Source organism: Engystomops pustulosus, chromosome 9 (assembly GCF_040894005.1).
Source record: "Engystomops pustulosus chromosome 9, aEngPut4.maternal, whole genome shotgun sequence".
NCBI classification, from domain to species: Eukaryota; Metazoa; Chordata; class Amphibia; order Anura; family Leptodactylidae; genus Engystomops; species Engystomops pustulosus.
Window position 1 is genome coordinate 21,580,439 of NC_092419.1, and position 60,948 is coordinate 21,641,386.

The window sequence follows — 60,948 nt, forward strand, 5'->3', positions numbered from 1 at the left end:
TTCTCCAAGCGCACCTGGGGATGTTCTCACACTGCTGTGCTCTGTGCTCTCTGCAGCCAGTGTCAGGTATAGTCTCTAGAGAGATTTGCAATCAAACCTTTGTTGTTAGTAACAGCAGGACTATGGAATATGGAATTATATTCCAGGATTGTAGCTTTTCCAAGTGCACTGGGGATGTTGTCACATTGCTGTGCTCTGTGCTCTCTGCAGCCATTATCAGGTATTGTCCCTAGAGAGATCTGTAATCAAACCTTTGTTGTTAGCAGCAGCAGGACTATGGAATATGGAAGTATATTCCAGGATTGTAGCGTTTCCAAGTGCACTGGGGATGTTTTCTCACACTGCTGTGCAGACTGTGTTAGCTCATGTCCAACTCACAGTAGAGAGGGGTATGCTGAACAGTTAAACAGCCTAAAAAGTTAAAGAGCACAGCAGTGTGAGGACACACCCCCAGTGCACTTAGAGAAGCTACAATCCAGGAATATGAATCCATATTTTACAGTGCTCCTGCATACACAGAGCGATGATAACACATCTCTCCAGGGACATTACCTAACACTGGTTGCAGAGAGCACAGAGCACAGCAGTGTGAGGGATGATTACACATCTCTCCAGGGACAATACCTAACACTGGTTGCAGAGAGCACAGAGCACAGCAGTGTGAGGAAATGCCCCCAGTGCACCTGGAGAAGCCACAACCCTGCAATATAATTATGCATATTTTGAACAGTAGGTTCATTAGCATCTTCAAATCCCCGCAGTTTTCCTGCATCAGCAGGCTCAGGCCGTTTCTCCTTGGTGGTCCATAGGATACTTGGGGGCAATTGCTTGGTATCACAACTTCCAATGTAATAAAGTAAGAGATAATCAGGGAATTGTTACTCAAGCAATTTCTCACATATGAAGCGGGAACCAGCACCAAAGGTGACAAACCAGTGGGGAAGAGGTCATCTTCCTATGACCTTTCCAGCTGCAGACCAGTCCATACAGGGTGAAGATTACAAGGTCACGACCCCTCTACTTTTTTTTGTTATTGTGTTTACTTTTTGTGCCTTTCTTGTGGCCCTTGTTCTTCTCCTGGGGTTGCGGGTCCTTGGTTTGGGTCTCTCTTTTGATCTTCTCCTCCAGCTGTTGCAGCTCCTTCTCCAGCGCCTTGGTCGGGTCAGCACCTTGGACTTCGGACTTCTGGAGGAAGTCGTCGGTGATGGGTTCAATGATGTGTCCCGTCTTGGTGACCACCTTGGGAGCAGTCAGCTGCTGGACGGCCCGCTCCGGGTTCCAGGTGCTGCCGATGGGGGTCCGCAAGAAATTCTCACACCGCTTCTGGAATTTTACTGGCACGTATGGCTGCAGAGAGGGAGGAATCACAAACACTTCATGAGGATCGTGTCTCCTACATTCACACCCAGAGCTGCAGCAAGACGTCTAAAGCTTTGCTGCACACACTACAATGTATCATCTGCAGGAGGTGATGGTGTATGGGCGACTACGACTACAAGTCTTCCCAGGAGAGGGGGCGGGCACCACGATCCCTTTATTATCATAGCTTTCTTGTGTCAATATGACGACTGTGTGAATAGAGCCCAAGTATTGGATTTGGAGGTGACCGTAGTAAAACTTTCCTCAAGCTTTACAAAAGTTATACTGAATGATCCAGTGTTACAATGTGGGGGGGTCACTCTACTCTATACAAACCCCGATGTCTGCCCCATCATCACCCCTCACTCACCTGATGGGCAGCAAACGCTTTATTCCTGTTCTCGCTGATGATGACGTTCGGCAGCTTGTCGTCTTTCCGTGGAGGCGGCGGCGGCGCTTTCAACGTGAACCTAAGAAAACACAAATACAGGTTAAAACTGGGGTAAAAAGTTCTTCAACCTTCAGACAACGGTCGCACCCTCCTGCAATGTTAATACAGGAATGGAACAGTTAATGCAAGGGGAGGTTTTTATAGCTGGTTTTCAACCTTCACTCAACTTTTACTAAAAAAAACAGGATCACATGCTCCAGCAAATTTATTAAACATGTAGCTGATACTGTTATACAACAGGTGGGAACCCTCTGACAACTTTAGTGCTGTGTAGAATCCACCATCCTGCAACTTTAGCACATATGAATAAAGGCGACTTCAACGTTTGGTGGATTCACACACTTCGGAGATTTTTCTACATTGATGGAACAGATTTAAAACTGGTGGAAAAATTCTGCACCCTTCAGGCAACTTGTGCTGCTCACACCGTTATGCAACTTCAGCAAAATCTGGTGAAGCTTAAAGGAAATCTACCAAAAATCTATCATTATAAACTATAAATCCAGGTATCGTGACTGTGGTATCTTATTATATTTGCTATCCATAACCTCCTTCCTTCTAACATTAACTTTTACAATTGTGCTAGAAGGGCTGTGGGGGTGTTACCAGAGACCCTCTGTGCGGTAGCATGTCCCACTGTGTGAGATCACATCAGGAAAGCGGAGGGAGGGGAGGAGTGCTGAGGGAGTAGAGGGTGAGGTGAAACACTGTAACATCCGGTGAAGCTGGAGCAAGGAGGGGCTTTGGAAATGCCCAACAAAGTGCATCAAGCTCATTAGTCACATTACTCCAGTCCCCGATGTGTGAGAGGCAGGGACACACATTACACCCGCCTCACAAAACAGAAAATTTCTATGTCCACATTGTTTTTTGTGGGTTATGCTGAATGCAGACTCCCCCTACTCACCCCCTGGGGGGTAAAAATACTGGGTCAACTTTAGTATCACTGGATAGATTTTTAAGAAATATTTTTGATCCGATATATTTCTCGAGATTTCCCCATTTTTCCAACACTTGATTTTTCGGCGATTACAGATTATGAAATGAAAATTACTTCCATCTAAATCTGCTATATAAGAAGCTGCCCCCAGGGTGTGGGGGTAGGAGGCGGAGTTTGGCATCATTGGATAGATTTGAGAAAAATATTTGACACATACAATTTTAGTTTTTGATATTCAGCCACCCGGTCCTTATTGTTACCCCCCTGTAAACACATCCCCATTTCTTTCTAGATTTGCGCAGTTTAGGGGAAGATGTGCAAAGCAGTGACGCAAGATTAACCCTTTGGCCGCACTCACCTGCGCTTCTTCTTTGCGCTGATCGGGAGGTTGGTGCCTCCCCATGACCCCCACCCCGGCAGCGCCAGGCAGATGTCTTTGGGCTTCGCGTCTTCGATGGCTTTACGCTTCTCCTTTAAGAAATCCCCAATGACGTCATCACCGGCAAACGCCTCCTTGATGATCATCTTCTGCTTTTTCTCGTCGGCCTAAATGAGAGCGAGGGGAAAAAAACCAGCAGAAGTTAGGACCATAGCAGGAGCGCTTGATTAGGGTTTGCACCTGCTGCATTGCATTTTGGGGAGTAGTGTGAATAAGTGATGGGACCATTACAGAGACCTCAGCCCAAAACTTCAGCTCTGGACAGGCAGGGGGCAGCAGCGAGACGTAGGGTCCAGCAAAATAAAAGGAATCTAGGAAACCTCTAGACGCAGCTCTGGATGTGAATGGAGACCTTAGTATAGGGGATAAGATGCACATGGTCCAATTCCTGACCTGATGCCTAATTTATTTGGGGAACTCGGACCCTGTCATGTGATCAGAAGTAGTCACCGCTCTGTGGATACAGGATGACATTAAATCTTGGAAGAACCCCTTTAACTCACCCTGTGGAGCACAGGACGAGCCAACAAAGCAGACACCCAGATTTAACCCTTCAGATGTCAGTAGTGACCGCAGCATCTAGGGGGTTGTTTAATACTACACCCAATATATTATATCAGTGGATTACAAGGCAGTAAAAGTGCGACTCTCCCTCCCTTATATAGTAGATAAAACTTAAAGGCTACAAAATCGAGAATGTCCAAAAATAGAACTGGTTCAGGAAAAAAAAACAAGTCCCCAAACAGATGACTCCACCTTAAAAAAAAAAAAAAGTTACAAAAAGTAATACAGATGAGTCATGGATCCATCCTCACCTCCTCTTCTTCCGTGTCCATCATGGTGGGCAGCAGCGGCGCATGGACCCGGGGGGCCTTGGCGGCCAGGACGTCTTTGGCGCTGATAATCTGTGCTTTCTTTTTCTTCTGCTGCGGGGTCTTGTCTGGTAGATTCTGCTGCGGGGTCTTGTCTGGCGGCTTTTGCTGCGGGGTCTTGTCTGGCGGCTTCTGCGGTGTCATCAGCTCCTCCAGGGTCTCCCTCGTCCCGAGGGTCTCCAGATCTTCCATAGTCCGTGTTCTATCCATCCCCTCTATGATGAGTGGATCTCCCTCCTCGTCTTCCTCCTCCTCCTGGGATCTCTTCTGCTCCTCCACCTCCGCCTTTTTCTTCTCTTTCTCCTCCACTGCTGCTGTGGCGTTCAGTTTCTTCTGCAGCTTCTGTTCTTTCTTGTTCTCCTCCAGCATCTTTTGGAACATCCTGTTGAACTGTGACACTTCCCTGGCGTGATCCTGCGCTGCGGCACCCGCTGCCGATCCTGCAGAAGGTCAAAGCAAAATGTGAACATCTGCAGTGAGACGCAATCACATGAAAATATCACAGAATCTGCTCCTTAAAGGGTTTGTCCACTTTCAGCAAATAACTTAGATCTAAAATACCATGAGGAATTGATACAGAAAGTGTATTGGAACATTTTACAAGTTTTCCTTATACAAACAATATCAATTATTTGCAGAAAGCGGACAACCCCTTAAACTCTCAGGGGACCACACTGCAGCTTGTAGGAACTTACCCTCAAGCTGGCGTTAGACACATTGTCCGGAGGAATAACTAAGGAATGTATAAAGTATCTGAGAAAATTGCTAAAGAATTGTAATTATTTAGGAGAGGGAGCAGCTCCTCTATAGTCGTCATCACAGCTCCAATGGGCTGCAGCATTTTGCTTTCCCACTGCTATTCCTCCTGTAAATGGATATATTGACAACTGGGTGGTACCAATGTCCTTGTAATGGGGGGGGGGGCCCTTTGGTCATCACTGATTGGACAATGTCAGTCTGCAGGGGACATACACAGCTGTTGCTCTACGGACACATTTCCAGTAGGAATAACTGAGGAATGTATAAGAATTCTAATTAAAAAAGCAGAGGGACCTGCGCTCACCTGAATCTGGAGTAAGAGACTCCTCCACGCCAAGTTGTTTGCGCAGACGTCTTCGATCTTGGAATTCTCGGAGCGCGGTCTCTTCCTCAGACTCCGCCTCCTCCTCAGACTCCTCCTTCTCTGGCTCGTTGCTCTTAGCAGCCGCCTCCACTTCCCCCTGCACCTCCTCCGCAGTCCCAGCATCCTTAGCATCGCTCCTCAGCTTCCCCGTCATCCAGGGGTTGGCACCTTCCAGACTCATCTGGGCATCATTGACGAAATCCGGGATAATCTCCTGCTCCTCCTCCTCCTCTCGTTCTTCCTCCTCCTTTTCCTCGGTCACGACTGCAATTTTTGTGGTTAACTCTTTGTGTTTCTGCAGCTGTTCTTGCATCGCTTTGCGAGCCTACAGGATAGAGAAAGACAAGGGAGGCATCACTGAGACTGAAATACTCTGTGCTGCTGAAATACTCTGTGCTGCTGAAATACTCTGTGCTGCTGAAATACTCTGTGCTGCTGAAATACTCTGTGCTGCTGAAATACTCTGTGCTGCTGAAATACTCTGTGCTGCTGAAATACTCTGTGCTGCTGAAATACTCTGTGCTGCTGAAATACTCTGTGCTGCTGAAATACTCTGTGCTGCTGAAATACTCTGTGCTGCTGAAATACTCTGTGCTGCTGAAATACTCTGTGCTGCTGAAATACTCTGTGCTGCTGAAATACTCTGTGCTGCTGAAATACTCTGTGCTGCTGAAATACTCTGTGCTGCTGAAATACTCTGTGCTGCTGAAATACTCTGTGCTGCTGAAATACTCTGTGCTGCTGAAATACTCTGTGCTGCAAATAGAGACACTCACCTCATCGTCATACTTGGCCATGATGGCCCTGGATTTTGCCCACTTCCCGGTCTTCTGGTGTTTGAGTGACATCCTCTCCTGGGAACAGAAAGAGAGAACAGGACAATGAGAACAGGACCCTACACATAAAAAAAAAACAACAACCAGCCCAAAACCTAACCCCAAATCATACAACCCACCCAGCAACACTCACCTGTATCCGGTCTTTCTCCAGCTTCTCCAATTCTTCAAGAGCCGCCTCCGGATTAGTCTTCCGCAGCTCCTCAAAAACTTTTAGGGATTGTTTCATTCTCCCTTTCTTCTTTACTTTGCGATAGCTAAAATATCACATCGGAGGTTAGAGCAGCAGAATAGTGAGTGCAGCTCTGGGGTATATTACAGGATGTAACTCAGGATCAGTACAAGATAAGCAATGTCATGTATGTACACAGTGACTGCACCAGCAGCAGAATAGTGAGTGCAGCTCTGGAGTATAATACAGGATGTAACTCAGGATCAGTACAGGATAAGTAATGTCATGTATGTACACAGTGACTGCACCAGCAGCAGAATAGTGAGTGCAGCTCTGGGGTATAATACAGGATGTAACTCAGGATCAGTACAGGATAAGTAATGTCATGTATGTACACAGTGACTGCACCAGCAGCAGAATAGTGAGTGCAGCTCTGGAGTATAATACAGGATGTAACTCAGGATCAGTACAGGATAAGTAATGTCATATATGTACACAGTGACTGCACCAGCAGCAGAATAGTGAGTGCAGCTCTGGAGTATAATACAGGATGTAACTCAGGATCAGTACAGGATAAGTAATGTCATGTATGTACACAGTGACTGCACCAGCAGCAGAATAGTGAGTGCAGCTCTGGGATATAATACAGGATGTAACTCAGGATCAGTGCAGGATAAGTAATGTCAGGTATGTACACAGTGACTGCACCAGCAGCAGAATAGTGAGTGCAGCTCTGGGATATAATACAGGATGTAGCTCAGGATCAGTACAGGATAAGTAATGTCATGTATGTACACAGTGACCGCATTAGCAGAATAGTGAGTGCAGCTTTGGAGTAGAATACAGGATGTAACTCAGGATCAGTACAGGATAAGTAATGTCATGTATGTACACAGTGACTGCACCAGCAGCAGAATAGTGAGTGCAGCTCTGGAGTATAATACAGGATGTAACTCAGGATCAGTACAGGATAAGTAATGTCATGTATGTACACAGTGACTGCACCAGCAGCAGAATAGTGAGTGCAGCTCTGGGATATAATACAGGATGTAACTCAGGATCAGTACAGGATAAGTAATGTCATGTATGTACACAGTGACTGCACCAGCAGCAGAATAGTGAGTGCAGCTCTGGGATATAATACAAGATGTAACACTTACGATTTGCTTTTGATCTTCCCTTCCCTCCGTGCCTTCACCTGGTAGTAGGACTGGAGGATTCTCGCTCGCTGAAGTTCTATCCGTCGCCGTTTGGCCTAAAACAGGACATAAATGGATGATTTTGGCTTCTTACCCTGCAGATCCCCCGCTCTCCTCCCTCATTACCTCCTCCAGGCTCATGGCTTTTATCGATGCCTTCTCCATGGGGGTGAGAACTGGAGCCACAATGGGCTGTTTATGCTTGTGTAGCATACTGAATATCTCCATCTCCAGCGGAGTTCTGGCCTGAGGGGGGACAAGGGGTTAATACAACTGCACAAAACTGTAACACGTACAACAAAGTATCAATGAAAACTTTCCACTAGACCTTTACATTATGAAATATGTGAACAGGTCTTCAAAGGAAATCTCCCATCAAAATCCAGTATAATAAACCAGGGAAACGTACTCATAGATCCAGGCATTTTCTTATATTTGTTACCCATGGCCGCCTCCTTTCTCAAATTAACTTCTAAAATTATGCTAATGAACAAGAAGGGCTCGGGAGGTGTAACTAAAGCCCCTCCGTGCTGCAGCTTCACAGGCTGTTCCACAGTCTCCCTCATCACTCACCCTCCCTCTGCCCGATGTAATCTCACAAAGTGGGGGAGAAGTGCTCCTGCACAGTGTAACAGCCTGTGAAGCTAAAGCATGGAAGGAGGCCATGGTTAACAAATATAAAAAGATTACCACAGCTACCGGGCCTGGATCGATGAGTAAGTGTCCCTGGTTTTTGATGATGGATTTTGATGGTATATTTCCTTTAAAGGGAACCTGAAGAATACCCAACACTATATACAGAGAGACCATTTGTCCCTTATGATATGCAAAACTCTGTAATTTGATGGCGCTACATAAAGATTATTATTATTGGCACAGAGCACAGCAGTGAGAGGACACATCCCCATTGCACAGCTACAATCCTGGAATATAAATCCATATATATCGCTGTCCTGCTGATTAAACCTGCTGACAGATTCCCTTCAAATGCATGAAAATATCCAGAGTATATTTGAATTTTTACATCTTGTCACAATTATCTTGTTAATTATTAAAAAGAACCTGTCAGTAGAAACTGCCATAATAAACCACTATCATTCTGTATGGATCATGGAAGTCATGGAAGTGGACTATTTAGTGTTGAAGTCCAGCTCTCTTCTCCTAGGGACTTATGATGCTGTTTTTGTTTATTGCTATATCAGTACTTGGGAATTGAAGTTTTTTTTTAACTGTATTTACAGCCCCCTTGGGTACTTTATCCCCAGGGGGGTCTGATCATTCCTACCATATACTGCAACACAGCTATACTGCAGTATATGATGGATTTCCTATTGATCTAGTGGCACATTGTAGCAGATCTCCAGAAATGAGAAGGACACCCACGATCGGTGTCAGGGTATCAGTAAACAAGCGTATGGAGAGGACTCAATAATCTAAAAAATAGACAAATATTTTGAGGGACATTTTGTCAGGAACCCTTGGTCTGAGGGATCGCACCTTCCAGGCGGTCAGGTTCTCCTCTATGGGCGCGGGTCTCAGCGGCTCTTCATTAAGGGGGAACACCAGCTGCTCCGCCTTACGATTCTCCGTCACTACGTTCTTCCAGCGGGAGACTTCCTGTGAGCTTTTCTGGTAGGCGGCCTGTCTGAGGATCTGCAGGGGGAGGAAATACAGGAATGTGTGAGAGAAGGAGAGAAACACAGAGGGCAGACCTCACCGGGGCCCCCAAAACACCCCTGCGCCCCCCCCCCCCCCCCAAGGACACCTCTCGCTATACCTCCCAAGGACAGTCCCGAACGCCCCTTCCATACCTCCCCAGAACAACTCCCCACTGGCCGCCCCCATCTTTGCTATACTTCCCGAGGACAGACCTACAGGATAACCCTGCGGCCCCCGCCATACCTCCCCAGAACACCCCCCACGATACACCCCCCACCGTTGCTATACTTCCACAGGACAGGCCCACAACCCCCCTCAAGGCAACACTGCAGCTCCTGCCATACCTCTAGAGAACAACCCCGCAACACCTCCCCCCGTCTCTACTCCTCCCCAGGACAACCCTTCAGCCCCCACCCCTACATGACAGTCTCCGGGCCCCTCCCTGACAGCTCCTTTGGCCCGCACCCCCAGCGCCGCGCTCCCCCAGGACAGCGCCCCCCACCTTCTGCTCCTCCGCTTTGTTCATGGGCAGCTCCAGGCTCTTCTTCGGTTTGATGATTCCCAGTTGACTCTTCATTTTTTTCAGCGCCTTCTCCTTCTTGATAGGTTTGATGAGATCCGACAAGCGGACCTTCTCTCTGACACCTGCATGAGGTATAACACGATAAAGAATACAAGAATCTGGGAAAGCAGGGTAGCTCCATGGTCATCCAGCTTTCCTAGAACCGGATGGTCTCTCTTACTATACAGTGAAAAGGGGGGAGAGAATCTATGACATAACTGGGCAGATTTACTACTGAGGAGCCTGGGAAAGCTGGGTGACAACCACCAATTACTACAGCACAGCTTTCCCGACTCCAGAATGGTTCTTCTATGTAGTGTCACTGTGAGACAACACACATGGCCGCCGTGATGCCTCTTATAGGAGCCGTCACCCAGCTTTCCCACTATCCTTTTATTAAGATATCAATTCATGTAAAGTTATGGCTGTATGGCTGCTCCTATCAGAGGGAATCTGTCAGCAGCTTTGATAGAAAAAAAAAAAATCTATAATTCAGGATTGTGCCTTCTCCAAGTGTCCTCACACAGCTGTGCCCTCCATTGCCCCCCTGCAGTGGCTGCAGAATCCAACCAGGAGCCTGCTGGAGCTTTTCCTCAGAGCAGGAGGGCAGGGAGAAGCTCTATGCACAGTGCACAGCAGTGTGAGGACTCGTCCCTAGGGCAAAATCCCAGACTATAAATTCATCTTAAAATGGATTTCAAAATAGACAAAGAAAAGTAACCCGCACCTTCTGCGCTAATGCCGAACTCCGACACCTGGAGGCTGGCCTCCGTCCGCTCCGACATCTTCTTCCTGCAACAGATCACATGACAGGAAGTGACCAGGGCCCCAATAACAGGTCACATGACAGAGACCCCCGATAACAGATCAATCACATGACAGAGACCCCCGATAACAGATCAATCACATGACAGAGAACCCCGATAACAGATCAATCACATGACAGAGAACCCCGATAACAGATCAATCACATGACAGAGAACCCCGATAACAGGTCACATGACAGAGAACCCCAATAACAGGTCACATGACAGAGAACCCCAATAACAGGTCACATGACAGAGAACCCCAATAACAGGTCACATGACAGAGAACCCCAATAACAGGTCACATGACAGAGAACCCCAATAACAGGTCACATGACAGAGAACCCCAATAACAGGTCACATGACAGGGAACCCCAATAACAGGTCACATGATAGTAATAGACGGAGGCCCCAATAACAGGTCACATGATAGTAAGAAACGGTGGCCCCAATAACAGGTCACATGACAGAGAACCCCAATAACAGGTCACATGATAGTAAGAAACGGAGGCCCCAATAACAGGTCACATGATAGTAAGAAACGGAGGCCCCAATAACAGGTCACATGATAGTAAGAAACGGAGGCCCCAATAACAGGTCACATGATAGTAAGAGACGGAGGCCCCAATAACAGGTCACATGATAGTAAGAGACGGAGGCCCCAATAACAGGTCACATGATAGTAAGAGACGGAGGCCCCAATAACAGGTCACATGATAGTAAGAGACGGAGGCCCCAATAACAGGTCACATGATAGTAAGAAACGGAGGCCCCAATAACAGGTCACATGATAGTAAGAGACGGAGGCCCCAATAACAGGTCACATGATAGTAAGAGACGGAGGCCCCAATAACAGGTCACATGACAGAGAACCCCAATAACAGGTCAATGACAGTAACAGCGACCACCAGTGACGGACAAGGTCCCTCGCTATAATCACTATGATGCAGAGAATAGCAAATAAATAATCAGTACAATGCGTCGCCGCTCTACCTCTTACTGCCGCCCAGAGCAGAGATGGCGTCCAGAAGCCTCTGGTGCTTGCGCTCGGCGTCACCATCGTCCTGGAGGAAGAAGAGAACATCATGAGACCAGTGATACAGAAGACACATTGTTACAGGTAAGTGCCCGCACATCATGAGACCAGTGATACAGAACACAGCACCAGCAGGTGGATAAGTGCCCGCACATCATGTGACCAGTGATACAGAACACAGCACCAGCAGGTGGATAAGTGCCCGCACATCATGTGACCAGTGATACAGAACACAGCACCAGCAGGTGGATAAGTGCCCGCACATCATGTGACCAGTGATACAGAACACAGCACCAGCAGGCAGGTAAGTCTTCGCACATCAGGAAGCCAGTGATACAGAAGACACATTGTTACAGGTAAGTGCTTGTACTGTGCACAGTCTGATGGATTATTGGAATCTGGCTGCAACATTGTAACAAGTGTATCTGGATCATAAGGGGCGGGCCGCCGGGAGCCACCACCAGCAGGTAGGTACATGGTTAGAAGCCAGATCCTCCAGAGACTTTATAACCTGCACTTTGTCAGGGTACAATGGGGCTCATCCTCCTGCGGTCTCTTTATAGAGGGCGGATTTTGGGGGAGGGGGTGACACAGGTTGTAATGCAGGAGACCCCCCCTTATGGAAGGAAACCTCCAGCGACATCTCCTGCAGAACTAAGGAAGCCATAAGCTCCTCACTCAGCTTTCCCAGACTCCTCTGCTTCCCCTGTGTAATGTCCGAACCTGCTCCAGTACCAGAACACAACAGAGCTGGACCCCAGGGGGATCAAGTCCTCTGAAGTTCAGGGATTTTAGACTTCATGGTACAAGATGTTGACACTTTTTGGGTGTAAGATGTAGGCGATGTTCCTGTACCTCATCCTCGCTGGCGCTCAGCTCCGGCTCCATCAGGACCACCTCCTCTGTCATCTTCTTCATGTCTCTCGGTCCCGGGGTGCTGTGACTGGAAAACACAGGAATCTGTGGTCACCAACAGGTCAGTATCAGCCAATGACACCCCAACATTCCCACCCGTCAGCATGTGTCACTTTCATCCATAATTGCCCCATTTTACCATCCAGGACCAGGATGTCCTCCCAATATCATTAGTATCAGCCTCAGTCCTGGGGTCCCTTCTGGGACCTTCTATAGTCTCAGGGTCCTCTCTTTCTCTCTAGCCCTGGGGTCCCCTCATCCTAGCCCTGGGGTCCCCTCATCCTAGCCCTGGGGTCCCCTCATCCTAGCCCTGGGGTCCCCTCATCCTAGCCCTGGGGTCCCCTCATCCTAGCCCTGGGGTCCCCTCATCCTAGCCCTGGGGTCCCCTCATCCTAGCCCTGGGGTCCCCTCTCCCTAGCCCTGGGGTCCCCTCTCCCTAGCCCTGGGGTCCCCTCTCCCTAGCCCTGGGGTCCCCTCATCCTAGCCCTGGGGTCCCCTCATCCTAGCCCTGGGGTCCCCTCATCCTAGCCCTGGGGTCCCCTCTCTCTAGCCCTGGGGTCCCCTCTCTCTAGCCCTGGGGTCCCCTCTCTCTAGCCCTGGGGTCCCCTCTCCCTAGCCCTGGGGTCCCCTCTCTCTAGCCCTGGGGTCCCCTCTCCCTAGCCCTGGGGTCTCCTCTCCCTAGCCCTGGGGTCCCCTCTCCCTAGCCCTGGGGTCCCCTCTCCCTAGCCCTGGGGTCCCCTCTCCCTAGCCCTGGGGTCCCCTCATCCTAGCCCTGGGGTCCCCTCATCCTAGCCCTGGGGTCCCCTCATCCTAGCCCTGGGGTCCCCTCTCCCAAGCCCTGGGGTCCCCTCTTCCTGGCCCTGGGGTCCCCTCTCCCTAGCTCTGGGGTCCCCTCTCTCTAGCCCTGGGGTCCCCTCATCCTAGCCCTGGGGTCCCCTCATCCTAGCCCTGGGGTCCCCTCATCCTAGCCCTGGGGTCCCCTCATCCTAGCCCTGGGGTCCCCTCTCTCTAGCCCTGGGGTCCCCTCTCTCTAGCCCTGGGGTCCCCTCTCTCTAGCCCTGGGGTCCCCTCTCTCTAGCCCTGGGGTCCCCTCTCCCTAGCCCTGGGGTCCCCTCTCTCTAGCCCTGGGGTCCCCTCTCCCTAGCCCTGGGGTCTCCTCTCCCTAGCCCTGGGGTCCCCTCTCCCTAGCCCTGGGGTCCCCTCTCCCTAGCCCTGGGGTCCCCTCATCCTAGCCCTGGGGTCCCCTCATCCTAGCCCTGGGGTCCCCTCATCCTAGCCCTGGGGTCCCCTCATCCTAGCCCTGGGGTCCCCTCATCCTAGCCCTGGGGTCCCCTCTCCCTAGCCCTGGGGTCCCCTCTTCCTGGCCCTGGGGTCCCCTCTCCCTAGCTCTGGGGTCCCCTCTCTCTAGCCCTGGGGTCCCCTCATCCTAGCCCTGGGGTCCCCTCATCCTAGCCCTGGGGTCCCCTCATCCTAGCCCTGGGGTCCCCTCATCCTAGCCCTGGGGTCCCCTCTCCCAAGCCCTGGGGTCCCCTCTTCCTGGCCCTGGGGTCCCCTCTCCCTAGCTCTGGGGTCCCCTCTCTCTAGCCCTGGGGTCTCCTCTCCGTAGCCCTGGGGTCCCCTCTCTCTAGCCCTGGGGTCCCCTCTCCCTAGCCCTGGGGTCCCCTCTCCCTAGCCCTGGGGTCCCCTCATCCTAGCCCTGGGGTCCCCTCATCCTAGCCCTGGGGTCCCCTCATCCTAGCCCTGGGGTCCCCTCATCCTAGCCCTGGGGTCCCCTCATCCTAGCCCTGGGGTCTCCTCTCCCTAGCCCTGGGGTCCCCTCTCCCAAGCCCTGGGGTCCCCTCTTCCTGGCTCTGGGGTCCCCTCTCTCTAGCTCTGGGGTCCCCTCTCCCTAGCTCTGGGGTCCCCTCTTGTCCTCTTATTCTCTCTCTAGTCCCGGGGTCCCCTCACTCCCTCTCACCCCCTCTTGTTGGCCGGCTTCATCGCTCCTCGGCAGCACACGTGGGCCTTCAGCCGTAAAGCGCCGCCGCTTCCGCTTCTGCTAGTAATGTCGCACGGTCGCAGAGTCTCTGCCCTCACTCTGACGAGCCACCACGTGACGCCGGGACACGGCCGCGCAGGTGCAGTGATGCAAATAGACCGCACGATGGCGGCAGAGAACTGCGCGGAGAAGATAAGGTTATTCCCTATGATTCCTCTATCAGATGGTAGAGGGCGCTCCCTGCACACAGCTCTATGCGAACCCTGTATAGGAAAGGATGATAGGAGTTGTAGTACACTGCATACTCAGATTTAATTTCCAGGCTTTGCACATCTAGAAGCTTGAGGTTCCCCCACTCTTCTTTGCACATCTAGAGACTAGCAATTACCTAGACTGGCTCTAGCTCAGTGTTATTGGTAAGAAAACATTTGTCAAGCTACTGATTCTTAGTGGGATTTAGGTCTAGTAAATATATTGGCTTCTACAAGGGCAGCGTTACTATATTGTGAGTGTACTGCTACTATATTGGCTATCGTGAGTGTACTGCTACTATATTGGTTATTGTGGGCATTGTATTTGCTACTACTACAGTCATGGCCAAAAGTCTCCTGCATCAGTTTTTATAATGATAAATTGCATATACTCCAGAATGTTATAAAGAGGGATCAGCCTAGATCAATATTTGCCTAGAAAATGAACTTTTTCCCCCAAAACACATTTTAACTTCATTGCAGTCGCCTTAAAAGGAGCAGCTATCATGGTGTCAGTGATGTCTCCAGTAACACAGGTGTGGGTGCTGATGAGGACAGGGCTGGAGATCAATCTGCCATGATTAAGTGAGAATCCACCACTGGACACTTTAAAAGGAGGCTGGTGCTTGGCATCATTGTTTCTCTTCTGTTACCCATGGTTATCTCTAAAGAAACACATTCAGTCATCATTGCACTGCACAAAACTGACCTAACAGGGAAGAGTATCGCAGCGAGAAAGATTGCACCTCAGTCACCAATCTATCACATCATCAAGGAATTCAAGGAGAGAGGTGCCATTGTTACCAAAAAGGCTCCAGGGCCCAAGAAGGACCAGCAAGCGCCAGGACCGTTTCTTACAAGTGTTTCAGCTTGGGGATGGGGCTCCCAGCAGTGCAGAGCTCAGGAATGGCAGCGGCAGGTGTGAGGCATCTGCACGCACTGTGAGACTGCGGAGACTCTTGGAGCAAGGCCTGGTGTCCAGGAGGGCAGCAAAGAAGCCACTTCTCTCCAGAAAAACATCAGGGGCAGACTGATATTCTGCAGCAGGTGCAGGGAGTGGACGCTGAGGACTGGGGGAAAGTCATTTTCTCTGATGAATCCCCTTTCGGATTGTTTGGAAAATCTGAAAAACAGAGACAAGGTGAGCGATACCACCAGTCTTGTCTCATGCCACCTGTAAAGCCTCCTGCAGCCATTCATGTGTGGGGCGGCTTCTCAGCCAAGGGAATCGGCTCTCGCACAGTTTTGCCTAAAAACACATCCATGAATAAAGAATGGGACCAGAATGTCCTCCAAGAGCAACTTCTCCCAACCCTCCAGGAGCAGATGGTGATGAGCAATGCCTTCTCCAGCATGATGGAGCACATTGCCATAAAGCAAAGGGGAGAACTAAATGGCCCAGGGAACAAAACATAGAGATTTGGGTCCATGGCTTGGAAACTCCACAGATCTTATCCCATTGAGAACTTGTGGTCAATCATCAAGAGACGGGGGGACAAACAAAAACCAAGAAATTGTGACAAAATGCAAGCATTGGACAAGAATGGACGACTATCAGTCAGGATTTGGTACAGAAGGTGATTGAGAGCTGCTACTGTTAATAAAAGCTTTTGTTACTCATAATATGATTGCACTTGTATCTCTGTATGTGATAAAAACATCTGACAAACACATAAAAACCAAAGGGCAACAGATCATGTATAAATATAATATTTGTGTCATTCTCAAAACTTTTGACCATGACTGTATGTTGGCACTGTAATTTTAGTGGCTACTGCGGGAGCACTATTACTGTATTGGCTACTTGGAGGGCACTATTTCTATATTAGATACTGTGTAATCAATGATACTATATTGGCTACTATCGAGGGCACAGTAACTTTATTTGCTACAGGGCACATTGCCACTACATTTGCTACTGTAGAGGCACTATTATTATAGTGGCTACTGTGGAGAACCATTACTATATTGGCTACTGTAGGGGCATCATTACTATACTGGTGTCACGGGTGCTCCTGCGATCCCTGTCTTGTGTCCCTCAGTGTACCCCCGGAGCTCCACAGATCTTACCTTCCCTGGCTCCAGCGGCGGCCTCTCATGCTCCCGCGGCTCTGCTCGGCGCTGGCCTGCTATAAGTGCTTCTGGGAGAAGCGTCCCTAGGTGTGAATTCAGCATTTCCACGTCTGACTATTCAGGTGCTCCTCCATGTCTTACTATTCCGGTGCTCCTCAGTGTTGGCACCGGTGCTTCCGTGCAAGTCTCAGCATTCATACACTCCGGTTCTGCAGGGAACTTTGTGGATGCCGCTCTGGTCTCCCGGCATCACATTCCGCTGGTCCCCCTCAAGATACCCCTCGTAATTTCCTGTAAGCGGACAGATTCTTTCCGGTCCTATCCGTCTTCAGGGTGGAGCCCTACATCAAGAAAACTTGGCCTTCTATGTCCTGCCTCGCTCCACATCAGCTCTTCTTCTGGGTCCAACTCCATGCCCCGGACCTCAATTGAAAGACTGGTGAGATCCTGCGTTGGAGCCCTGAATGCCAATCCCAATGTATGGTGGCAACACTTCCAGTCCTGTCCTCTACTGCAGAGGTCCCCAACCGCCGGTCCGCGGACCAGGACCGGGCCGTTGGAGTTCATCAGCCGGTCCGCGCAGGGGCGGCACCGGCCAGCACTGAGCTCCCGCACTGGACGGGACCACGTTGCAGTCCTCTGTCCGGCACCTTGCTCCCCGACGCTGCCAGCACCTTGCTCCCACCCCCCCTACGCCGCCGGCACCTTACAACGGCCCCCAGACCCTGCCGGCACCGAGCCCCCCCCCCTCCAGGCTCTCGGCTCCCGCTCAAGCTCCAGGCTCCTTTCCCGCCCCCTCCGCTAACGTCCTCCCTGCTCCCGGCTCTCTGCTCCCTCCAGTTCCTGGCTCTCTGCTCCCTCCGCTCCCTCCGCCCCCCACTCCCGGCTCTCCAATCCCGTGTCGACCCGTCTCTGCTAACGCCCCCCCCCCTCCAGACTCTCGGCTCCCTGCCCCTGCTCAAGCTCCATGCTCCCCTACCATCGGCAAGCGGCTGATGTCATGGTCTTTGCGACGCCGGTCCGTACGGAGCTGTCACCGCGGCCGAACTGGGATCAAGCAGGGGAGCAGCATCACAACGACGGAGAGGTGAGTTTCATGTGTTTTTATTTTTATGTACTTGGGTTGGGGTGGCTCTGTATACCGGGGCTGGCGCTGTAAAGCAGAGGAGGCTGTATACTGAGAGGCAGTCTGGGCTGTATACTGAGGGGCAGTCTGGGCTGTGTACTGGGGGTCAGTCTGGGCTGTGTACTGGGGGTCAGTCTGGGCTGTATACTGAGGGGCAGCCTGGGCTGTATACTGGGGGTCAGCCTGGGCTGTATACTGGGGGTCAGCCTGGGCTGTATACTGGGGGTCAGCCTGGGCTGTATACTGGGGGTCAGTCTGGGCTGTGTACTGGGGGTCAGTCTGGGCTGTGTACTGTGGGTCAGTCTGGGCTGTGTACTGTGGGTCAGTCTGGGCTGTATACTGGGGGTCAGTCTGGGCTGTATACTGGGGGTCAGTCTGGTCTGTGTACTGGGGGTCAGTCTGGTCTGTGTACTGGGGGGCAGTCTGGTCTGTGTACTGGGGGGCAGTCTGGTCTGTGTACTGGGGGTCAGTCTGGGCTGTGTACTGGGGGATAGCCATATATATCTACTACAGTGGGCTGGATGTATACTGGGGTGGCACGCTGACTGTATACTGGGGGGGGGGCTTGGCTGGCTGTATACTGGGGGGGCTTGTCTGGCTGTATACTGGGGGGGGCTTGGCTGGCTGTATACTGGGGGGGGCTGGCTGTATACTGGGGGGGTGGCTGGATGGCTGTATACTGGGGGGGTTGGCTGGCTGTATACTGGGGGTAGCTGGCTGTATACTGGGAGTGGGGTTGGCTGGCTGTATACTGGGGGGGTTGGCTGGCTATATACTGGGTGGGGGTAATGGCTACTAGTAATAGTAGCTATATTCTTGTAAATAGGGGGCAGTATTATAGTAGTTATATTCTTGTACATAGGGATCAGTATTATAGTAGTTATATTCTTGTACATTGGGGGCAGTATTATAGTAGTTATATTTTTGTACATAGGGGGCAGTATTATAGTAGTTATATTCTTGTACATAGGGGGCAGTATTATAGTAGTTATATTCTAGTACATAGGGGGCAGTATTATAGTAGTTATATTCTAGTACATAGGGGGCAGTATTATAGTAGTTATATTCTTGTACATAGGGGGCAGTATTATAGTAGTTATATTCTTGTACATAGGGGACAGTATTATAGTAGTTATATTCTTGTACATAGAGGGAAGTATTATAGTAGTTATATTCTTGTACATAGGGGGCAGTATTATAGTAGTTATATTCTTGTACATAGAGGGAAGTATTATAGTAGTTATATTCTTGTACATAGGGGACAGTATTATAGTAGTTATATTCTTGTACATAGGGGGCAGTATTATAGTAGTCATATTCTTGTACATAGGGGGCAGTATTATAGTAGTTATATTGTTGTAAATAGGGGGCAGTATGATAGTAGTTATATTCCTGTACATAGGGGGCAGTATTATTGTAGTTATATTCCTGTACATAGGGGGCAGTATTAAAGTAGTTATATTCTTGTACATAGGGGGCAATATTATAGTAGTTATATTCTTGTACATAGGGGGCAGTATTATAGTAGTTATATTCTTATACATAGGGAGCAGTATTACAGTAGTTATATCCTTGTACATAGGGGGCAGTATTATAGTAGTTATATTCTTGTACATAGGGGGCAATATTATAGTAGTTATATTCTTGTACATAGGGGGCAGTATTATAGTAGTTATATTCTTGTACATAAGGGACAGTATTATAGTAATTATGTTCTTGTACATAGGAGGCAGTATTATAGTAGTTATATTTCTCTACATAGGGGCAGTATTATAGTAGTTATATTCTTGTACATAAGGGGCAGTATTATAGTAGTTATATTCCTGCACATAGGGGGCAGTATTATAGTAGTTATATCCTTGTACACAGGGGGCAGTATTATAGTAGTTATATTCCTGTACATAGGGGGCAGTATTATAGTAGTTATATTCCTGTACATAATGGCAGTATTATAGTTATATTCTTGTACATAAGGGCAGTATTATAGTAGTTATATTCTTGTACATAGGGGCAGTATTATAGTAGTTATATTCTTGTACATAGGGGGCAGTATTATAGCAGTTATATTCTTGTACTTAGGGGGCAGTATTATAGTAGTTAATTTCTTGTACATAGGGGGGCAGTATTATAGTAGTTATATTCTTGTACATAGGGGCAATATTATAGTAGTTATATTCTTGTACATAGGGGGCAATATTATAGTAGTTATATTCTTGTACATAGGGGGCAGTATTATAGTAGTTATATTCTTGTACATAAGGGACAGTATTATAGTAATTATGTTCTTGTACATAAGGGACAGTATTATAGTAGTTATATTCCTCTACATAGGGGCAGTATTATAGTAGTTATATTCTTGTACATAAGGGGCAGTATTATAGTAGTTATATTCCTGCACATAGCGGGCATTATTATAGTAGTTATATTCTTGTACATAGGGGGCAGTGTTATAGTATTTATATTCCTCTACATAGGGGCAGAATTATAGTAGTTATATTCCTTTAAATAGGGGGCAGTATTTTAGTAGTTATATTCTTGTACATAGGGGGCAGTATTATAGTAGTTATATTCTTGTACATAAGGGGCAGTATTATAGTAGTTATGTTCTTGTACATAGGGGGCAATATGATAGTAGTTATATTCCTGTACATAGGGGGCAGTATTATAGTAGTTATATTCTTGTACATAGGGGCAGTATTATAGCAGTTATATTCTTGTACATAGGGGGCAGTATTATAGTAGATATATTCTTGTACATAGGGGCAGTATTATAGTAGTTATATTCTTGTACATAGGGGGCAGTATTATAGTAGTTATATTCTTGTACATGGGGGCCGTATTATAGTAGTTATATTCTTGTACATAGGGGGCAGTATTATAGTAGTTATATTCTTGTACATAGGGGCAGTATTATAGTAGTTATATTCTTGCACATAGGGAGGCACTATTATAGTAGTTATATTCTTGCACATAGGGGGGCATTATTATAGTAGTTATATTCTTGTACATAGGAGGCAGTATTATAGTAGTTATGTTCTTGTACATAGGGGGCAGTATTATAGTAATTATATTCTTGTACATAGGGGGAAGTATTATAGTAGTTATATTCCTGTACATTGAGGGCAGTATTATAGTAGTTATATTTTTGTACATAGGGGGCAGTATTATAGTAGTTATATTCTTGTACATAAAGGGCAGTATTATAGTAGTTATATTCCTGCACATAGGGGGCAGTATTATAGTAGTTATATCCTTGTACACAGGGGGCAGTATTATAGTAGTTATATTCCTGTACATAGGGGGCAGTATTATAGTTGTTATATTCCTGTACATAGGGGCAGTATTATAGTTATATTCTTGTACATAGGGGGCAGTATTATAGTAGTTATATTCTTGTACATAGGGGGCAGTATTATAGCAGTTATATTCTTGTACATAGGGGGCAGTATTATAGCAGTTATATTCTTGTACTTAGGGGGCAGTATTATAGTAGTTATATTCTTGTACATAGGGGGCAGTATTATAGTAGTTATATTCTTGTACATAGGGGGCAGTATTATAGTAGTTATATTCCTGCACATAGGGGGCAGTATTATAGTAGTTATATCCTTGTACACAGGGGGCAGTATTATAGTAGTTATATTCCTGTACATAGGGGGCAGTATTATAGTAGTTATATTCCTGTACATAGGGGCAGTATTATAGTTATATTCTTGTACATAGGGGCAGTATTATAGTAGTTATATTCTTGTACATAGGGGGCAGTATTATAGTAGTTATATTATTGTACATAAGGGACAGTATTATAGTAATTATGTTCTTGTACATAAGGGACAGTATTATAGTAGTTATATTCCTCTACATAGGGGCAGTATTATAGTAGTTATATTCTTGTACTTAAGGGGCAGTATTATAGTAGTTATTCCTGCACATAGGGGGCAGTATTATAGTATTTATGTTCTTGTACATAGGGGGCAGTATTATAGTAGTTATATTCTTGTACATTGAGGGCAGTATTATAGTAGTTATATTTTTGTACATAGGGGGCAGTATTCTAGTAGTTATATTCTTGTACATAGGGGGCAGTATTATAGTAGTTATATTCTTGTACATAGGGGGCAGTATTATAGTAGTTATATTCTTGTACATAGGGGGCAGTATTATATTAGTTATATTCTTGTACATAGGGGGCAGTATTATAGTAGTTATATTCTTGTACATAGGGGGCAGTATTATAGTAGTTATATTCTTGTACATAGGGAACAGTATTATAGTAGTTATATTCTTGTACATAGGGAGCAGTATTATAGTAGTTATATTCTTGTACATAGGGGGCAGTATTATAGTAGTTATATTCTTGTACATAGGGGACAGTATTATAGTAGCTATATTCTTGTACATAGGGAGCAGTATTATAGTAGTTATATTCTTGTACATAGGGGACAGTATTATAGTAGCTATATTCTTGTACATAGGGAGCAGTATTATAGTAGTTATATTCTTGTACATTGGGGGCAGTATTATAGTAATTATATTCTTGTACATAGGGGGCAGTATTATAGTAGTTATATTCCTGTACATTGAGGGCAGTATTATAGTAGTTATATTTTTGTACATAGGGGGCAGTATTATAATAGTTATATTCTTGTACATAGGGGGCAGTATTATATTAGTTATATTCTTGTACATAGGGGGCAGTATTATAGTAGTTATATTCTTGTACATAGACGGCAGTATTATAGTAGTGATATTCTTGTACATAGGGGGCAGTATTATAGTAGTTATATTCTTGTACATAGGGGACAGTATTATAGTAGCTATATTCTTGTACATAGGGAGCAGTATTATAGTAGTTATATTCTTGTACATAGGGGGCAGTATTATAGTAGTTATATTCTTGTACATAGGAGGCAGTATTATAGTTGTTATATTCCTGTACATAGGGGCAGTATTATAGTAGTTATATTCTTGTACATAGGGGGCAGTATTATAGTAGTTATATTCTTGTACATAGGGGGCAGTATGATAGTAGTTATATTCTTGTACATAGGGGGCAGTATTATAGTAGTTATATTCTTGTACATAGGGGGCAGTATTATAGTAGTTATATTCCTGTACATAGGGGGCAGTATTTTAGTAGTTATAGTCTTGTACTTTATAGCAGTATTATATTAATATATTCCTGTACATAGGGGCAGTATTATGCTGTGGCGTAGTATTGATGGATGTTTATTTGATAAATATGTTGTTATTATTTGTTGCTGTTTCTCATTTCTTTTCCTGTCTGTGCACTGGATTATTTCTTCTCTTGCAGAAGATCTGATCTTTTATGCCATCTCATATTTTCGGCAGCACTGATGTCTCTATGACAAATGAGAGAAATAAGAATGATCCCGGGTGAGCAGATTTCCAGAATTCTCCCTAATCATAGATTGAGTCACATCCAGTCACATGTGAGGTCATCATCCAATCATCATGCATCTTATAGATGTCCTCGGCATCCAGTAACATGGACACTGATGAGCGTCTTACTGAAAGTCTCCGATGATGTTCAGAATGTGTAAAGAAACTGCTTAAATGACAATTCCCCATATAAGATGGTGGATAGACAGTTATCTATGGGAGTGATCAGACCTTATTCTGTGGTATAAACACGACATTTACATGGATAGTAAGAGCCGCTTGCAGTCCTCTTGTATGGTCGCTGGATGTGACTATGATCCTGAATTATAGTAGATAATCACAACTACACATTAGGGCAGATGTACTTACCTGGTCCTGTCGCGATCCCACGGCGCATTGTCCGACGAGGATTTGGGTCTGGCGCGATTCATGAAGATCATGCGCCCGAGTTCCTGCATCCGTCGCTTTTGCGGCGAGGTCCACCGGAGTTCACCTTCTTCTTCCTGGTGCATGTGAGTGCTTGATCTTGCGACACAATCGGGTTTTTAAATTCTGCGGTTTGTCCAAATCCATTGGGCTGTCCGACGCCCCCCCCCCCCCCCCCCCCCCCCCGATTTCTGTCACGTGCAAGCCGGCGCGGATGCGGCAAAATCTGATCCTGTGCGCCAAAATCCTTGCAAAACGGAAATCGTTGGGAAACCCGACAAAAGTGCGTCCAACGGACCCTTAGTAAATGACCCCATTGTATCATCTTATTTGAGCACAGTCATTCTGTGCGCTATAGCAATCGAGAATCTAGTTTCTGTATGTGACTGATGGATGAACACCTGAACACCCTGATGCACAACTAGAATGCTGAGATAGGGCCTAACTTTTGTATGTGGGAACACCCTCTTAAAGGACATCACCAGATCAAGGATTGTAAACCAAGCACACTGACATACTGGTGTGCGCCCCCTCTGGCAGGATCTGCTCTTCTTGTAGCTTCTTATGCCCCTGTTTTTTAAAATTATGCAAATGAGCCTGAGGGACTCCAGGCTCCATAGGAGTTAATGGAGCCTGGAGCCCCTCAGGAAAGAACAGCAGATCCTGCTAGAGGGGCGCACACCAGTATGTCTGTATGCTTGGTTTACAATCCTTGATCTGGTGATAGATGTTCTTTAAGATTCGACGCAGTAAGCACAGAGCACAGCAGTGTGAGGACGATAACTAGCACTGGCTGCAATCTACCAGACTGATACCTATGTATGACACAGCAGGTGATTCTGAGTCCTTGGAAAGCTGGGTGGCTACTGTTGGGGGTTGCTGTGGTGTAATGAGGTAATTGTCTGGTAGAGGTTGTGGTCATACAATGTATCCATCCTCTAAGTGATTTCTCCCGGAATGTGTAATGACGGGCGGTGTGCGATAACCTTACGTCTTCCTTAACCTCCTGACAATGCAGCGGCATCAGTTAATGACCGAGCGGCGTCTCCTAATCGCGGCAGCGCGCGCCGTCCTCTCCAGTAAATCAGAGAACGCAGGAAGTGAAGTTTCAATTACGTCTTTTCTATAAAATTTCTCTGTGATGAACCTTTCATCTAATTTGTCATTTCTGATTCCTTCCATGTGGCGCTCGGGCGTCTGTCATGGAGACGCCGTAATGAACCGCGACAAGGAGATTCCATATATCAACTCCACAAAGATCCCTCTCCCCATTAGTAATTGGGGACAGGAGGGGGAGGGGAAGGTGGATGAGATCGGCCAATACAGAAGAAGGAACCTGTCAGCAGATGTGTAGGGTATTTCTATGGGAGCAGATGGTTTTAGAAGGAACCTGTCAGCAGATGCAGGCGGTGTTCTGTGTAGTCCCTTCAAAGATGTGTAATCAGACCTTTGAGTGTGTGGTTAGGATCAGCAGGACTGTGAAATCTGAATTCATATTCTAGGATTGTAGTCTCTCCAGGTTCACTGGGGGTGTGTCCTCACACTGCTGTGCTCTGTGCACTCTGCAGCCAGTGTGGAGAGAGGTGCAATCACACTGCTCTGTATGTTGTTAGTAGCAGCAGGACTGTGATATATGGATTTACATTCCAGCATTGTAGATTGTATGGGACAGATTTACTTACCCGGTCCCGTTGCAATCCCGCGGCGCGTTGTCCAACGAGGATTCGCGTCCGGCGAGATTCACTGAGGTCCGTGCGTCCAATTTCCTGCAGGTGTCGCTGCTGCGCCGAGGTCCGACGGAGTTCACCTTCTTCTTCCCGGTGTATGTGAGTGCTGATCTTGCGACATTTTTTAAAATATGTGTTTTTTTTCGAATCCGTCGGGTTGTCTGACGGCCACACCACCCGATTTCTGTTGCGTGCAAGCCGGCGCCTATGCGCCACAATCCCTTGGTGTGCGTCAAACAATTCGGCACAAAATGGAAATATTTGGGAAACCTGACAAAAGTCTGGCGTTCGGACCCTTAGTAAATGAGCCCCTATAAGTGCACTGGGGGGTGCACACTACTTCTGACACTGTAGACAGCATTAGGTACTGTTCCTGGACAGATGTTTAATTGTATGTTGTTAGTAGCAGCAGGATTGTGAAATTTGAATCTACATTCCAGGATTGTAGCATCTCTAAGTGCACTATGGGTGTGTCCTCACACTGCTGTGCTTTGTGCAGATGTGATATTGGCTGTGGAGATCTGTTTATATATTTGTTTATATTGTTAGAAGCAGCAGAGCTGTGAAAATGTGAAATATTTTTATTATGTTCGTAATTGTATTATCTTTTATAAATTGGGAGCTCTCACGGGTTGTGTCCTCCTTCCACTTGTTCCAGTTCAATGTAGTTTTTGCATCTTTTTTTAATTGTAAGTAGTTGTCATCTTCATATAATGTATGTGAACCCTTGAATGTACTATAAATAAATTCATTATAATCTTAGGTAATTATTTTGTATGATGTATTGGCCACTAGGTGGCGTCATACTTTTCCCCATTTCTCCTTTCCTAATAAGTGTACAATTCCTGATAATCTTCAGATCCTTGTAGGAATAATCTCCCCATTGTATTATTCCCATTATTATTATTGTTGTATGTGACGCCCGCGGGAGGCTGATTCACACCTTCATCTGATTTTGTGTTTTCAACCTGAAATTATTCAAAGTATTGACTGCGCCCAAAACAGAGACGTGACTTCAGAAGGTTCAAACCACAGAGGAATGTGCCAGACTGGTTTCTACCTATGTACATAGGGGATCAGTCACCTATGTCAGGTCTGGTCTTTGTTTACATGAAGTTTATGTGGGATGTTCTTTTTTACTCATTATTGAATAATAACATATTTTCCAGATAATAAGAATATTTTAGATTATTAAATGACAAGTTTAAAGAATTTGATAATCGTTACAATATGCTTCCTATGGGTTTATGTGGATGAGATTAAAGGGAACCTGTCAACAGGGATCTCATTTTTCACTAAAGACAGGTTGCAGAAGCCCATCACACCTGCATTGTACATCTGCCTTTCTACCTTTTATAAGCATTTGCATTACAATTTAATTGTGACTTACCTAGCACCCTGACAAGATCCTGGGGTAGTCACAGGGGTTGGGTTTTGGTTTGGATGCATTTCAATAAACAACATGTGACTTGTCTGTGTTATTCACTCCTCAGATCTTAGCCCCCACCTTTGTACTTCTGTACTGCTCCTCCCTCTTGCTTCTTCACAGCCTGGTGAGGTTACATCAGTGGGGTGGGAGGAGCTGTACAGAGGTACAAAGGTGGGGGCTGAGAGCTGAGGAGTGAGTAACACAGACAAGTCACATGTTGTTTATTGAAATGCACCCAAACCGAAGCCCAACCCCTGTGACTACCCCAGGATCTTGTCAGGGTGCAAGGTAAGTTATAACACACAATTATATTGTAATGCAAATGTTTATAAAAGGCAGAGAGGGATATGTACAATGCAGGTGTAATGGGCTTTTGCAACCTGTCTTTAGTGAAAATGAGGTCCCTGGTGAAAGGTTCCCTTTAATTTCCACTTAATGAAATGTGGTGGCTCCTCCATGGGGGATGTGATCATTCTGTGTACTAGATTCATGTGTTGGTCTGGTTCATCCTAGAGCTGGCTTCTAGGTTCTTACATAGTGGTCTTAGTTTTTCTATTGTGCATCTCACTCTTTAACTGTGAAGGCTTTTGCGTAGTGGATCTTGTTTGTAATTGGTGGACCTGACTCTTCTATGGTGCACAAAGCTCTTATATGGTGGAGCAGGCTGTATTATGGATCTGGCGCCTTTTGAATACTGGACTTTTTTTCCCTATGGTGGACTGGCTCTGCTGTAGAATACAGGGTTTTTCTGTGGTGGTCCTAGCTCTTTATTGGTTGACCTGTAGAGAACCAAGCTTTTACATAATGGACGTTGTTAATCAATGGTAGATGTGGCTCTTATCTGGTGGACCTGATTCTTATGTGATGAACCTGGCTCTTCTGGGGTGGACATGGCTCTTCTGGGGTGGACTAGGTTCTTCACTCATTGGCCTGGCTCTTCTGTAGAGGAACAAGCTTTTACACCGATGACATTGTTCATCGATGGCAGACATGACTCTTCTATGGGGGACCTGACTCTTCAGTGGTGGACAAAGTTCTTCACTGGTTGGCCAGGCTCTTTTGTAGAGGAAATTGATTTTACAAAAAGGACTTTGTTCATCTATGGTGAGAATGGCTGTTTTGTGGTGATAATGGCATTTCTTGGCTCTTTTGTGGCTGAGTGATCAGTTCTGTGATGCCCTTGGCTCTCGTGCGGTAACCACGGCTCTCGTGCGGTAGCTCCATTCTGGAAAACAATTAGTTAAAACTATTTTCCTTTGGTTTTAGTGTCTAAGGCTGCGTTCACATGTTGCATTTAAATTGTATTTTGAAACTCCATACAACAGCTGGGGAGAGGAGCTTTGTCTAATAACATTGCTGTTAACACAATGTAAAACATAAATGTTAACAGTAATGTAATTAGTGAAATCTCCTCTCCACAGCTGTTGTATTGGAGTGAACACAGCCTAAAAGCAGTTGCACCTGTCTGTAGGGTTTGGAATCTTGACTATTGGTATCATTGGGGCGAGTGTTTCATGGTGAGGGCTACACAACACCTTGCATGGCGCGTTACATGCACAGGAGCATCCAGGGGGCTATTAGCCACTGTGACCCCAGAATTTGTCTTTGGTTGGACCATCCCTTTAATGATAAGACTAATTACAAAGTATCAAATTAGTAAACATATGATCTTCATGGATAGGAATGTCAGTGACGATCCATGAGTCGGTGTCACTGGGTCCTGGCGCTGGCTGAGCTCCGCCTCCATGACGTGTTACTCCATCATATTCCTGGGCAGATGTTGATTCGTACTGAAAACCACTGACAGGAGGGAATAACATTCTCTTCATGCTCAATGAGTGGGAATGTATGGGAGGTGACACATGGCTGGAGGTAGGAAGTGACCACTTCGGATGCTGGACATTGCTGGCAGCTCATGGTATCAGCTATTGGACCAAGGGCAGATTAAAAGTGTCAGCTCTTGGGCCCAGGGCAGTGGAAGCTGAAGCAGTGTCAGCTCTTGGGCCCAGGGCAGTGGAAGTTGAAGCAGAGTGTCAGCTCTTGGGCACAGGGCAGTGGCAGCTGAAGCAGAGTGTCGGCTCTTGGGCCCAGGGCATTGGCAGCTGAAGCAGAGTGTCAGCTCTTGAGCCCAGGGCATTGGCAGCTGAAGCAGAGTGTTCGCTCTCGGGCCCAGGGCAGTGGCAGCAGTAGGGTGTCAGCTCTTGGGCCCAGGGCAGTGGCAGCAGAAGAGTGTCATCTCTTGGGCCCAGGGCAGTGGCAGCAGTAGAGTGTCATCTCTTGGGCCCAGGGCAGTGGCAGCAGTAGAGTGTTAGCTCTTGGACCCAGGGCAGTGGCAGCAGAAGATTGTCAGCTGTTGGGCACAGGGGAGTGGCAGCTGAAGCAGAGTGTCAGCTCTTGGGCCCAGCGCAGTGGCAGCTGAAGCAGAGTGTCAGCTCTTGGGCCCAGCGCAGTGGCAGCTGAAGCAGAGTGTCAGCTCTTGGGCCCAGCGCAGTGGCAGCACTAGACTGTCAGCTCTTGGCCCCAGTGCAGTGGCAGCAGAAGAGTGTCAGGTCTTTGGCCCAGGGCAGTGCAGCACTAGAGTGTCAGCTCTTGGGCCCAGGGCAGTAGTCAGAGGCCTCTGTGATTTTTCAGCACTGATTGCTTTCTGCTCATCATTTCTAGCCTCATGACTGGGAGCCGCCATCCAACACCAAGGTCTCTAGGACCCAGGCGACTAACGGGGCTGGGCGACTGGCACAAAACACAGCCACTCAGAATGCAGTCTCCGGATAAGGGGCGGGATTGACGTCCAGGGCGGACCAATAGACGGGCTCCCGTTTTCCGAGTCGTGACGTCAGAAGGGGCGAAATTAAAGAAGCCGAGATTGTCCGGAGCCGAGGACTGAGGAGCGGGATGTCCCCGGGCACAGACTAGTGGCCCCCGGGAGACTGAGGGCGGGGGCCCCGGGGCGGGAGAACGGGACCAGCTGCCCCTGGATGAGGAGCAAGAGCCGCAGGTGAGGAGGGGATGCGGTGCATTGTGTCAGGGCAGGGGAGGATACATTGTATCAGGGCGGGGGGTGTATAGTCTAGGGCAATGCTGCATGTATCATCATGGTCATATACTAGGACTGGAGAGCAGCGCTATATACCGGGGCTATATACCTGGGCTATGCTGCATATACTATATAAAGGGGCTATATACAGGGCTATTCTGCATATACTATATAAAGGGGCTATATACCTGGGCTATGCTGCATATACTATATAAAGGGGCTATATACCTGGGCTATGCTGCATATACTATATAAAGGGGCTATATACAGGGCTATGCTGCATATACTATATAAAGGGGCTATATACAGGGCTATGCTGCATATACTATATAAAGGGGCTATATACAGGGCTATGCTGCATATACTATATAAAGGGGCTATATACAGGGCTATGCTGCATATACTACCGTATATAAACGGGCTATATATTTATACAGGGGCTATATACAGGGCTATGCTCCATATACTAGGACTGGAGAGCAGCGCTATGTACAGGGCTATGCTCCATATACTATATACAGGGCTATGCTCCATATACCGGACCTGGAGAGCAGCCCTATATACAGGGCTATGCTCCATGTACCGGACCTGGAGAGCAGCGCTATATACAGGGCTATGCTCCATATACCAGACCTGGAGAGCAGCTCTATATACAGGGCTATGCTCCATATACCAGACCTGAAGAGCAGCGCTATGTACAGGGCTATGCTTCATATACCGGACCTGGAGAGCAGCGCTATATACAGGGCTATGCTCCATATACTAGGACTGGAGAGCAGCTCTATGTAGAGGGCTATGCTCCATATACTATATACAGGGCTATGCTCCATATACCGGACCTGGAGAGCAGCTCTATATACAGGGCTATGCTCCATATACCAGACCTGGAGAGCAGCTCTATATACAGGGCTATGCTCCATATACCAGACCTGAAGAGCAGCGCTATGTACAGGGCTATGCTTCATATACCGGACCTGGAGAGCAGCGCTATATACAGGGCTATGCTCCATATACCGGACCTGGAGAGCAGCGCTATATACAGGGCTATGCTCCATATACCGGACCTGGAGAGCAGCGCTATATACAGGGCTATGCTCCATATACCAGACCTGGAGAGCAGCGCTATATACAGGGCTATGCTTCATATACCGGACCTGGAGAGCAGCGCTATATACAGGGCTATGCTCCATATACTAGGACTGGAGAGCAGCTCTATGTAGAGGGCTATGCTCCATATACTATATACAGGGCTATGCTCCATATACCGGACCTGGAGAGCAGCGCTATATGCAGGGCTATGCTCCATATACCGGACCTGGAGAGCAGCGCTATATACAGGGCTATGCTCCATATACTAGGACTGGAGAGCAGCGCTATGTACAGGGCTATGCTCCATATACTATATACAGGGCTATGCTCCATATACCGGACCTGGAGAGCAGCGCTATATACAGGGCTATGCTCCATGTACCGGACCTGGAGAGCAGCGCTATATACAGGGCTATGCTCCATATACCTGACCTGGACAGCAGCTCTATATACAGGGCTATGCTCCATATACCAGACCTGAAGAGCAGCGCTATATACAGGACTATGCTCCATATACCAGACCTGGAGAGCAGCTCTATATACAGGGCTATGCTCCATATACCAGACCTGAAGAGCAGCGCTATGTACAGGGCTATGCTTCATATACCGGACCTGGAGAGCAGCGCTATATACAGGGCTATGCTCCGTATACTAGGACTGGAGAGCAGCGCTATATACAGGGCTATGCTCCATATACCGGACCTGGAGTACAGCTCTATATACAGGGCTATGCTCCATATACCAGACCTGAAGAGCAGCGCTATATAAAGGGCTATGCTTCATATACCGGACCTGGAGAGCAGCGCTATATACAGGGCTATGCTCCGTATACTAGGACTGGAGAGCAGCGCTATATACAGGGCTATGCTCCGTATACTAGGACTGGAGAGCAGCGCTATATACAGGGCTATGCTCCATATACCGGACCTTTAGAGCAGCGCTATATACAGGGCTATGCTCCATATACTAGGACTGGAGAGCTGCGCTATATACAGGGCTATGCTCCATATGCAGGACCTGGATAGCAGCGCTATATTCAGGGCTATGCTCCGTATACTAGGACTGGAGAGCAGCGCTATATACAGGGCTATGCTCCATATGCAGGACCTGGAGAGCAGCGCTATGTACAGGGCTATGCTCCATATGCAGGACCTGGAGAGCAGCGCTATGTACAGGGCTATGCTCCATATGCAGGACCTGGAGAGCAGCGCTATGTACAGGGCTATGCTCCATATACTAGGACTGGAGAGCAGCGCTATGTACAGGGCTATGCTCCATATACTATATACAGGGCTATGCTCCATATGCAGGACCTGGAGAGCAGCGCTATATACAGGGCTATGCTCCATATGCAGGACCTGGAGAGCAGCGCTATATACAGGGCTATGCTCCATATGCAGGACCTGGAGAGCAGCGCTATATACAGGGCTATGCTCCGTATACTAGACATGGAGAGCAGCGCTATATACAGGGCTATGCTCCGTATACTAGACATGGAGAGCAGCGCTATATACAGGGCTATGCTCCGTATACTAGACATGGAGAGCAGCGCTATATACAGGGCTATGCTCCGTATACTAGACATGGAGAGCAGCGCTATATACAGGGCTATGCTCCGTATACTAGACATGGAGAGCAGCGCTATATACAGGGCTATGCTCCATATGCAGGACCTGGAGAGCAGCGCTATATACAGGGCTATGCTCCGTATACTAGACATGGAGAGCAGCGCTATATACAGGGCTATGCTCCGTATGCAGGACCTGGAGAGCAGCGCTATATACAGGGCTATGCTCCATATGCAGGACCTGGCGAGCAGCGCTATATACAGGACTATGCTCCATATGCAGGACATGGAGAGCAGCGCTATATACAGGGCTATGCTCCGTATACTAGACATGGAGAGCAGCGCTATATACAGGGCTATGCTCCGTATACTAGACATGGAGAGCAGCGCTATATACAGGGCTATGCTCCGTATACTAGACATGGAGAGCAGCGCTATGTACAGGGCTATGCTCCATATGCAGGACCTGGAGAGCAGCGCTATGTACAGGGCTATGCTCCATATGCAGGACCTGGAGAGCAGCGCTATGTACAGGGCTATGCTCCATATACTAGGACTGGAGAGCAGCGCTATGTACAGGGCTATGCTCCATATACTATATACAGGGCTATGCTCCATATGCAGGACCTGGAGAGCAGCGCTATATACAGGGCTATGCTCCATATGCAGGACCTGGAGAGCAGCGCTATATACAGGGCTATGCTCCATATGCAGGACCTGGAGAGCAGCGCTATATACAGGGCTATGCTCCGTATACTAGACATGGAGAGCAGCGCTATATACAGGGCTATGCTCCGTATACTAGACATGGAGAGCAGCGCTATATACAGGGCTATGCTCCGTATACTAGACATGGAGAGCAGCGCTATATACAGGGCTATGCTCCGTATACTAGACATGGAGAGCAGCGCTATATACAGGGCTATGCTCCGTATACTAGACATGGAGAGCAGCGCTATATACAGGGCTATGCTCCATATGCAGGACCTGGAGAGCAGCGCTATATACAGGGCTATGCTCCGTATACTAGACATGGAGAGCAGCGCTATATACAGGGCTATGCTCCGTATGCAGGACCTGGAGAGCAGCGCTATATACAGGGCTATGCTCCATATGCAGGACCTGGCGAGCAGCGCTATATACAGGACTATGCTCCATATGCAGGACATGGAGAGCAGCGCTATATACAGGGCTATGCTCCGTATACTAGACATGGAGAGCAGCGCTATATACAGGGCTATGCTCCGTATACTAGGACTGGAGGTTAGCAGAGTATTGTGTGGGGCTATGCTTTATCTCTAGAATGAGACGTATACTAGGCCCGGATGTCCGCTGTGTATAGTATTGGGGGGTGTTATGTGGGAGCCTTTGGGGGAGATGTTGGGCAGGGAGGATGCTTTTTATAGGAGGGGAGGTGTTTTATACAAGGGCTGAGATGCGGAAGTGGACAGCATGGAGGATATGCTGTCTATGGTGGGGTATGTAGAAGGTCTTCTCCTATCTGCAGGGGGTGGGGGCTGTGCTGGGGGAGGGGGGGGTAGACCCCCATACACGGGGTGATGTGTGGAGTGTAATCTATTGTAATGTCGGGATGGATTCCAGGAGCCTCATGTCTGCAGATCACATCCAGGACTCCAGCGTGGGGGGCCGCAGCGCTCTGGATCCTGTGCAGTGTGACAAAGGGATGGGGTGGGACGTCTCTCCCCACCCCCACAGCACATTATCTCCTGCTCTTCCATGGTTTTCATGCTTTGCCGGGATTTGCTCCAGATATGAGGTTGTGGATGATGTGGGATATTGGTCCTGGCCTGTGGGTGACGGCTGCTGACCAACCTCTCCCATGGGTGACACGAGGGATTGGGGGTCTCTGCTGTGTATTGTGGAGGGACTGGACAACTGATGGGAGAAGGTCTGGTTGTATCTTTGTGTGTGTGTGTGTGTATATGTGTGATACTTGGTGTATATAAGCCGCACATGGACTGCAGGATAGGGATCAGGACTTGTGTCGTGTGTGATTGTTGTGTGACACATTGCTGCTGCTGTCGCTCAGTGACCGCCTGTAGTTATTGGGTGTGTTGTGTATTCAGCTGTATAGACCCAGAGTGGGGTGCAGTATACACTGGGTGCAAGGGGCGAGGGGAACGCGCATTATACGACAAGTGCAAGGGGCGAGGGGAACGCGCATTATACGACAAGTGCAAGGGGCGAGGGGGACACGCAGTATACGGCGGGTGCAAGAGGCGAGGGGGCTGCACAGTATATGCCGGGTGCGAGGGGAACGCGCATTATACGGCAAGTGCAAGGGGCGAGGGGGAAGCGCAGTATAGGGCGGGTGCAAGAGGCGAGGGGGCCGCAGTATATGCAAGGGGCAATCAGGACGCGCAGTATATGCTGGGTGCAAGGGGCGAGGGGGACGCGCAGTATACGCCAGGTGCAAGGGGAGAGGGGGACACTCATATATACTCCGGGTGGAAGGGCACAGGGGGACGCGCGGTATACTCCGGGTGGAAGGGCACAGGGGGGCGCGCGGTATACTCCGGGTGGAAGGGCACAGGCGGACGCGCGGTATACTCCGGGTGGAAGGGCACAGGCGGACGCGCGGTATACTCCGGGTGGAAGGGCACAGGCGGACGCGCGGTATACTCCGGGTGGAAGGGCACAGGCGGACGCGCGGTATACTCCGGGTGGAAGGGCACAGGCGGACGCGCGGTATACTCCGGGTGGAAGGGCACAGGCGGACGCGCGGTATACTCCGGGTGGAAGGGCACAGGCGGACGCGCGGTATACTCCGGGTGGAAGGGCACAGGCGGACGCGCGGTATACTCCGGGTGGAAGGGCACAGGCGGACGCGCGGTATACTCCGGGTGGAAGGGCACAGGGGGACGCGCGGTATACTCCGGGTGGAAGGGCACAGGGGGACGCGCGGTATACACTTGGGGAGCGCTGCTGTGCAAGCACCTGGCTCATACCTGGCTGGAGTTATTGTGGCTGCTACACTGTGCCAGATAACAGAAGTGTCACAGTCCGTTCTTCCTCATATGTTGATAAATGTGTCTTTGTGAGATCCATAAATCAGATTGGAGTGCGGCGGGATATATAGGACCCCTATAGTGTGTGTACCCCTACATGTGCTGCCGCCGGACCCCCGGGTATTCGGAGTCACAGATCTGCACCTACTTTGATCTCACAGATAACGTTAAACAGGTTTTTTTTTTTTTTTTTTTTTAGTCTAAAGACCGTAATAATAACTTCTCCCCAGGATCGGTCCAGCGCCCCCACAGATCACATGTTCTCCACAGGTGACGAGTTGAACAGGAAGTGCACAGCGCCGCTCTCTGTGTAGTGGTCAGAGCAGGTTACAGCACAGCAGCTTCTATTCAGTCATCAATATTTTTAGCCTAGAAAAACTTTGACCACCCCAATACCCCGGGGGAGGTCTGTGCTGTGGATCTTGGCATAGAGATTTGTCAGTCCCATAATGACTTTCGGCGTGAGAAGAGAGACAAGAACTGGTCCTTTTCTATTATAAACTTATTGGATCAGGGATCCCCATACACGGCCCAGTTATCACCATGTTACCAGTTACCATGTAATTAGGGAATTTATAGCCTTAAGCTCATCATGCGCATTGGAAGACCCCGCAATAACACGTCATGTGCCGAATCGCATAAGAGAAGGCTTTGTCAACCTGTACCACTATTTTACTCATCCCGGGTTATATCCTGTATTTTATCCAGAGCTGCACTCGCTATTCTTCTGCTAGTGCAGTCACTGTGTACTGTTCACATTGTCTTTGTCTTCTACGTGTGGCTGGATTGCTGTGGTCTGGGCTTCTTCCATTATTCCGCCTCTGCCTCCTGTACTTCGCTTTCTGATCATTAATCTAGAACACTGTGCCGCCACCTCTGCTGCGGTAATGAGCCTCCACCTGAGAGACGTCTGTCTCCTGCTTCACGCATGAAGAGTTCTCCTGTGTAGCTCCCGGGGACAATGTGTCATGTTATAACTTCATGTTATCACTCTGCAGCTTCTCTGTACTGGAGATGAGCGGCCGAGGAGGTGGACTACAACTAACCTGATGACCACAGCCCAGACCTCCATCCACATCACTGTCCATGTGTGCGTGTGAAGATGGACCAATCCCCCCCCATCTATTATATGTTATGTAATGTTGCTATATTCTATATATGGAATGTGCAGGTGCTATGGAAGCTGCAGATATACTTAAAGGGCTCCATGGACCCTCTCCAGCACCAGATACTGGGTCAGAGTGCTGATGGCTATGTTTCTTATAGTTGGCTGTGTGGGATTGTCAGTGACGAGGTGGAGTCTCCCTTCAAGATCCTAGGGTGCATCATATATACCTCCGATCCCAAATCAAGGATGAGCTCCCCTGAGTACATGGTATGAGAAGATGCTGTGAGGCCCCTTACAGGTGGGGCCCCCCTGTGTCTCTCAGTGTTGTGAGTGCCCCCCCGTCTCTCTTTCGGGTAGGGCGCCCGCACCTCTCTCTCGGTCCCTCTTGGCTGTAGCAGTGTGATCTGGGTGCAGCTCTAGATTTGTTTCATATCTAAACTAAACTCATTCCAGACATTTCTGATAAGAAGTGATCGGACTCCGGAAGCAGATAAGACGCGGTGGAATAAGATGTGACGTGACAAAGGTTTATTGGTCTCAGCTCCTTATAATATCCACCCCAGGGCCCGTGCTATGGGGAGGGCGCAGCGTATGTTGCCCCCCTTTATGGGGAAGGGATGGGGGTGAATCTCCCTATATGGGGGTGTTGACCCCACTATGGCGTGTGACCCCTCTGTGGGAGGTAGTGACTTGTATCTGGTGTTCTCTTTAGTGGCTCTTAGAATATCCTAGTAATATGGTGGAACTTATAATCCCCGGTGAAAACAAAACTTTGAAGTTCAATAGTACAAATGTCACACCTGTCCTTGTACTTTGTTACAATGTATCAGTAAAAGATTATCTTCAGCCAACACTCGGGGAGTCCAGACTCCTTCCTGGCGCATGCGCGGTGAAGCAGAGACCTACTGATCTTATCATATTACGTCTTCCCCAGGAACCTCTCCGATCAGTGTTTATGTTCTTGGCAGGTTTGGAAAACTGAGGCTGCGTTCACACATGGCGTTTATGAAACACAATGTAATGAAATGCAATAAGGTAAATCTCCTCTGCTGCTGAATTTAATTACAAAATGCAATGTGAACGCCAGGTGTGAACACGGCCTGAACCTCCTTACTTACAGATGCCTTTCCCTTTATTCTTTCCCTATTTTAATTTTACCTACTAATGACATTGGCCCAGATTTACCAGGCAATCTATGGCAGAATTCTGGTTATACATGTATTTTTGATGCTTTTCAGACTTCATTGTGTTACCGCTCCACTGTGTCCACCGTGTCACAATCCCGTGCACAGAAATGAGCGTTCCAGTGCATATTCGCACCGTGCATTACATTTATGTCGGCAAATCTGACAAATGTGTCGCACTCTGATTGAACTGAGGAAAAATCCGGTGCCACAGGTCCTGCACTTCAGGCGCGTGCAGCGTTCACGCCACATAAGGGAGGACTGAGCTCCGGCCGCCATGAATGTGGTGACTACATGTAGTACACACAACCCTAATAGTAAATGTGGCCCATATTCAGTAATTGATCGCTAGGTCTTCTCTGACAACCTCCTGCTTTCAGTTGGATGGAGTAGGAAGCAGAAGGTTTTGCAGCTCTTCCTATACACTTGATGGAAGTGGAGCTGCAGTTCACTAAATCCACCACTATATGGATGATGGGGATACTACTTCTGTCTCCATCTACTCCTCCTTTCCACAGCTGACTATGTCCTTGGTAGTGATTGTAGTAGCCTGTGTGTGTGTAGGGAGTCTCCTCCTTATCTGTGTTTAAAACCTACAGCACCAAGTCGTTACATTGTGTCAGGGGGGCAGATGTAGAATTTCATGGGAAGCAGCTGCTTATTAGAAAAGCTCCGCCCCCAATGAAATGACTTCCAGTCCTCCCCACCTCTACTGTTTGTGTGGATCTACAGCATTAAGAAGCCACTGTCCAGTTATCACATGGGTCTAGTATCTTGTTCATGCGCAGCTTCTTCCTGCACCCTGGCAGAGCAGGGGGAGGCTTCATAGTCTCTACCCAAGCACCGGGGGCTGCAGAGACGCCACAGTAAACTCCTAGACTTCCCTCGACCCCGGAATGTATGAATATTATTTCCCCTACAAGTCTGGAATCGCTTCCTACATCTGGTGTTAGAATCGGCTTCTTGGGGAAAGGAGGATGTGTCCCTTCTGCCTGATTTCAGTCTGTGGTTTCTGGACCTTTGGCCCTTTAAAGGTCCTGTGATGGCTCTTGTGTACATGTGTATTTAGAGCAGGAACAGATGTACAAGGATTCGATGAGTGAAGGTCCTTCTCAGTATAAAATTTAATGGGTGGTTTGGGTGGCCTTCGGCCCTGGGCTACTGACAAAACTGCCTGTATTATAATCCACTGCTGCTCATGTGATAGATGACCCTCACCTTACCTATGGGGGGGGGGGGGGGCACTCTCTCATGTCCATTGTGGCGCAATGGAAGCGGTGACTTCATGATTGCTCAGTACAACAAATGACTTGCATTCAGAGGGGTCAAGGGCACAATAGAAGTGATCACTTTCTTTTTATATTTAGTAACTGCTCCTTTTTTAACGATCTGCCATTATCTGGGTGGGGCGGCAGTGTCGCCGGGCAGTGGGGGTACATATGGAATAATTATTAAAAGAAAAACTAATAATAACTTATAAAACAAGAACACAATCTTCTATTGTCTGGATCTCTGATGCTATAATTACCGGCGCTCTCCGGGATATGCCTGGGTGCAGAGGACATTTTTGGGTTTGCCTAGTCCCCGGGGTGATATCTTCTGCACTATGTTCTCTTTCTGCTGATGCTCGGAACAAATCTCTTCTTTTTTTTACTTTACTTGTGACTTTTTTTTTTTTTTTGTTTTATTTACTTGTGTATTTATCCTGGTGGTTGGTTACTTTGCTTTGTAGCGATATATTGATACAAATGTAGCAAATCCTCATCTGTGAGAAGTGTTGGGCTGGATGTAAACAAAGTTTCTATTTAGTGACAAAAAACAGCTTTAAATACAGTGGGGCCCATTTACTTACCCGCTCCTTGCAAATCCCCGATCCGGAATGCACATCTGCCGCAATTCAGGAAGATCTCGCGCCCGATTTCCTGCATGTGTCGCCTCCCCGATCAGGTCCGCCGGAGTTCACCATCTTTCTCCCGGTGAATGTAAGTGCATGGCTTGTGACACAAATTGAAATGTTAAATCCTGCGCATTGTCCAAATCCGTCGGATCGTCCGAAGGCCCGCCCTCCAATTTGTGCCTCGTGATTGCAACACCATCCCCGGGGCGATCCTCAAAAAGTCGGGAAACCCAACGAGAATGCGGCCGCGGAACCCTTAGTAAATAAGCCTCTGTGTGTGGCCAGGAAAGGAGCATCCTATTGAAAAAAAAAAAGTAGAGAAGAATCTGTTCCATAACTTTCCCACTTGTCTGCTGAATCCCAATGTACTGATGGCAATAAAGCTCTTGGGGTGAGATAGAAACTTACTCCAGCAGCCTCTAACTGTGCCTGTCAGAACCCACGACATGGATATTATTACAGAGGGTGTTCTCTCTATACTGGATAAGGCTATACTCGCACAACCGTATATTCATCCCCCAAAGGCGGCAACCGGTGCACGGCGTCGTACGGGAGCGGTGCTCGTAGTACGGTGGGGCACACATCGTGTGAATGTAGCCATAGACTGATACAAACCCTCAGCTGTGTGGAGTATCTGATATTAAGCATTGAGGTCTTCAACAATGTAATTTCTACTTCCATATACATTGTTTCCGTATAATGTATGTTCTCGTAAGTCTCCACGTCTCACGTTGTTTGTATGTGGCCCCTTACACCCTCCTGGCCGTGGCCGCGCTGTCAGGCGGTTCCTCTGCAGGTGGTTCCAGGTTTTGCTCTTGTATTTACCATCAATATCTCATTTCACTCTCGTCCCTGTAATGATGATGCAGAGCGACTATATTTTTCCATTACTGGCCCTGAAATCTGAGTCCAGATCCTGCCTATAATTTCCACGGAGTAGATAAATATTTAGTCAGGGCCGTCCGAGGCTCAATGCATCACGTGTCAATAAACCGCAGTTACATTTTCTAATGAGCCGTCATAACAGATGTTACCATTTATATAAAATGTGTATGGCATTACACTATATCCTGTATTATACCCCAGAGCTGCACTCACTATTCTGCTGCTGGTGCAGTCACTGTGTACATACATGACATTACTTATCCTGTACTGATCCTGAGTTACATCCTGTATTATACCCCAGAGCTGCACTCACTATTCTACTGCTGGTGCAGTCACTGTGTACATACATGACATTACTTATCCTGTACTGATCCTGAGTTACATCCTGTATTATACTCCAGTGCAGCTCTGGAGTATAATACACGATGTTCTTGTACATTATATATGATCTATTATTGGGGTGATGGGTGACTGTTGATGACTTTTGGATGTAGATTTCGATGCAGTTTGCGAATTATGTAGAGGAATTATTGCCTTAGTCGGCTCTTTTCGTTGAGCTGTAGGTGTGACGGCAATCACAGACAATCCTGTAGTAATGGTGCTCGGTGTAGAGATGTGACCTGAGGCTGTGGTCTTCCTTGTGGAGCGCGGGGGTTGCACTCTATGAAGCATCTCTGAGCTGCCGGTGACTGTTCTTGGCTCTTTGTGCAGTTACTCAGCATTTTGCTGGATATTGCAGATTCTCTGCTTTGTGCTGATTCTGCTTTGTCCCATTATGTGTTCTACTCCTGTCACACCTAGAGCTGCAGTCAAAATCCTACTTGCACCATGTTGACTTCCATTGATTTGTAATCCTGTAAACGTCTTGGTCCCATGTTGCACTGCTCTCGGCTGCACGGCATTGTGGGGGATGTAGTTTCCGAATAGACCTGAGTAATGGCAGGGTAGCTATAGAATATTAAATGCAGCTCCTGGTGTGATTGGAGTATATTGTGTCCTATTGGATATAATTTTTCCCATCTTGTACATTTTGTTTCCCCTCTTGATTTTTCTTGTTGTGATGGAGATGACTTTGGGTCAGTCCTGACAACTTATTAGTTTGGAGCGAATCGATGTACTCCAGTCACAGCCGGAGCTGCACCCAATGCCTGTGTCTTGCCTGATACGTAATATTTTGTGTAATGAGAGCCGCAGGTGTATTATATGTTATATGTCACATTGTTCACGTGATTATGATCTCATCTTTTCTTCATGAAGTTTAATTGGACACATTTGATGTACAGGATTCCTTCAAGGTCAGGGGTCAGACGGGGCTCCTGCCCTACACGTGTAGCATGGCGGCAGCCGCCAGTCATCGGCCCCACACCTTCTTATCACTCATCAGTTGTCAGATAATTCTGCAGGTTGTTCTAAAGATAGAAATCACCCAGGAGTCACTGACCTACTTCATACAGCTCCACCAACCTGAGCTCAGGGGAAGCTACACCCAAAATATGAAGGTAAACAGGAAGTCGCCTCTTCCTCCCTGTATCAGTCTGAAGAGAGCCACAGGGGTTAAATCAGTAGAGCAGGACAGAAATATTAGTGTAGATCCAGCAGCCAGTGTTATGTATTGTCCCTGGAGAGATGTGTAATCAGACCTCACACTGCTGTGCTCTGTGCTCTCTGCAGCCAGTGTTATGTATTGTCCCTGGAGAGATGTGTAATCAGACCTCACACTGCTGTGCTCTGTGCTCTCTGCAGCCAGTGCTATGTATTGTCCCTGGAGAGATGTGTAATCAGACCTCACACTGCTGGGCTCTGTGCTCTCTGCAGCCAGTGTTATGTATTGTCCCTGGAGAGATGTGTAATCAGACCTCACACTGCTGTGCTCTGTGCTCTCTGCAGCCAGTGTTATGTATTGTCCCTGGAGAGATGTGTAATCAGACCTCACACTGCTGGGCTCTGTGCTCTCTGCAGCCAGTGTTATGTATTGTCCCTGGAGAGATGTGTAATCAGACCTCACACTGCTGTGCTCTGTGCTCTCTGCAGCCAGTGCTATGTATTGTCCCTGGAGAGATGTGTAATCAGACCTCACACTGCTGTGCTCTGTGCTCTCTGCAGCCAGTGTTATGTATTGTCCCTGGAGAGATGTGTAATCAGACCTCACACTGCTGTGCTCTGTGCTCTCTGCAGCCAGTGCTATGTATTGTCCCCGGAGAGATGTGTAATCAGACCTCACACTGCTGGGCTCTGTGCACTCTAGCCAGTGTTGGGAATCCTCTAGGGAAATTTGTAGTAATATATTTGTGTATGTTATTAGCAGCAAGACTGTGAAAAATGGATTTACTTTCCAGGATTGTAACTGCTCTGAGGACATGTCCTCACACTGCTGTGCTCTTTGCCAACAGTGTTTGGTATTGTTGTGTGGTGTGGTTTTTTTTTTTTTTTTTAAATGTAGGTTAGTAGCTTCTTGCGTGCCTGGAGTCAACTAAAATGAGACTTCATATGTTTAGGGGGAAAGTCCATGGATAATTTTTAAAGGGCCGGCGCCCCCATTTATTGAGGAGGTCTTTCTGTATATACAACGTGTATGTATGTGAACCTAATGGGGCCCATTGTTTCATGACTTCATGAATCGCCACTTGTGACCATGTGATTTTGCGCTCCGTCTAATGTGTTGTCCCCATCATTGTAGCACAACCCCCATCATCTTTGGGACTTGGTCAGTCATTATCTGCTTCCACGTGAATTGTACAATTATGTACCTTGGATTAACAAGAAGCGGTTACAGAAACTGCGCCCCCCGGAGGATGATGTGAGCGCGGCTGATGATCTAATAGCCTGTAGCTTTAGCCCCGAGATGTCCCACATTTACCCCATTACACACCTAATAAAAGTATATACATGTATTGTAGAGACAGAGCTGATACATTGTACATTAGTGTCACCTCTGACCCTTCACCTCTGTACACGTCCTGTATTCTAGGACCTTGATGTCGTCTAGTGAGTGTGTGTTTCCAGGTGTCTCCTCCGCAGGCGCCCAGGATATTCTATTATCTGCTCTAATGAGTCCCGCAGTAACATATGGGGAATAGACGCTGCACCCCGAGCTCATTACAGGCGAATCATCCGCCCCGGGGAGACGCCGCGCTCCCACACCTCCTCCTGCCAGAAGGCGCTCGGGTATGACGGAGGCCATGATTATGTGCGGATCATGCACCGCAGGCAGGGGCTCTGCACACTGCACTTGCCAGGGGTGTCCTGCCATGTCATCCATCACTCGCATCTATTGTGCTTACTGGGTTTTAGGCAAAAATCTCACTGTATGTTATTATACAGAGATTATGGTTGTGTCATATATAGAGGGAAACTATCAGCAGCTGTGACAATGCAGACCTTGGCCAGTGTTATGTATCATCCCTGGCGAGAGGTGAGGTCAGACCTTTTGTGTATGTTGTTAGTAACAGCAGAACTGTGAAATATGGATTTATATTCCAGGATTGTAGCTTTTCTTCCGAGTGTCCTGTGGGCGTGTCCTCACACTGATCTTAATTAATGGGAAAAAAAAACTAATTTCCATTCCTTATTAGCTTGTAATGTACATAATATGAGCGCAGAGTGTGAGATCCCAAATCTCTGTGGTGCAGCCTCCTTGCTGCTCTGATCAGACTCCATTATTCCTTTAAGCAGACATTGCAGATATTTGCTATCAATTGCATGATGCCTCAGCACAGCATCACATCCTCCTAGATCTTCCACTTTAGGCCTGGTGATCAGCAGTGGCTGTGATTGGGGATTTCCTGGTCCCTCCCATAACAGAACAGAAGGGTCACCATGATATCACATGACCCCACAGAAGAGAAAGATCCCAGGAATTTTCTGATGGAAATGAATCGGGTGATGTAGGCAATGCCCAGCACATCTCTGGATGGGACTAGTGAACACCCAGCTTTTCCAGGCAGTGATATATTCTATATGTTGGGGCAGGTTATAGATGCCAGAGTCTTCATTCCATTTCTAAAACATGAAAAGGAATACCCAACACTGGCCGCTCAGAGCACAGCAGTGTGAGGACGCTCCCATAGTGAATCCATAATTCACAGTCCTGCTGATACTAAAAAACAGAAAGTTCTGCACCCGTTTCCGGCAGCAAAACTGTTAATTATTGTCGTCAGCCCGGCTATGATAATTACCGTTCTGTAGTGGGAGGGGCCGCACTCTGTGACCTCGCGTCCTCGCTGACATCCGGTGATCTTTAAACTTCTGTTCCAGTGGGTTAATATATTAAGGATTCTGCTTTATTTGCACATTTTTCTTGTAAATTTCCTGTAATTTTATGGTTTTTCTGTAATCAAGAGGCAGAGCCTGAAACGAGACGATTAAGATTTCTGCTTTTAGAGTAAATTAACGGATGATTTGTGGCGGCAGATCCTTAGTCATCGGGACAGTGAGTGCGGAAGAGAGGGGGGGGGGACTTGTATGGACCTGTGTCCATTTAAAGGGGAAGTCTTATTGTAGACGGCCTTCTAATGCTTCATGTTGCCTGATCGCTGTGATCTGTCCCGCTCATCAGAATTGGATCTGTATTTCTTGGTCGTCCCATTGGCTGCTCGTGGGGTGTCCTCTGCCTCCTCTGACTTCCATATTCACTGTCAGGGGAAGTGATGCATCAGTCATGTGCATTCAGTAAATATTGGATACATCTCCACTGCTCTAGTGTTAAACTCTTAAAGGGATATTCCAGAGATGGGTTTTCAGTATTGGTCTACAGGGCAGCCTCACTGATCATCTGTGTGGGACTGCACTGACTGCATGAACATTTCTACTCCTAAAAGTGCATCCAGAACAGCGCCATACAGTGTATAGTGGCTGACCATGGTATTGCAGCTCATCCGCAATCTCTTGCATAAGGGTGATGAGAATGACATCCTAGGCAAAAGGAGACATTTTAAAGAGAACCCGTCATGCAAAATAACCCCCTAAACTAAATATATTTTCATAAACTGCCATTAGAGAGCATTGCCTCTATCCCTTCATTGTCCCTCTACATGCCTGTAAACCTAAGCAATGAGGTCCTAAAGCTGTATGCAAATGACCTGTGAAATGTCCAATGAAGCATTAGCATATTCAAGCTGTCCACTCTATTCATGAGTGGGAGGCACAGCCACACCCCCAGTGCTTGACTGACAGCCTGTATAATGATGTGAGGCTGTATAATGATGTGCTTCCTGGTGCTGGCGCCCCCTGCAGCCTGTGTGTGTATGTGTGTGTGTGTGTTTAGGAGAGATACAGCAGCTCCAGGCTGCAGCCATGTTATAGCAGAACATGTCAGATTCATGTGTAGCTGATGTCTGTCTCTCTCCTGTATATTAGGAGGATGCAGCATGTCAGCAGATGCAGCACACACACTAGCCATGCTTTACTATACATTACACACAGACATGAGCAGGGGGAGGAGAGGGGAGGGGTAACAGGGGTGACATCACTGCCTCTGACCATGTGACCAGCCTCATTTACATGATAAAGAATAGATGATTTTACAATGAATAATGTATGAAATAACTAGATAAAGGCTGGGATGGGATCCTTGTAATCTGCTCCAACAGATAGAGGTGACAGGACAAGTGGCAGAGACCTGATGACAGGTGTCCTTTAAGTTCCCTGAAAATCTTGATTTGATGACCAAAGCTAAGGATTTTTTTTTAGTTTTTTTTTATTTGGTATCACTAAAAATCCAGTTTAAATCTTTTGGTGCCACTGGATGGGATTGGAGAACTCCTAAAGTTACTCTATATCCAACAATTTAGCCAACTATAATAATAATTTTATCCATTTTTATAAAGTTCCCTATTAATACTTTGTGTAATGGAGAGCTCCCCCTAGTGGCGGTGTTGTGCTGCCTGTATGTGATCACTTATCTCTGTGGTTCACTTTTATCCTCTCGTCTATGTAATGGCTCCGGAGATATACATTTTTTTTTTTGGGTGGTTGGGGTCTTCTATCACAGTAAAGTTACAATTTGACTTAAATTGTAACAAAAATTCCAATTACCAGTCCCCAGCTGCAGATTCCCTTTTTGGATGAGTGGATCCTGGTGTAGCCGCCGCCTTCCCCAGTTTGTATCTTTTCTTCATGTTCCTGATTGATCCTGTCCCTTCATGTTCCTAACAAGCTGTCGGCCGGTAACATCCTCAGATCTTCTGTAGAACAATCTTTTGAGCTCCGCACCCGAGACGGGAGCAGCAATGATAACCTCTGGATGCCGATTCATGAAAGGCGAAGCGGTGGGCGGCCGAGGATCCTGCCTCCCCCGCTCCATGTGCTGCTTGACCTATTTTTCTCTGCTCATTGTGCAGATTGGCAGGTCATAGGAGAAGTAAAAATAACCGTCCTGATGTGCTGCTGCCCGATGTGCCACCCTCTGATGTGTGGCCTCAATGCAGTTATAGAAAACCGCAGCACAAAAGTGGAGATTTAGGAGAATTTCTATTAACAAAGTCATCTTTATACCCGGAGAAATCATCAGATCATTGTGTGATGGAAGGAGAGTCACATGGCCTGACAATACATCAAAATAATCCCAAAATTTCTCTGGGTGCAGTTTATTATCTGCTGAGGATTTAGTATAATGAAAAATACACAAATCTTATATATACGGTATATTGTCCATTCTGTGTTCTCTCTACTCTGTAATATACATTGTATGACCCATGGGGGTGGGGGAAGGGATATGGCAAATCTAAGAACATTAATGTGGTGAAGTAATTGTCAAACTCATTCAGCTGTTGTCTGCACATTCTACTCTACTACATACTTGTCTATAATACTGCCCCCTATGTACAAGAATATAACTACTATAATGCTGCCCCCTATGTACAAGAATATAACTACTATAACACTGCCGCCTATGTACAAGTATATAACTACTATAATACTGCCCCCTATGTACAGGAATATAACTACTATAATACTTCCCCCTATGTACAAGAATATAACTACTATAATACTGCCCCCTATATACAAGAATATAACTACTATAATGCTGCCCCCTATGTACAAGAATACAACTATTATAATACTGCCCCTATGTACAAGAATATAACTACTATAATACTGCCCCCTATGTACAAGAATATAACTACTATAATACTGCTCCTATGTACAAGAATATAACTACTATAATACTGCCGCCTACATACAAGAATATAACTACTATAATACTGCCCCCTATGTACAAGAATATAACTACTATAATACTGCCCCCTATGTACAGGAATATAACTACTATAATACTGCCCCCTATGTACAGGAATATAACTACTATAATACTGCCCCCTATGTACAAGAATATAACTACTATAATACTGCCCCCTATATACAAGAATATAATTACTATAATACTGCTCCCTATGTACAGGAATATAACTACTATAATACTGCCCCTATGTACAAGAATATAACTACTATAATACTGCCCCCTATGTACAAGAATATAACTACTATAATACTGCCCCCTATGTACAAGAATATAACTACTATAGTACTGCCCCCTATGTACAAGAATATAACTACTATAATACTGCCCCCTATGTACAAGAATATAACTACTATAATACTGCCCTCTATGTACAAGAATATAACTACTATAATACTGCCCCCTATGTACAAGAATATAACTACTATAGTACTGCCCCCTATGTACAAGAATATAACTGCTATAGTACTGTATGTACAGATTTTCCTAGTGATGTGTGTGTGTGGCAGGTTACATGTATAATCTCACGTTCCTCTCTTGTTCCCTGCAGGAAGTTATTTATGTGTAATATGTTGCGCTGCTCGGCTTGGCCGGTGTGGAAGAGCCTGGGATAGCAGAGCCGGTTGGAGTTACAGGACGGTATCGTGAGGTTATTACAGCGGAGGGGACACCATGTCGGTCATGATGATGAGGAAGAAGGTGACCCGGAAGTGGGAGAAGCTTCCCGGGAAGAACACGTTCTGCTGTGACGGTCGGGTCATGATGGCGAGACAGAAGGGGATCTTCTACCTGACGCTCATCCTCATTCTGGGGACGTGTTCGCTCTTCTTTGCTTTTGAGTGAGTATCTATATACTAGTGTTAGTTGTAACCAGAGGGTCTGGAAGGTGTTGCCATTTTTCTTTGTTCTGATCATTCGGGGTCTGACCTTTCGGGGCCACCATCTGTCCTGACAATAAGGGCTCTGCAGGCCTGACCACCCGCTGTGCAGAGAACGTCATCCGTTCCCATTTACATCAATGCATCTGTGCTGCACTTCCCTGTGGACTGTGTAGAGGGTTCTTGGTCCCGCCCCTGTTGCACTTGCAGGCTAATTTGCATATCTATGGTAATATTTCAATCTCTGCATTGATTCACTGTATCTTTATGCTCCTATTAAAGGCCACTCAAACCATTACTATCGGGTCAGCGCAGGCGGCTGCACCCCGGTGGTTGGGTCTCCAGATGATGGGGTCAGGATAGGGATGGATGGAGATGTGGGAGCGCTGCTCCGGAGGCTGCACAGCTTTCTGATATTATCTGTTTACACATTCCTCTCTGCTACATCTGGGAATCCTTGTTCTAGAATCTCCTTGGGCTCATGGGTTCCTCCTTCCGTGTGTCCTGGTTTTCTCCTAGTCCTCTAGGTGGAGCGATTCTGTGTATGTGGCTTCATGATGGACACGAAATACAAAAGAGACGCTGCAGAAGTTCAATGCCCTCAATCCCCCCCCCCCCTAAAAATCCCGGAAAAGCCCAACTTGAGGACCCCTAGGGTCCAACCTTTCAATGTAAACCTTAGAGTCCCCTGTATAGACTGTGAAAGGGCAATGAAGAGGTTAACATTTCTGCTTTTCCATTTTGTTGTTACAATGTAGATTCCAGAAATGTACAATAGAATGTGATGTTCTCTTTAAGAATCGTTTGGAAGGTTCCATGTTCAGTACTTGGAGGGGGGGATCTGTTAAGTGTTGTAGGTGGCCGCCGCTGCTGACTGTTTCCTCTCTCCTCTGCAGATGCCGCTACTTGGCGGTGCAGCTGTCGCCGGCGATCCCCGTGTTTGCTGCCGTCCTCTTCCTCTTTTCCATGGCCACGCTGCTACGCACCAGTTTCAGCGACCCCGGCGTAATACCACGAGCACTACCGGATGAAGCGGCTTTTATCGAAATGGAGATCGGTGAGTCACAAAGTGGTGCGAGTTATATATATACTAAGCCTCAGGATGCATTTTTTATACAATCGGAAGGAATGAAGTTTTTGAAAATGGCGCCACCATGGTCCACAGGTCGTGTGTGGTAATGCAGCTAAGTTCTAGTTCTGGATGTTACCAGAGCCACTCCATGTTGTAGCTTCACAGGCTATTACAGTGTGCCCCTTTCTGCCTGCTGTAATCTCATAAAGTTGGAGAGGGGATTGGAGATTTCCTTTAAAGAGACAGAATTGGCAGGTTCGGCCATGCAGGCTGCAGATATTTCAGTACCTCACACTGCTGTGCTCTTGGCTCTCTGTATGCAGCCACTTGACCGTGAATATTCTCTTGTGTTGATTGCTGCTGCGTTCAGTTATAATATTTCTACAATTTATACTCCCAGCAGCAGGAAAAGAACAATGAACCAGCTCAATGCACAGAGCTAAGTGCACAGCAGTGTAAGATTCCCCCAACCCCCCCCCCCCCTCCTCTTCGCCCACAAACTAAAACGGCTTATTGAAATTCCAAGACCTGACAAGGCAACGCAACAGCGAGAGGCAACGTTGTATCCGTGTCCTGAACTGGATATAACAGACAATGTAACTGTTTTATATGTAGTGCAGTGCGGATGTGGAAGATAGGGGGCGCTCCTGATCCTGTCCTCTGGAGATAAGCAGAGTCAGGCAGCTGCTTATCCATATTTCTTGAGATAACGTGTTTATCCAGTGGTGGCCTGGAATGATGGCGGCAGCTTCTGTCTGACCAGAATTTCCAGACTGATCAGTCAGTGATTGACATTTCACATCGACTTCTATGATTCATCCATTTGCCTTGAAATAGAACTCGTATGACCCCCATCCCAGCGTCTTATCTTCTCATGTGCAGAGCTCTTCCCCCTGCACCAGGTGTACAGTGGAACGGTGTCAGTAGTGCAGAGCTCTTCCCCCTGCACCAGGTGTACAGGGTAACGGTGTCAGTAGTGCAGAGATCAGTACAGAGGAGGGGGGGGGTTGTTAAAGGGGGTTCAGAGTTGTATAAATCTACCCCAGGGCTTGTAAAATGTGTAAAACTGGAAAATGTTACTGATTATTTTCTTACTCACTGTTATCCGCCCCACCTTCCAGTTCGGAGTGGTATTGCAGCTTGGGCCCAGGGAGTATAGTGTAGACCTGCAGTACTACTGACTACCTGCAGACTGAAGGGGGGCGCTGATTTTGAAAGTGGGAATAGATAGTTACTTAAAGCATCAGCGCCACCCCTATCCATAGCTGGTATTGCAATATACCTTCTGTTTCGTCCTGTACTCCTATAGAATTGCTCTTTTAGAAGTTCCTAGAATATAATTTTATCACGTTTCCTCCTTCCTGCATCTAGTGCAGTATTTTCTTATGTGGAAAGATCTGGATAATGACTCGGCAGTGACTTGCAGATGACGATGTCGTAGGCCTGGGATTCCTAAGATTTTCCATCTTGGTGACGCAGCTCATAGATAGCAAGTGGTTATTCCGGGGACTGCGTTACAGCGACACCTTCTGGAGACCAGTGGATGGTGCAATAGATGATAGACTAGAGCTCCTTACATTGAGATGAAATGACACCTGAAATATCCCAATAACATTGTAGTAATAATCCAAATAATACATGTAGTGTGCGGGGGGCGTCCATGAAGAACTGTCAGGTGTCCAGATATTACAGAGAGAAATGCAAAGTGTCCCCCCCCCCAAACCTCCTGACAATCAATAGGAAGTCTCCAATAACTAGTACAGAGATGAGAAATCCATGTGATGTGATATCACACGGACGGCACAATGGTCTGACCGTATAGCAAGGATCGAGCCGTTAAACCTCAATTTTAAAAGTTTTTTTCGTTGTTGTTCTATTTCAGAGGCGGCCAATGGGAACGTGCCGCAGGGTCAGAGGCCGCCTCCGCGCATCAAGAACGTCCAAATCAACAATCAGATTGTGAAGCTGAAATACTGTTACACCTGCAAGATCTTCCGTCCTCCTCGCGCCTCGCACTGCAGTATCTGTGATAACTGTGTGGGTGAGTGACACCGCTGTGCGCTGGGGGGGGGGGACCTGGAGAGCTGCGTACAGGCAGGGCCGTGGGGATCATTCCACATCGTGGCTTCCAGCAGACGTCTGGCTGCTTACATTCACTACAGAGAATCGTGGAAAGCCCCAGCAAAGGGAATCCCCAACTTTTTGGGTTCAGATCCCTTTTTTTTTTTTTATGTTCCTTTTTGGGTCTGAATCCCCTCCCCTACTATATGGGAGACGGGAGGAAAACATTGAGCCACAGGCTGCGCTGTTGTCAGAGAGACGTATCCAGACGCAATGTGCTGCGTTATATGAGGACATGTCACATTATATACTCTGCAGGGGATGGGAGGGATGTGTTATATAGTGATGTGTGTGTGTGTGTGTATATGTATCAGGACATATAACATTATATACGCTTTTATTGATAGGCGGAATGTGTTACATAGTGATTATTATAGTGTTACATAGTGATTATTAGAGTGTTACATAGTGATTATTAGAGTGTTCTATATAATGTACTGACTTCAGGTTTTTGCTTCTTTCAGAACGTTTCGACCACCACTGCCCCTGGGTGGGGAACTGTGTGGGGAAGAGGAATTACCGCTACTTCTACCTCTTCATCCTCTCCTTGTCCCTGCTGACAATCTACATCTTCGCCTTTAACATCGTCTACGTAGCTCTGAGTGAGTCCCCGAGGCCCTTGGCTTCTAGTTCTGCTGCAGACAGAGGGCAGGAGCGGTGATGTTATCATGTATCACACAAGAGCTTAGATACAGCGGCTCCCAGCCCTGTAGGACTAGATGCGTAGCTCCACAGGGCAGTGATACACGTGTTGGGCTTAGATACACCCCTCCAAAGACCGTATCACACATTATAGAATGAGATGCACGGTTCAGGGACAGAATATATAGTAATGGGTGTGACGCCTTATCACATAGCACCGGATTAGATACCTCAGCGTGTCTGTACCACACACATGGGGGACGGTGATGGATGTGACCTCCCAATCTCTGCTCATAAAAAGACAAAACAACCACAAAGTTTAGTAATATTCGTCTTGTGTACTTCTGAATCCTTGATATTGAGAGGATTAGGAGGTTGATATGGGAAGACGTCAGTCTTGTCCTTGTGTTTAATTTACAGTGTTTTAATTTTTCAAACTTTTTGTTTTTCTCAATTTTCAGATTCTTTAAAAATTGGCTTCCTGAACACGTTGAAAGAAAGTCCGGGGACATATCCTCTCTGTGATCTGCACATTAATCACTGTGTGTTTTGTGCATGTTGTCTTCATGTCTTGTGTGCTAGGAACGTGGTCTACAGCAGCGCAGAGTATTTCAGCAGTGCAGTCTTGGTGTAAACTTACAGTATAGCAGAGATCTCCGGCAGCGCAGAGTATTTCAGCAGTGCAGTCTTTGTGTAATGTTACAGTATAGCAGAGATCTCCGGCAGCGCAGAGTATTTCAGCAGTGCAGTCTTTGTGTAATGTTGCAGTATAGCAGAGATCTTCGGCAGCGCAGAGTATTTCAGCAGTGCAGTCTTTGTGTAATGTTGCAGTATAGCAGAGATCTCCGGCAGCGCAGAGTATTTCAGCAGTGCAGTCTTTGTGTAATGTTGCAGTATAGCAGAGATCTCCGGCAGCGCAGAGTATTTCAGCAGTGTAGTATTTTGACTGTTACATAACGGCAGTTCAACAGCAGCACAGAGTATTTTAGTTCAGCATTCTGCAGTTGGCGGTCATAGACATCTACAGAATATAAGTAGCAGGGTCCCCAGCAGTGCAGAGTATTTCAGCAGAGCGATGTGCAGGCTGTTAATAAGTAATAAATATCTTGAAGCCATGGTTGACCCCTTTTTAACATTTCTTTATATAGGAAGAGCCCGTCCTGCTCACAGCTGAGGGTTTGTTACTGTAGAACAATGGACAAAGTCTTTCCATGTAATTTATTCATTCTGTTTCCACTTTGGGAAAATGCACAAGTTTCCAGATCACATTTTGCCTTTAGACGTTCTCTGCTCCTTAACCCTTTGTGCACTGTGCTGGAAGTCTTCATCTGCTTCTTCACCCTCTGGTCTGTGGTCGGATTAACGGGATTCCACACGTTCCTGGTGTCACTGAACCAAACAACCAATGAGGATGTGAGTATTTTATATCAAAGGGGTTTGCCCATGAAATCAAATCAAATTGTAACCCACTAGTGATGTTTACACAATAAAGATAATTTTAACCACTTACTTTACAATGTTACTCAGTTTTATTGCTGTTTTAGCTCCTATCACTCAGTGATGGTCAGTGTAAGAGTCCAGATTGTGAGCGGGGACTCTCTAAGCAGACACTTCATTATCCCTCTGTGCTGTGAGATGCCGTGTGCTGACAATGTGCTTAGATTATCAGGATAGAGGGTTTATATACACTTTAGCTTCTGAACATTCACTAGTATCTGACATTTAGAAAGAGATGAGACGGATCAGAGATGATGAGATTCATGGGATGGATAGAACACACAATGACACACTCAGCTCTGCTAAATATGGGCTATAACACACTTGAATAAAGACTTCTCTTGCCTGTATCTTGTAGAAAGTCTCTGTACGCTACTGCTTGCTGGCAGGAAGTGCCTGTGTCTGATCTGGGCTTGTAATACTGGGAGGGGGGCAGGTGGTAGAGGGCAATGCAATGTGCAGACAAGAGAAGCTATTCATAAAAAAATCTGCCCTGCCATTCATCTCTATGCTGCGGCACTTGGAGATGAATGGAGCAGAAAGGACATGCATGGCCGTCTGTTCCACTCATCTCTGGGAGCAACAAGAGCTCTGAAATGGGTAGCTCTGAACATTTCGGATCCCCTGTTATCGTGATCTTTGGGGGGGGGGGTCTTATCACAGCGACTGCCATCCTTGACATAGGTGGCTGCCATAGTGCGACCTGAATAAGCCTTTACTAGAGGCTCTAATTCAGATGCAGCAACTTTCCAATATTCTGCAATATAGTAAAATTGCATCAGATTGAAATCTAAATAAATAAACATATTAGTTATCATTGTGTGCAATCTATCAGAAGGGGGTGGGGGGACTCCAAATGTCTCAATCGCTAATTTTCCACCATTTTGCCAGCCATGGAAAAAAAAAAAAATTCTAAAAAGTTATCAAAAACTCATGCGGTCCCCAAAGTAATATCCATGAAAACAGTGGCTCGTCCCGCGAAGAATGACACCTCACACAGACTCCATACAGCAACTTTTTTGTTTTGTTCGATTTTTAATTCTGATACAAAGTTTGGTAACTACGTGATTGACCCAAAGAATAAAGGGGAGGAGTCATATGATCGCACATTGAAGGCCATAATTACAAAACCCCAAGAAAATAGTGCACCTGTGCCTTTTTTATCAGTTTCCGTGTGTTCATGTTTTATTCCACACCTGTGTACTGGGAAGCTGGAAAAATTCCAGGCACAGGAAGTACCACGTCTCCACAGATCACGCGCCCCGCACAGATCTGTACACAGAAAAGTTATGGATTTTATGAGATGAGGAGTATAAAACAATAATGCAAAAAATGATAAAGGGCCGAGGGGTTAAACAAGAAAAATAATGTATAAACTTTTTTTTTTTTTTTTTCAATGTAGATTAAAGGATCGTGGACTGGAAAAAATCGTGTGCAGAACCCGTACAACCACGGGAACCTCATGAAAAACTGCTGTGAGGTGTTATGTGGTCCGGTGCAGCCAAGGTATTGTACCGCCCACCGTGCATTATACCACATAGTGTATACTGTACTCTGCCCCATGTATTATACCGGTCATAAACTGTATTATCCCATATTGTACAACATCTCTTCATTTTTTCTAGTGGTGGTGTATAATCTGTATGTAGTGAGCTCCCCCTAGTGGTGGTGTATAATCTGTATGCAGTGAGCTCCCTCTAGTGGTGGTGTATAATCTGTATGTAACGAGCTCTCCCTAGTGGTGGCTGTATAATATGTATGTAGTGATCTCCCCCTAGTGGTGGTGTATAATCTGTATGTAGTGAGCTCCCCCTAGTGGTGGTGTATAATGTGTATGTAGTGAGCTCCCCCTAGTGGTGGTGTATAATCTGTATGTAGTGAGCTCCCTCTAGTGGTGGTGTATAATCTGTATGTAATGATCCCCCTAGTGGTGGTGTATGTGTATGTAGTGATCTCCCCCTAGTGGTGGTGTATAATCTGTATGTAGTGAGCTCCCCCTAGTGGTGGTGTATAATCTGTATGTAATGAGCTCCTCTTAGTGGTGGTGTATAATCTGTATGTAGTGAGCTCCCCCTAGTGGTGGCTGTATAATCTGTATGTAATGAGCTCCTCTTAGTGGTGGTGTTTAATCTGTATGTAGTGATCTCCCCCTAGTAGTATATAATCTGTATGTAGTGAGCTCCCCCTAGTGGTGGCTGTATAATGTGTATATAGTGAGCTCCCCCTAGTGGTGGTGTATAATCTGTATGTAATGATCACCCTAGTGGTGGTGTATGTGTATGTAGTGATCTCCCCCTAGTGGTGGTGTATAATCTGTATGTAGTGATCTCCCCCTAGTGGTGTTGTATGATATGTACATAGTGATCTCCTCCTAGTGGTGGCTGTATAATCTGTATGTAGTGAGCTCCCCCTAGTGGTGGCTGTATAATCTGTATGTAGTGAGCTCCCCCTAGTGGTGTCTGTATAATCTGTATGTAGTGATCTCCCCCTAGTGGTGGCTGTATAATGTGTATGTAGTGAGCTCCATCTAGTGGTGGTGTATAATCTGTATATAGTGAGCTCCCCCTAGTGGTGGTGTATAATCTGTATGTAGTGAGCTCCATCTAGTGGTGGTGTATAATCTGTATGTAATGATCCCCCTAGTGGTGGTGTATGTGTATGTAGTGATCCCCCCATAGTGGTGGTGTATAATCTGTATGTAGTGATCTCCCCCTAGTGGTGGTGTATAATCTGTATGTAGTGAGCTCCCCCTAGTGGTGGTGTATAATCTGTATGTAGTGAGCTCCCCCTAGTGGTGTTGTATGATATGTACATAGTGATCTCCTCCTAGTGGTGGCTGTATAATCTGTATGTAGTGAGCTCCCCCTAGTGGTGGCTGTATAATCTGTATGTAGTGAGCTCCCCCTAGTGGTGGTGTATGATATGTACATAGTGATCTCCTCCTAGTGGTGGCTGTATAATCTGTATGTAGTGAGCTCCCCCTAGTGGTGGTGTATAATCTGTATGTAGTGAGCTCCCCCTAGTGGTGTTGTATGATATGTACATAGTGATCTCCTCCTAGTGGTGGCTGTATAATCTGTATGTAGTGAGCTCCCCCTAGTGGTGTTGTATGATATGTACATAGTGATCTCCTCCTAGTGGTGGCTGTATAATCTGTATGTAGTGAGCTCCCCCTAGTGGTGTTGTATGATATGTACATAGTGATCTCCTCCTAGTGGTGGCTGTATAATCTGTATGTAGTGAGCTCCCCCTAGTGGTGTTGTATGATATGTACATAGTGATCTCCTCCTAGTGGTGGCTGTATAATCTGTATGTAGTGAGCTCCTCCTAGTGGTGGCTGTATAATCTGTATGTAGTGAGCTCCCCCTAGTGGTGGTGTATGATATGTACATAGTGATCTCCTCCTAGTGGTGGCTGTATAATCTGTATGTAGTGAGCTCCCCCTAGTGGTGGTGTATGATATGTACATAGTGATCTCCTCCTAGTGGTGGCTGTATAATCTGCGTTGTTTGTTCTGAGATATTGGATTGTTCTTGTACTTTTGATTCCTATTTTTAGTAGGATTTCGGTGGAGCCTGACTCCTGTCCAGTTATAGATTTTGGTTCTGCATATCCTGCAGATCTAGTAGTACTCCTCATCTTTATTTACACTGTAAATACCTGGAAGCTGATTGGCTGCTGAAAGGGAACAACTGCCGATCCCGGGAGTATTATTGACCGCACCTGTGATTACACAGCGAGACTGATACATTCTATCTGCACAAACATTTCCCCTTACTATATGTATAAGATCTTCCCTGCATTAATCTGAGCCGCTCTCCCCCCGCAGCGTCCTGGACAGAAGAGGAATCCTCCAGGAGCCGCTCAGTCTTCCGGGACAGTCCGAACAAGAGAACAGCGGCGCCCAGCGAGATTCTGTAAGTGATATTATACATGATCACAGGGATAACAAAGCTGTACAGAAGAATTATCACATGCTGCAAATTATATACGAAGAGCGGATATATATGTACAGCTGGTATAACCTGGGGATCTCCTGCATATAATGATATATGTACAGCTGGTATAACCTGGGGATCTCCTGCATATAATGATATATGTACAGCCGGTATAACCTGGGGATCTCCTGTATATAATGATATATGTACAGCCGGTATAACCTGGGGATCTCCTGTATATAATGATATATGTACAGCTGGTATAACCTGGGGATCACCTGTATATAATGATATATGTACAGCCGGTATAACCTGGGGATCTCCTGTATATAATGATATATGTACAGCTGGTATAACCTGGGGATCACCTGTATATAATGATATATGTATAGCTGGTATAACCTGGGGATCTCCTGTATATAATGATATATGTACAGCCGCTATAACCTGGGGATCTCCTGTATATAATGATATATGTACAGCCGCTATAACCTGGGGATCTCCTGTATATAATGATATATGTACAGCCGCTATAACCTGGGGATCTCCTGTATATAATGATATATGTACAGCTGGTATAACCTGGGGATCTCCTGTATATAATGATATATGTACAGCCGGTATAACCTGGGGATCTCCTGTATATAATGATATATGTATAGCTGGTATAACCTGGGGATCTCCTGTATATAATGATATATGTACAGCCGCTATAACCTGGGGATCTCCTGTATATAATGATATATGTACAGCCGCTATAACCTGGGGATCTCCTGTATATAATGATATATGTACAGCCGCTATAACCTGGGGATCTCCTGTATATAATGATATATGTACAGCCGGTATAACCTGGGGATCTCCTGTATATAATGATATATGTACAGCCGGTATAACCTGGGGATCTCCTGTATATAATGATATATGTACAGCCGCTATAACCTGGGGATCTCCTGTATATAATGATATATGTACAGCCGCTATAACCTGGGGATCTCCTGTATATAATGATATATGTACAGCTGCTATAACCTGGGGATCTCCTGTATATAATGATATATGTACAGCCGGTATAACCTGGGGATCTCCTGTATATAATGATATATGTATAGCTGGTATAACCTGGGGATCTCCTGTATATAATGATATATGTACAGCCGCTATAACCTGGGGATCTCCTGTATATAATGATATATGTACAGCCGCTATAACCTGGGGATCTCCTGTATATAATGATATATGTACAGCTGGTATAACCTGGGGATCTCCTGTATATAATGATATATGTACAGCCGGTATAACCTGGGGATCTCCTGTATATAATGATATATGTACAGCCGGTATAACCTGGGGATCTCCTGTATATAATGATATATGTACAGCCGGTATAACCTGGGGATCTCCTGTATATAATGATATATGTACAGCCGGTATAACCTGGGGATCTCCTGTATATAATGATGTGTTTAGCAGGTATAAATGTATCTCTGGTATAACCATGTTCTTCTTCTCAGGTGGCTTCTGCTCCGTTGATGCCTACTGACCCTCCTGCACCTCCGGCCCCGGACGTCCACACAGATCCTAACGCCCTGGAAATGGCCGTCCAGATGCCCAAAGAATCAGAAGGCAAAGCGGAGCCGGAGAAGTAAGAGGCAATGAGAGATGTCTGGAGGATAATGTGGCGAATCCATGGAGCAACGGGGAAGTGACAGCCGCCCTCTCCGCCATTTTTCTTTAGTATTTGCTTGTGTTAATTATGGAGGTGACGTCTTGTGAGATGGAGATTCATCTTTATCAGTCTGGGGGAAAAAATAAGTGATAACAAAAACAATATAAAGACTTGAGGTGCTAGTCCTGCCGCTGCCATGCGAGGGCGCCGCCGCAGCTTCATGTCTCCGCTATGGAGCTGGTTCTTCTGAGCTGCAGCCACAATCCTATTATGCATCCCCTTAAATGAACCGAGGACAACCTCCATCCGGACTAAGCAGGACGTTGTGGGGTCTATCTATAGGGGGTCACACGTGGCACCCACCCAAAAATATGCATTGCTTTCTATTTAAAAAGCCTGGAAGGACGAAGCTTCTGGTAAAGCCGAAATGCGTCTGCACTTCTTCCCGGATGTGTCCGTAACTTATTACTCGTGAGATTCAGATCTGAGCCCCCCAAAACCATTGACGCCTCTAATTAAGACTGTAGTCCTAGCGCACACCCCATCCCCCACCCCCGCGACCGGTCATGACGTAGACGTGTGTTCATGTGGCGTGAGCTCATTCCTATCCATAGACAAATCATTCATTACCTAAACTGTAGATTTGTGGTCTTGCAATTATCATAACGATAGTTCGGTGGGGGGGCTCATTAGGAGCCGCCTTATGTCTACAATTTTTTTTTAAACTTTTTTTTTTTTTGTTAATTTTTGAGGGCATTTCGGAACTTCTGAAGTGCAGAGAATTTCCTGCTGCTGCTCTACGATTCTTCTATGATGACTTTACAAAGTGTTAAAATAATGGAGTTTTTACAAAAATAATTTATTTATACAATTTTTTTTTTTTCTATTTAATTTTTTCTTTCTTTTTTTTGTGCATCTAGTAGAGTAGATTCCTGGACCTGAACAAGAGGATTTTCAGGATTGTGTTACTTGGCGATTGATTTTTCCATTTTGAATGAAAAAATAAAAATGATCTGATTTTGCTTATGGGGAGATTTCCATCATCTCCCGTCCTCTCCGCTGTGTCCTGTACAGGACCTTGGATGTGCACTATGACTGCACCCATCCCGCTCCAGGTTACACCCATACTCCCACTTCTTCTCTTCATCCTTGGAGTCGGTCTTGAGGATCCACCTTTCCTTAAATGTGTAGGGAGCCAATGACTGAATATTCAATGCACCTAAGAATTGCCCCCAAGTATCTGAAGAAGGGGCATCCCAGACTCTAGGAGGCAGGACCTTTTTTTTTTTATTACCCCAAAATCAGTACATTTTAAGTAG

General features: G+C 46.7%; 2 protein-coding genes across 3 annotated transcripts; one reads left to right on the plus strand and one right to left on the minus strand.

Moving 5' to 3' along the window:
* Positions 1 to 731: 731 nt before the first annotated feature.
* Positions 732 to 14,493, minus strand: UTP14A (UTP14A small subunit processome component). The gene is made up of 15 exons (XM_072123239.1): positions 14,327 to 14,493; positions 12,310 to 12,397; positions 11,412 to 11,482; positions 10,340 to 10,404; positions 9,553 to 9,695; positions 8,889 to 9,044; positions 7,518 to 7,637; positions 7,353 to 7,447; positions 6,154 to 6,277; positions 5,961 to 6,038; positions 5,125 to 5,509; positions 4,005 to 4,501; positions 3,109 to 3,296; positions 1,730 to 1,829; positions 732 to 1,347 (listed from the first exon to the last, which is right to left on the minus strand). Exons 1-15 carry the CDS (start codon positions 14,347 to 14,349, stop codon positions 1,018 to 1,020), a joined length of 2,463 nt encoding a protein of 820 aa, XP_071979340.1. The 5' UTR covers positions 14,350 to 14,493; the 3' UTR covers positions 732 to 1,017.
* Positions 14,494 to 29,583: 15,090 nt separating this feature from the next.
* ZDHHC9 (zDHHC palmitoyltransferase 9) lies at positions 29,584 to 60,651 on the plus strand. 2 transcript variants are annotated; one of them, XM_072123566.1, is made up of 10 exons: positions 29,584 to 29,777; positions 48,363 to 48,651; positions 49,587 to 49,747; positions 51,645 to 51,803; positions 52,348 to 52,485; positions 52,987 to 53,033; positions 53,834 to 53,938; positions 55,425 to 55,528; positions 57,852 to 57,939; positions 59,475 to 60,651. In XM_072123566.1, exons 2-10 carry the CDS (start codon positions 48,485 to 48,487, stop codon positions 59,607 to 59,609), a joined length of 1,104 nt encoding a protein of 367 aa, XP_071979667.1. In that variant the 5' UTR covers positions 29,584 to 29,777; positions 48,363 to 48,484; the 3' UTR covers positions 59,610 to 60,651. The 2 variants fall into 2 exon arrangements, with proteins under 2 accessions (XP_071979667.1, XP_071979668.1); XM_072123567.1 differs by lacking the exon at positions 29,584 to 29,777 and adding an exon at positions 33,922 to 33,950.
* The last annotated feature ends 297 nt before the right edge of the window (positions 60,652 to 60,948 follow it).

Excerpts from the sequence above, each read along its gene's own strand:
- UTP14A (XM_072123239.1), bottom strand. The coding sequence starts at position 14,349 with ATGAAGCCGGCCAACAAGAGGGG. Across the intron at positions 12,398-14,326 it reads AAGCCGGCCAACAAGAGGGG|TCACAGCACCCCGGGACCGA; the intron begins GTGAGAGGGAGT and ends TGTGTTTTCCAG. Across the intron at positions 10,405-11,411 it reads GCTCTGGGCGGCAGTAAGAG|GAAGAAGATGTCGGAGCGGA; the intron begins GTAGAGCGGCGA and ends GATCTGTTGCAG.
- ZDHHC9 (XM_072123566.1), top strand. The coding sequence starts at position 48,485 with ATGTCGGTCATGATGATGAGGAAGAAGGTGACCCGGAAGTGGGAGAAG. Across the intron at positions 49,748-51,644 it reads TTTTATCGAAATGGAGATCG|AGGCGGCCAATGGGAACGTG; the intron begins GTGAGTCACAAA and ends GTTCTATTTCAG. Across the intron at positions 52,486-52,986 it reads CATCGTCTACGTAGCTCTGA|ATTCTTTAAAAATTGGCTTC; the intron begins GTGAGTCCCCGA and ends CTCAATTTTCAG.